At 61.7% G+C, this 69,528-nt stretch overlaps 1 protein-coding gene across 1 annotated transcript; it reads right to left on the reverse strand.

Moving 5' to 3' along the window:
• Positions 1 to 23,707: 23,707 nt before the first annotated feature.
• WSCD1 (WSC domain containing 1) lies at positions 23,708 to 43,193 on the reverse strand. The gene is made up of 8 exons (XM_032839969.1): positions 42,574 to 43,193; positions 37,953 to 38,067; positions 36,720 to 36,904; positions 34,913 to 35,034; positions 27,693 to 27,852; positions 27,079 to 27,243; positions 25,122 to 25,322; positions 23,708 to 24,100 (listed from the first exon to the last, which is right to left on the reverse strand). Exons 1-8 carry the CDS (start codon positions 42,998 to 43,000, stop codon positions 23,748 to 23,750), a joined length of 1,728 nt encoding a protein of 575 aa, XP_032695860.1. The 5' UTR covers positions 43,001 to 43,193; the 3' UTR covers positions 23,708 to 23,747.
• Between the last annotated feature and the right edge of the window lie 26,335 nt (positions 43,194 to 69,528).

A 69,528-nucleotide genomic window follows, 5' to 3' on the forward strand; every position in this document is an offset into this window, starting at 1 on the left:
GTTCTCAGGGGACAGGGTTGAACCCACAGCGTGGCTGTCCTGGTCTGGAGCCACCACAAGGACACAGGGCAGGAAGGCCATCCTTCTGCACCAGGACAGGACAGGGAGGGGGACAGAGGCAGCCACATGAGCAAACTCCTTTGGGAACTCACTGAAGGATTGGGGTCAGGGGCTCCCCAATTTGTGGATGGGGGTTCAAGCCATGTTTCTGTGGATGAGAAGCAGTGGGCTCCCCCAGCCACACGGGACATAGACTTACACCCGCAGAGTTTTATTTGAACGGTTTTCCCCCCACACTCGCTGTTTCGTATCTTTTCCCTCCGAACCATGCCCTGTGCTCCAGGCTCATCAGTAATGGGGTGTCCAAGCCCCTCTTCCCAACGTCCGGCTGGAAAGTCCCCTGAGAGGAGCCGCCTGCATGTGCTGATTGGCCTTCCAGGATTTCAGACCCTTGCGAGGTTAACTCTCTGCGTGCACCTTTCACGCCCGTCGAGGCGGCCGCTTCAGGGCTTGGGTTAGAATGTCAAAAAGCTAAAATCCCACTGTTGGGTTTTTATCTCTGTTTCCTTCCCAAGAATCAGTTGTCTGAAGGCAGGCCCCACGCGCCCGGACGGTCTCCACGGACTGCAGAGGGTGGTGCTGATTTTGATAAAAAGCCCTTTGGGATGTTGCTGATGCAGAAGTCCCCCTGCCTCTGCACCCCCCGACTTTGAGGCTGGAACCTGCCTGCCAGAGCCTTTCCCACAGCCTCACCTCCCAGCCCTGCCTCGTGTCCGCAGCTGGGGAGAGGGCAAAGCCTACCCGGGGGGAAAGGGTTTCGTGTCCCCCGAGACGTTCCCCAGTTCTAGCGGCAGAGGTTATCAGCTGCAGCCACTTTGGAGCCAACCTGGTCTGGCATCTCCGCTTGACAGATGGGGAAACTGAGGCCCAGAGTAGGGCAGCTGCAGACGCTCTGAGTGCTGGAGACACTTTACGTGACATTTTAAGAGACATTTTAAGTCTTTCTACTTTCCACAGCACCTTTCTACTGCCGTTTTTCAGCGGAGACACAGGAGGTAGGAGGGAGGGGGTCTGGAGGTCACTGTGCCCTCGTGGCCCCCGAGCGGTCTCTGCCGTACGCCTGTCTGTCCAGGGGTCTGTCTGTGACTGCTGTGAGCCTGGGGACGTCCTGGCTGGACCGCATACATGAATAATTCAGTAAAAGTGGATAATTTCCATGGCAACCTCGCCGGGCACGTGACCTGCCCCGGCCTCGCAGGGCTGGGCTTGCCCCAGTAAAGAGATGCGTTTGTCAGGCTGCGCAGAGGGAACCGGGATAGGGCTCCCGCCTGCGGGACTGGAAGGAAAGTAGGTCGGCGGCCGCCGGGCGGGGGCTCACGGAGCCTTGTTTAAGGCGGGGGCGGCCAGATGGACGGACAGGGCTGTGGAAGGCCCTATGCTGCAGTGTTGGGAGGACTGCCCTTCCAGGCAGGGGACAGGCATGTCTGTCGGCCCCAGGAGCCCCCGAATCTGGGATGAAGACCGTGCAAAACCTCTCATCACTCCTCAGCTGGCCAAGGCCATCCAGGCCCTAAGCTGCAGAGCTGTTGGCACATTCCTTCAGGGTGAGGCAGGGAGACCGAGGCCCAGAGCTGCCTCACTGGCTTAGGGGGCCGGTGACCAAGCCTGGACGCGGACCCCGGCCCGGCAGCCTCTCTACCGTGGCCCACCCAGACCCGCGTGTGGAAGCTGCAGTCGGAAGGGGGAACGCGGTCCATCTTCCCGTTTAAACCAGTAACTCAGACGTCTGGGCCTGCCTGGGGGGTCTGGAGACCCTATCTGGGCACGTGTGAGGCTGAGGTGAGGGGTTGGCTTGGGGGGAGTAGGAGGCTAAGTCTACAGCGGGTCAGGGACTCAGACCAAGGTCAAGGTCAAGGTGAAGGCCAGAGTGTTCCAGTTGGGCCTGTCCTGGAGGAACGGCAGCCGTCCCTCTGTGGAACTTGCTCACAGTGCTTGGACACCCTCGCTGCGGCAGCGAGAGCCAGGCCGCACCTCCAGGTGGGAGAGGGCAGGGTCCCCCGGGGGCCCACGGGAGTCAGGGGAGAGCAGACACAGGTACGGCTGGGGTCAGGAGTGAGGTCACAGGGTATGGGGCGGGTGGGGAAGGTGGAAGGCCCACCCGGGGGCTTCGGGAGATGGGGGCAGCCGATGAGGGGCGGGGGGGGCAGGCCTGATCGGGAGACCGGCTGCCACCGTCCCGGCCCTGCTGCTCTCCCCGGTGGGGTGATGTGGCCTTGCAAGCCCCTGAGGGCTTCCCAAGTGTGCTTCCTCGGAGGGCAGGGAGACACAGAAGTCGGGGCGGCCCCTCCAGGTTGGTAGGCGGCCGGTCTCAACCCGGGGAAGCACGGGCATCGGGAGGGTCTGTGCTGGAGGAGGCCTTGCCCAGGCTCAGGCACGCAGACCTGGCCGGTGTTCTCGGCGCCCCCGCAGTCTGGGGGCCACGTCCTGGGAGCAGCCTCTGGGAGCAGGAAGGAGAGCTGTGCGCACATCCCAAGGACAGGGGGCTGGAGAGGTGCCTCATAGGGCCGGGGACCAGCTCTTCTCTATGACCGCCCCCAGCGGTGCCTAGGACCCCGGGCTCCTTGTGAGCTGCGAGGGGCAGGGTGCTCCCTTCACACCCGAGGCGGAGCGCTGCCCCTGTGTGGGGACCCCCTCTCTCTCCAACAGCGTCTCCGGCCCCGTGGGGTCTTGCCCATCATCCTCCTTCCGGCTGCTGCTCTGGTGGGCGCGGTGTGCTGTGCCACTGCCCAGGCCCCCATCCAAGCCCTGAAGGTCTCTGTCTGCTCTGGGGGGGGGGGGAGCTCAGCACACGCTCTGGCACAGCCCAGAAGTAGGGCTCTGGGCATGCCCGGCGGGCAGACTTTTGAAACGTGCTTCCTCCCTCCCCTCCGCCCTCCTCCCCGGAGGCCGCGCCCCCGCCCCACCCGAGTCAAGCAGCTCATCTCCTGTGCAGGTGGCCCTGCAGGTGAAGACCCTTCTCCTGGCGTTCTGCGCACTCTGGGTGATGACCCTGCCACACCCAGGTCTGATCCTGGGAAGGCAAAGGGGCTTTGGTGGATAGGACTGATAGGACTGGGGATGGGAACTGATCCTGAATGACCTGGGGGACCCTCCCTCAAGAGAGAGGCAGAAGGAAATGTGCTTGTAGAGGAAACACGTCCACTGAGGCAGGAGGCTGTGCCTGGAGGGGCAGGGAATGGGGCTGTGGAGGTTAGAAAACTCAGGAAACAGGTCAGGCCAGGAAGGCTGGCCCTGTGGGTGCCTGGGTCTGGCCAGCAAGGTTGCTTAGGATGTCCACCCTCCGGACTGCAAGAGAGCAGCGTTTGTGGTCCTGGTACGGGGTCCTGCTCTGTGCCCCACGTCTACCTGCTGCTCCCTCAGGCTCCCAGTCTCATGAACACCAGCGTGCACCTGCTCCACTCCCCAGCCAGGCAGCCACGGCCAACTCAGGGTCTGCTCCGGAGTGGGAGTCAGACCAAGAGGCAGCATGAGCTCCTGTGCTCCTGCACGGGGACAGGGGCATGGTCGTGAAGGACATCATTCTCGGACGCGCCTGGTGAGGGCCTGGGAGCCCTGTGCCCACTTTGTGCTGTCATGGATGTCAGCATTCGTCTGCAGCGTAAATGTCATCTTGGGAGGAGCTCCTTTGTGCCGTACACAACCAGAACAACCACACAGGGTGGCCCTGATGAGCTGCTTGGCCTTGGCAAACTGTCTGACCTCTCGAAGCCTCTATCTCTTCTGTAAGATGGGAGTAGTGAGAACACGCCCTCAGAGTGCTATCCTGACTCATGTGGGCTCTGGAATAAGCCACTAGTAAGCAGGCGTGGTGTCATCGTGGCTGTCCTTGTCCTGCTCAGAAAGGTCCAGGCATGCCCGGCCCGAGGTCACACAGCAGCAAAGGGCAGAGCCTCATGGACTCAGACCTCCAGAGTCTGAGGGACTTCGTGCTTCCTCCCCTCAGCTTCTAGGCAGAGGACAGGGGAGGGGGAGAACGGCCACCCTGGAGCTCCCCGGGGAGGGGCTGGCACCGCCGTGGACTGGACCAAAGCCACAGGAGAGGAAAATGAAATGACAGTCCCCGAGCGTGGTCTCTCTTTTTCCGATTCAGCTGCGTCTGCCAGCAGCCAGTATCATCATCACAGGCCGGGGGGACCCGGGTCTTTAGGAACCTCTGTCACCACGACATAAATCTCAGCCCTGGCAGAGACACTCCTCCAAATCACGCTGCACACTCCCACCCTCATCCTGGGCGCGTGCCTGTTATTTGACGAGTTGATTGGGAGGCTTTGCAGCCCCGTGAAGAGATGTTTCCTCCCTAGTCCCGTTAGGGGTTTTCTCAGCAGGCTGAGCCGCAGGGCAGCCAACCCCGTGACGGGCAGATGGCTCACGTCACATCGTGGCTTCACGAAGCACCTGCAGTCACCGTGCGGCTGGTGTCACTGCCTGGGGCGAACCGGGGCCCTGTCTGTGTACCACCTGCATGGCCTGCCCATCCCCAGGCCTTTGCTAACCATGGCCGGCTCCAGTGCTCCACCCAGTGCCCCTGCCTGCATCCCAAGCCAGCTGCAAGCGGGAGGCCCAGGTTCTGAAGTCCTGGCCTCTTCACCTAGCGGGCTGCTCTCCACCAGGGCAACGGTGTCTCCCAGCCTGGGCCAGAGGGAGCCAGGGTTGTTCTGCATGACTGGGAGCGGGGCTGGGGCGAATGCAGTGCAAGGACACCACTCAAATCCTACAGAGCCCAGGACAGCCTCTCAGCAGGGAGTGTCAGCAATCTGGCGGCTGGGAAACGCATGCTGTGTGGTGGGGTGGACACAGAGTGCGTGAGGGGGAGACCCCGCGGACCAGAACGTATGAGCTGGAGAGACCCCATAGACCAGAGTGCAGAGCCATGGAGGCCCTGCGGACCAGAGCTTATGAGCAGGAGACCCCACAGACCAGAGCATGTGAGCAGGGAAACCCCGCTCACGTGCCTGTGCCTGTGCGCATGAGCAGGGAACCCCGCAGGGCGCATGAGCAGGGAACCCCGGAGACCAGGGCACATGAGCCAGGGAGAAGCCGCAAACCAGAGCACATGAGCAGGGGACCCCGCAGATCAGGTTGGGTGAGCCGGGGACCCTACAGACCAGAGCGTGTGAGCCGGGAGACCCCGCAGACCAGAGCGCGTGAGCTGGGGCCCCCACAGACGGGCAGTTACAGCAGGTGCCTTCCAAGCACGCGCTGTGTCCCAGGTGGGCCCTCGCTTCTGTCCATGGGTCCATTCACCTGCACCCTTAAGTCCACACCAACCCAGGGGGCAAAGGGTTGTTTTTACCAACTGCCCCCTCCATTTTACAGACGCAGAAACTGGGGGCAAAGGGTTAGCACTTTGCCCCAGATCTCAGGGCTCCTGGTCTGCATGCTGGCGTATAATCCGGGTGGGCCCTGGCCTCTGGGAGCCCAGATTTTGTGCTGCCCAGACATGCGGAGGCTGGGACTCTGCCCCTCAGCACCCACGAGACTCTAACAAGCTGCCCGCTGCCCCTTAACTGTCCCTGGGGGATCCGGAATCAGTGTCGCGGGGGGGCCGGACGTCCACGGGCGAGGCGAGGGCACGGCAGCCACTCAGGCCAGGCTCTGAGGCAGGGTCCTTCCAGCCCCGCACAGCTGCTGTGGCCCCGATGTCCATGGCTGTGGCTGCATCCCTCCATCTGTCTTCGTGTCCGTGTGTCCTCTCCTCTGTGCGTGTGTGTCAGGTAAGGACGCTTGTCCCTGGGTTGGGGGATTATCTGGGACCATCTCCTGTTGAGATCCTTCATTTAATTACATCAGGCAAGACCCGTTAAAGGTAACCGCCACAGGTTGCAGGGTCGCGAACACAGCCGTGCCTCTCCGGCGGCCGCCACTCAGCCCCCTGCGGACCATGATGTCTGCCACAGTGAGCGCGGTCCTGAGAGTAAAAGCCACTGCTCAGGGGGGCGGACGAGAGAAGATCTTGGGCACTTGTGCGCGTGAGAGGGGCTGGATGACCCATGGGAGACACTGCGTGCTTGGCTGGCCGTGGCTCATGGGAGCGAGGCCGGGCCCTGCGCTCTGGGCACTGGGGGCTATTGGCTGTCCGTGGCTGTGGGCTAAATGTCCGAGGTCACAGGCCGGGCAGGAGGGGCGCTGCCCTTCCCACCCCTTCGGCCGGACGCAGCCGTGGGACTGGCTCAGCGGGCGGGTAGAGTGCACCTGACGTTCAGTTAGGGCCGGGGTGAGTCCGGCAAGAGCACGTTCACACACAGCGCGGGACACCGCAGCACGCGGCGCAGAGAGCAGAGGAGGACCCGACTGCCCGAGGCAGGGTCCTGAAGGCATGTGCCCCGCAGGCGGGGGCTGGCGGGCTGAGGGACACGGAGGCTCCAGGGAGCCAGTGGGTCAGCGGGATGGGCAGCTGGGGAGGAGGCGGGGGCAGGGGCGGGGTCAGGAGCGGGAGGAGGAGGACCTGGCAGGAGGACGTGGTACCTGGGGCACTGGGAGAAGAACGCATGGCGGGAGCGAGCTGAGCGTATGGCGGGGGCTGGCCACGCAGGTGGGGGCGCGAGGTCTGGTCAGGGGGCAGATTGGTGGGTTTGCGGACAGTCCCCGGCTGTGCTCGCCATCGCCATCAAGCGTGGCCCAGGGAAGGCTCCGTCATGGATAGAGCCTGATTTAGGGGATGTCTGCTCCCTTGGGGAGCGGCAGGGTCCGGCAGACCCTGGGCCCTCCACTCTCTGGCAGGCGCAGGCATGAGCACAGAGCAGAGGGAACTGAGAGGCCAGAAGAACAGTGTGCGCCGCGCCCCCCAGAACTGGAAAGAGGAGCCTGACTCAAAGGGGACAGAGAGGGGTTTCAAACCCAGGGAGGCGGGAACCCAAAGCGCGCGCCTGCGCCCCACACTGCGCGGCCTCCCGATCACGGAAGGCTGTGGGGGGAAGAGTGGGTCGGCGGGGCCGGCCACCTGTGCGGATGCGCCATGCCGCTGGAGGTGGGGTCTCTGTGCCCTGACGCCCCGCACCCTCCAGACCCATAGGAGCATTAATGAGCTCGGCGCTTTGACTCTGGCCTCGGCTCCCAAAGACCCGTCAGCTCGAGGGACACTGAGGAAGCGTGACCCTTTGTCCTCCCGTCACAAGGCAGGATTCCCCGGAGCGTGCTCAGGCTGGCAGGGCAGGCAGCAGTCCCCACCTCCCCCGTGAAGTGCCGTGGACCCAGGGCAGCCAGGGCGAGGCCTACTTGGAGTCCGAGGGCCCCAGGCAGGGCATGCCCCCCCACCCCGCCCCATCCCGGTACTTTCCCCCCAGGGGGTGTCTCCCGGCCCATTATTACATGCTTGCTTGGCTGGGTCTCCATTTGTCACGGCAAACACAGGGCATATGGTAATGGTCCCCTAAACCATGGCCGGTTGGGTCTTAATGTCTGTTTAATGACACCTGCTATGAAGGCTCCCATAACAGAGCTTGTAATGGCAGACCAGGGGCTGTTAGGCCCGGGAAGGACAGCTGCCTCTCCCGGGGGCCGGGGGGGAAGGGCTGGGGGAGCCGCCTAGAGCCCCCCCTTGTTCTGCTGGGCCCCTGAGAGCGGGGGACACAGAAGTGGCTCTGGGGGGATGCGGGCAGTACCAGAGCCATCCGGGTTTCCTCTACCAACCACTGACCCGCGCTGAGTGAACACCAAGCACTCGGTTTCCCGTGCAGGGCTGGGGGTAAGAAATACCAGGGATGGGGAGCTGGGGACGGGTCTCTCCCTGCCGGGTCCCTCCCAGCGGCAAGTGGGTCCCTCCCTTCCCTCCTGCTCCAGCCTCAACCTCCACACTCGAGTGCGGGGCAGAGACGGCTTGCCAGGGTGCATGGAGACGTCACTGGCCGGCCTGGCCATTCTCAGACACTCTCTTTGTCCTCATGCCTCCCCCCTTGTGGTACTGAGGTGCTCTCAGACAGCTGGGGCCTGCTTGCTCCTGGGGCACCTGCCCCCCTCGGGAGGAGGGGTCTCGAGTAGTGGGCATCGTTGGTCACACACAAGTAACCGGAAGCCTTCCACGATGAACAGAATGTCCCCTGTGCTTGTAGGTGCGCGGTGGGACCAGAGGTCGAAGCGGTTAGCACGGCAGGCGCTGGGCACTCTCAGACAGGAGCACACCTGGGAGTTTGCCAGCGGCCCGGGAGGACACTCTGTGAGGAGGGGATGGTGTGCGGAACAAGGGGTCACAGGAGGCCACCCACATCCCCCGGACAACAGGACAGGGAGCTCCCACACACCCTCTGAGGGGGCGCTCAGAACCGCGGCCAAACACCCAGCATCTTCCTCGAATACAATTAATTCTTCCCATTGGCAGGAAAGTTAAAACATTTTTATATTGAAGCCAACAAAATATATCACAGTAAAAAAGCAAACATTGCATGATCTTTTTTTTTTTTTTCCTTAGGATTGAATTTTTAAAAGTGAGGTGGGTTTTGTGTCTCCCCGGGCCTTGCTGAAATGTCCGTGGAGAGCAGCATCGGCGCTCGGGGCCCAGAGGACGGGAGCTAGAGGGGCTGTTGACGGCGAAGGTCACTCCCAGGAGGTTCTCATCTGGGGGTGAGCTGGGAGCAGACCCACGTTGGAAACGAGCGAGGTGGATGGTTCGCGAAGGACTGAAGGCAGGAGGCGGGCTTGGAACCTGCTGGAACGGCCAACATAGAGGCCCCGTGGGAGGGGAGGACGGCCGGGAGGAGTGGAGGGGTCCGCCCGGAAAGATCTCTGAGGCTCTGAGCCCGCAGCACTTCCACCGGCTGGGACTGCAGGCCCCGTGAAGCATCTGGCGTCCGCACACCACTCACCATGCCGCCATTCTGTGTGCTCACGACATCAGTAACCGCACAGTGCGGCCCCACGGAGTGCTTCCCGTACGCCCAGCGCTCTGTGGGCTCGCGTTCTCCGGGACACGTTCACCCGCGAGACAGCTGCTGAAGCAAGAGCTGTCTGGGACTAAGTAGAACACGGCTAACAGGTGTCCAGGAGCCTGTCCGGAGCCAAAGGCCCCTCCAGCCTGTCACTGTCCCCTTGGTCCCAGGTGTTCAGAGGTTCCGTTCAGGTGTTTCTGGAGAGAAGGCAAACGAGCAGCGTCTCTCGCGAAACTTTGTCCTTTTACTCGGAAAGGAATGCGCTCACCAAAATTTCCATCCGTGCTCACAGACAGGGACCGGGGCGCATGGCCCACGTGGCCGTAGGGAGCCTGGGAAGGTGAGCCGTCATCAGGAAGCATGGCCGCCCCAACCCGCGCAGGGTCGTCTCAGGGGACAAGGGGGTGTGGTGGACACGTGTTGGCTGACGTGGCTGTCCCCACCATCCTGGGATGTGATTACCATTTTCATAATTTGACGGAGGAGGGGATTAAGGGACGGGCAAGCCAGGTCATCTTTTCTGAAGACTACGTAGTAGATAGGGGAACTGTATCTCTGTAGGCGACTGAGGGCAGGACCATGTGTTTCTCCTTTGCCCTGTGTATCTGTGACCCCATCGCCAGACACCCATCACCTGGCTTGATGTCTGATCGAATGCCTCGTTGATGGCCCAGTAAAGTCCGGTGCACGTCTCAGAGGAAAGAGTTTCGGAAGCCTCCCCATCCCGGCATGTGGTTCCTTTGGGCCCAGGCAGCGTGGGTGGCTGTGCCTGGAGGACCAGGTTCGGCCGACTGCCAGCCCAGCCACAATCAGCTGAGCTCACCAGGACCAAACAAGGCCTGAAGTGTCTCCAGGAGTGTTTTTAACAAGTTGTAAAGAATATCTCACCAAGTCCCATCGCCGCCTAGAACTGATGTGGCTGATGAAACGCAGTCATGATCCCGTGAATCACTTCTGTCTGTTTACAAGAACGTTTCATTCGCCTCCTTCCAGAAGGACGCACAGAACACGCTCTAAAAGAAGACGTATCTGGTGCTGACATACGGGAAGGCGGTGTTGCATTCCGATTCCTCACTGGCTCGTGCGGTGTGTGCAAAAGAAGGGAAACTCGTGATTACTGGGGATTTTAAAAAGTACTCACAGATAATTTGTCTTAAGAAGAAACATGGGCATCTGTGGAACGATGACCTTGTCTCCCCGTGGGTCTCTCGTCTCCCTTGTCTCTCTCTTGGGTCTGAAACGTGGCCGGTAACCTGCGAGGTGATTGCTGGCTTCTGGCCCAGCTCTCTCACTCTCGAAGAAAGGGCGTATGTCTCGGCCTCCTGCAGAACCATCCCGCCCTTGCCTCCCGTTGCCCCTGCTAAGGCTGACACTGACCTCCGTATGTTGGCACGTGAACTAAGGAATAAGCCTCCGGAAGAAAGTCGGAATATCGCGGATGGGAAAGTCTTTCCTGCTACAGCGACCGTCCGTATGACAGTCGGGCTTCAGGAGGAAGAGGGGGGAGCTTGGACAACCAGGGTTGCATCAGCCCGCGAACCGAGCAGCCGTGCCGTGTAACAAAGCATCCCGACCTTCAGTGGCTTGAGACAAAGGCTATTTCTTCTCATGGCCAGGGCTCAGCGGGTCGACGGTGCTACGGCTGATCTGGGCTACCCTCGTTCTGGGGCAGGTCAGCGGGGCACGGCTCCAGGCTCCCGGGTAGACTCGGGTCTTTTCCTCAGGTTTCTCCGGGGGCCGCGTCTGAAGTGGCGCCTCTGCCTGGTGCATAACCTTCTCGGGGGATCCCAGGAATGCGAGCTCACCCCACTCCAGGGCACAAGGACACCACAAGCCTCTGGCAGCATTGCATCTAGGATTATCTCCTTGGCCCAGACAGGTCACACCGTCTACCTGTGCACCTCCCTCCCAAGAGCAGGGAGCAGGGCTGGGCCTTGGGGCCTTGTGGCCGGGGAGGGGCCGTGGTGCTGGGGGAGGGGCGTGGGGCGGGGGGAAAGCTGAGAAGTAAGATCTATAATGAGGCAGCGAAGCCTTGGAACCGGGGATTCGATCTGTCCCAGAGGAAGCCATGGGGTGGTGGGGTGGTGGGGAGGGGCGGGGGGAGCAGAGAAACACAGGAGAAGCCGAGGGAGGACACGGAGTGGGCAGCAGGTAGAACGAGCGTAGGGAGGGAAAGGGCAAATCTGTCCCAGGTCCCCTGCGTCCGGGTTTCAGCCCCAGAAAGGTGAGAGCCACAGGTATAGGTGGGGCATTCCCGAGGGACACATCCCACACGTTGCCAAGATGCTCCGGGATGGAAAGGTCACAGCAGCACTTGCCTTCCCCTGCAGAGAAGCCGTGACCCCTGGTCTCCCCGCAGTCGGTCGGTCTGTTAGCAAATACCCGCTGTGGTGGAGGTCAGGATGGCAGGCGTGGGTCTCCTTCCCACCGTCCTCGGCTGCCACCGGGCCTCTGCTCCCCGGGCCCCACTTTTCGGACAGGCTCTCGCCCGGTCCCCAGATTGACTTCCCTGTTAGCAAGTGACACCGGCTGCCACTCCTTCAGGAGACCTCCCCTTCCTGGGATTCTGCTTTCTGGCTCTCATTAGCATTTCCCTCCCGTCCCCCTGAACATTTCTCCTCAGTGTCTTTTCCCGGCGCATTGGACGTTCAAGGAGGGGAATGTCGGCGGCAGAGGTGGAGAGAAGCACTTAACAGGAAATGGTCCCAAATCTTCTGCCTTGGAAGCGCCGGGAGCCTCCTGCTCGCGGCATGTCCTGTGATGTGGTGTTGGGTGGATGACGAGCTCGTCCGAGACCTGTGCGACTGTCCGTGTGGGCAGTGACCCCAGTGACCCCCCCTGCCTCCTGTCATAAGCGGCATTGGCAGAGTCCTTTGCACCGCCCTTCTGGGCTCCTAGAGGCAGGCCTGCAGCCAAGGGAGCTGGACCACCCAGGGCCTGGCCTGGGGCGGGCTGCTCTCCTGACCAGCCCACACGAGGGGAAGGGGCTCAGGCTTCACCTACAAATTTCAACGCCTGCTTCTCCCACATCAGGGACCTTCAACCTGCCTTTCTGCTCCCTCCCGCACTCCCCGCTGCACTCTGCTAAAACTGCCCCGTGCTAGTCTGAGCTCCTGCCTACCCTCTTCCTGCCTCTTCATCATGCTTGAATGTCACCTCCTCCATGAAGCCCTCCCTGATTCTCTGGCAGGAGTAATCCACGCCGCCTCTCTTCTGGGGCGTTCACTGCAGTGCAACTTACCTCCTTCCCCACCTGACTGCGCTTCCTGGCCGTGGGGAATTTGCCTCAGGCTTTGCTTTTCCCCCAGTGCCCAGCTAATGATTCCAGTGGAGTAGGTCCTCAATAAGTAGGCGAGAGACCATCAAATTGGGGTGGGAGTGGCAATCGGAGAAGCGACCCGATACGTCCTTAAGAGCTCCCGTCCCCAGCTTGTGGCTTCGGAAGAAAGGAGAGTGAAATCAGTTTTTATTGAATCGGCCTGCTCTTTGCAGAGTGATTTTGTGGTCTCTTTCATTGGGCCAATTACAGTTATGAAGATGAATTACGACAGGAGGCCCCCGCGTGCCTGCATTACCGTGTGCTAGCTGTGTAATTAGTGGCCGGCATCTAGGAGGGGAGTTTGTTGGATGTTTCCATCGGAAAAAAAAGAGAAAGGAACACACATTATGATCCATAAAAAACAATGAGCAATGATAATTTCATTTTTATTGGTCATTTTAAAACATTCGCTGATAATTTCCCCCATGCTTAATAGGCACATGCTTGCGTCCTTCAAAGTAAATCCATAAACTTGTCGCAGAAACACAGTCTTACATGATTGTTCGGCTTCCTGCCGTCGTGAAGCCCAAATGAGCAACTTCCCACGGCGGCAGGTGTGGGGTTCCTGGAGGCCATTGACCCGGCCTTACGGGGCACCGGAGGCAGAAGGACTCGAGTGAGAGTGAGCACTGACTGTCCTGCTGTCCTCCAGCCAAGGGGGTTTAAACGTGAGAGGGTTTATCCTGTTTTGCATTTGAATTAAAACAGGATGAGTCCATCTAACATGTATAGGTACTTTCTGCAGATAATTAGGAGGAGGCTTGAGGTCCTTGGGGTGAGGGACGGAAAGCAGCACAGATGGGAATGAAGCCTGGGCTCTGGAGGGAGGGGCCTCCTCAGCCTTCAGGATGCCCACAAGACTCCCCCCTCCTGTCTGTGCTGTGGAGCTGGACAGACCTCTGAGTAGGTGCGTGTGTGTGACTGTGATCATATGTGTGTGAGCGTGTGAGCACGTGTGCGTGTCTGTTACTGTGAGCATGTGTGTGTGTGAGCATGTGAGCGTGAACATGCACATACCCGTGTGTTTGTGTCTGTGTGTTGGTGCATGGGGACATGCATGTACATGTGCACATGTTTCTCCCAGTGAGCATGTGGGCCGTGTGTGTACATATGTGATCATGTGTGTCTGCCTGTGAGTGTGATCGTGTATGCATGTGAATGAGTGTGTACATGTGTGAGAATGTGTGTACATGTGTGCAGATGAGTGTGAGCACGTGTCTGCATGTGACCATGTGTGTGCATGTGAGTGTGTAGACACATGTGTGCATGTGTGTGAGTGGGTGGGTGTGAGCATGTGTATGTGTGCAGGTGAGTGTGAGCATGCATGTACACGTGTGTGATTGTGTCTGTGTGTTAGTGCGTGGGGAACATACATGCACCCGCGCATATGTGTCTCTGTGTGGGTGTGCACATGTGGGTCATGTGTGTACATGTGATCGTGTATGTCTGTTGTGTGTGATTGTGCGTGCGTGTGAATGAGTGACTGTATGGGTGTGCATGTGTGTGTGCGTGTGAGCACGCATGACTATGTGTTCCCATGTCTCCAGAAGCCCCCGTGGGGAGTGAGTGGGAACGAGAGGTCAGGATGTGCTGCAGGGCTGGGGCGACGTGCAGCATCATGTGAGGCAGGGCAGCGGCCGGCAGGCAAGGGAGCCAGGCCCTGTCTGTGCGTGCTCCTGGCCGTGCCCCATGGGCATGTGGCCTCTCCCCGAGCTGAGCGTGTCTGCCACGGCCCGCCAGTGCCCTGGGCTTCTCTGGGACCGACACACAGGTCACTCTGCCTGCATTTCCGCTGTGCCCGCTGCTCTGCCCGCCCCCACAGTTCCCGCAAGCAGAGTCGCAGCTGTGGCCCGGAGTCTGCTGGGCCGTGGCGGCTCTCCATCTGCCCTCACTCTTGCTTCCTGCAGCCTGCTTGGCTCTCTTTGGCTCTGCAGACATTTCCTGCCCGCACTTTCTCTGCCACCATGTAGCCGTGTTTGAACCTACTTTTCCTGGAGGCTCCCAACACCAGAGTTCCCACCCCGCGGGCCTGGGTCCTCCTCCAAGTTTGTGTCCCCCTGAGACCGTCACAGGCCTGGACCGAGAAGAGTAGGCCATCCTTGTCTGTATCCCTGGAAGTGTGTGCAGTGGTGCATGATTTGTAAGTGAGGTTTTCCCAAGTGGCAGGAAATGCCAGGTCTCGCCACGTGGGCTCTGCGTAATCCTTGTGTCAGTCAACAAGCGGGTAATTATTCCGTGTTTGTGTGATTTCCCCTCTCATGACTCATTTGCTCCTCCATGTGCTCGAATAGTCATTCAACAAACATTTAGCGAGCACCTAATGAAGCCAGTAAGTATGAGCTGTTGGTGCAGGAGCCGGGTTCAAATCGCAGCCGATCACCCCACCCAATCGCTCAGAAGCCCGTTTGCTCGTCTGTTCAGGGGGCCTCCTGAGGCAGATCAGAGGAACGCGGTACAATTCCGTGTTAAAGGCCCCATAGCTCTCCGCCGCTGTCGCTGGCATGGGTGTCCTCACCATTAAACCCCACCGAGGCTCACAGTCCAGCAAAGGCAGGGACGAGGGTTCCCTGTGGTCTGTTCTGTCCCAGGGGATCAGGAGAGGCTGAGGGAGGAGGCGGGTCCTTCCAAGCTGGGCCTTGAAGGATAGTTAAAAGGCTACTAGTCAGTGGGGGTGGGCGGAGGGGAGGCATCCCAGGAAGATGGAGGAGAACAAATGGCCGGGTGGATTGAGGATGGCGGCCGTGAAGAGGAAGGTTTTGTGGCCAGATTACAGAGAGCCTTAGAGAGCCTTGAATGCCAAACCAAGTGGGGCATCTGGGTTGTATTCTGCTGGCCGTGGGGAGGGATTCCAGCATCTTAAACAAGGGAGCGGTGGGATCTGATCGGTGCCAAGGGGACAAGTTGCCATTATAAAAATAAATACGTTCCCCGGGACTAAGGAAGTTGGCAGGAATGCGCGGCCAGATTTTCAATGCTCCGCCTGTGTGCGCTCGCTTCCTGCCGCAGGAAAAGGGGCCAGGAAGGGGGGTGTCACGGGAGCTTGGAGGCCTCTCGTCCAGAGCAGGCAGCCAACTGGGCTTGCCAGGGACAGCGAGGAAGGGGACGTGACGCAGGTGGCCTCTGGCCCCATGCCGGGCTTCCTCCTGTCCTCGCTGCCTCAGCAGCTCCTGGAGACCCAGAGGAAACGCAGGTGGGGAACGGAGGAAGGCAGGAGCGATGGGGCCCATGTGAACTTGCTCTGTGACACTGAGATCACTTAACTCTCCCAAGACACTGTCGGGTGCACAGCAGGTGCCCATCAAACGGCAGGTGTGTTGGGGGCTTCGGAGCCCAAAGAGGCTCACACGCCTGCTCCCGCCTCCCACCACCCCTGCTCCCACAGCCCTTCTCGCCCGCGGTCCCTGCTGCAGGCGCGCTGGATGGGGCGTGGGACCTGCGGCTCCCGCCTGGGAGGGGCTCACGCGGTTTCACCACCCTCTCCCAATCAGGGAACGCTCGCATCCTACGTCTTTTCTTCTAGGCCCTTCGAAGTTTTCGCTGTAAGTGGTAAAACACATCGGTGAATTTCCCCATGAATATTTATTGAAATGGCACTTTTAATACAAAGCCATTTTAGTGAAACTCCCGGGAAATGCATTCCGTGCAGCCATTGATCTTAAAATATTTACTATGAATATGCTCGTCTTGGAACTATTACACGCTGCCTCTTGTTATTTGTTCTGAATGAAATCGCAGGGATCTGGCACGCGTGGTTTTACAAGCTGAGCAGGGCTGGCGAGATGATCTGGATGGCATTCGGCTTCTTTCTCCCCGGCCCCCGATGTGTGGGTTTCTGCCGCTCCTCCGCAGCTTTTGGGTCGGGGGGTGCTGTAGGCGAACCTGTGGCAGGTGAGCTCTGAGAACAGATGCCTGGAGAATCAGGGGCACAAGGGCTCATTGTGCCGGATGCCCCGACTTACCCACAAAGGTGCCCTTTCACGGGGGGCCACTTCCCAACCCACCCGCTGCATCGGCAAAACTTGGAGAAGGTGGAGAAGCCACGAGGTCCAGGAAGACGCAGGGATGCTGGAATTTCATACGTTCTGGGGACAGGTGTGGATGCTAAGGCTTTTTGGAGAGGAGGCCACCAACATCCTTCACGACTAGGATGCCACCTATCCCCTGAGCCAGCTTTTACGCTTGGGGCCCGCAGACCTCAAAGCACTCGTACGTAAGTGTTCGTACCGAGCAGCCCTTGTTGCACGAGGCCAGCAGGGGCCCCAGCCACAAACAGCGTCTCCGGCCAGTGGGGAATCATAGACATAGTACCTCCCACTTCTGTGGCTCCATGGCCTCAGAGGACCACTGACTGCTCACGGGGTGTCAGCATGTACCTCCAAGCATAGACCTTCATGCGCATGTACGAGTACTACAAGCATGGGATAGACAGACTGAAGCAGGAGGACTCAAACAGACGAGGTAAAAGGTTCGATGTTTCCCTGGTGCCAGCATGGCGCACGTGCCGCATGTTGGAGGTCCTTGCTGGAGAATGTTATGCGCTGTCCCCACAGCCCACAGCATGTCATCGAGTGGGGACCTGAAAGACGGAAAATTGGGTGCCTCGTAGGATCTTGTTGCAAAAACACACGACGGCCGTCAGAAATCTCATGTCGGTCTGCAGATGGTGGATAGAGACTTATGGCTACAGAGAGGCAGATAGAGATGCACGCTTGTGTCTTTCCTAGCATGGCGTGGATGGGGGATCCTCGGCCGTGAGCCCTGGGGCCACGGTGGGGGCTGGAGGGGGAAGGGTCTCTGTGTTAGGTACTGAGTGGCAGAACAGGGGACAAAGTTTGGGAGATGCCGTTAGATCATCTTCTCAACCATCCACCAACAGAGCTTTGGACAAAAACCCACGCTTTGTCTCCAATTTTGCAAACGGGACATGGGTCAACCGAGAATGTATGTCTTCTGTTCAGATAACTCCCCAGAGAGCTGGGGCACTGCCATTTGTCCCCCTCATTCTGCCTGCTGTGCGGATCCCACAGCTTAATTTCATCCCCCAGCGTCTCAGCACATAGGGGAGGGGGTTCACAGGTGTCATCAGCTCCTTCCCCTCCCAGCTCACAAACAGGCAGTGGTTGCTTTCCTGGAAAACTTGAAAAGCAGATGGTTTAGGATTTTCGTGCATCCCTACTTCCTTCCCCTGATAGTTGCTCTACCTCCGGCCTGTGAGTCCTGTGCTGGGAGCAGAGGGTAGGAAGGTCCGTACAAAATATAGCACTGTCCCTGTCCCCATGGGTTTTAAAAATCCAGTGAAGTAAAAGTGTAAATAGAGCTTTCGAGTGAATTGAAAATGGTGATTATCCAACTTAAAACACGAGGAATGGAAGGAACACGCAAAACCTGATTTAAGTGTTTTTTTTGTGTGTTTTTCCATGGCGCTGTCCATGTTGGGGAAGACCTGACAGAGACTGGGCTCTCGAGTGAAGGTCTGGCTGTTACGATGACCCCGGTGAAGTCAATGTTTGGAGCAGGTGCAAAGGTGGTGCTTTTCCCCTAGATTGCGTGGACGGCATTCGCAGAACTGTCAGACGGCCAAGATGGGTGAGGTCTTCGCTCTTCTTTCGAATTTCTCGGGTTTGGTTTTTTTTTTTTTTTTTTTTTTCCTAATAAAGAACTTGAGCTTCAGAAAGGAGAAGATGCTACCCAAGGTCACATAGCATCTCCTGGCGATGCTCATAGGTCATCCGATCCAGTCTTCATGTTCAGGCGTCTGGTTCTCACGGCTGATTAGGGAAGCACTCACTCAGCTTCTCCTTCCCTGAATCGAACCCAGACGGTGACGTGGTCAGGAAGGCGGGGAAGGGACGGCAACGACAAACACTGAGAAACGGCAAACTGATGAGAAGGTCAGATGTGGTGAGCACTCAGCACACAGCTGGGCTCTTGCCGCAGAAAGGCAGGAGTGTCCCACCGGGAGTCAGTGGAATAGGGGAGGAGGAGGTGGCCCAGGCGTGATTCACAGGGTCGTTGGCTGAGGTCCCAAACCTGGGCCCGCTAGGAAGGTTGACCGGGCACCATCCTCCTCTCCTGGAATGAACGCAGAGCCACCGACACTCCGATGAGGGCCAGAACCGCCAAAGAGACCACAAACCCGACAATGAGAGAAACTCACACCCAAGGTAATAGGGTTAATAGCACTGAATGCATTTAATGTCCATCAGCAGACGTGAAAGGGCACCATCCATGAAACCGGGGCAGACTGTGATAAAAATTAATTAGAAGTTCCAGGAATTTAAAAAAAAAAAAAAACATGTAATTATGGAAATGGGCAGATGGGTTAACGGGAACTGTACGCGGGGGAGAGCAAATGATCGTTTTTGAGGACAAAGTGCAGCACCCACGTGGTGGGATCAAGAGAGCACGTGTGGGAAACCGCTGGCTACATCTCCCGGATGCAGCCGGGCTCTGGAGTCCAGGCACCAGCCAGTGAGGAATTCGAGAAGGACGTTGGGGGGGAGGGGCAGCATTCAACCCAAAAATCGTCAATGGCATCTTAAAACTAAAGAAGTCCAGATACTGAAAGGCCCACCGTGTGCTGTGCAAGATTAATTAAAAAGGAATGCAGAGTGGCCAGTGTGGACTGGGGACGCGGCCCTGACTCGTGGGGACACGGGTGTAACCAGCCCCGCGATGATATCCTCAAACACCCCCCATAGTCATTGCAGACTGGCGGGGGAGGGGAGCAGAAAGTACGGATTTCCAGATTTTTCCCACTTTGGTGTTGTGGCTGTCAGACTCCGACTTGGTCCGCAGGGATCCCCACCTCCTGGGGCTCGTGCTTTCGTGGGACCCCCGCCCCCGAGTGGGGGTCTGTCCCGTGGGATGCGGCAACAGTGACCGGATGGTCTTCCTGGGATTAGGTAGGAGATGTGGGACCCTCCCACCGGCAGCCACTCTGCCTCGACCTTCCTGGGAGAGGCCCACGTGTCAGGACCACGTGTGGGTCCCAGGGACCGAGGGCCTCTGTCCTACAACCACAGAAACTCAGTTCTGCCAACAGTGTGGGGGAGCCTGGGCGTGGACATGCCCGTCAGGCCTACGGTTTGAACGCAGACCACTAACACCACCTTGATGGCGGGCGGCCCAGGGAGGTCCACCCAGACGTCCGACCCACGGGAGCCGGGGGAGGGTGCCTGGGGGTCGGCTCGAGCTGCTGGGTTCATGGTAATTTGTCACGTGGCAAAGGCAAACAGCCCAGCTGACAGTGGTGGGGTGTGATCTCAACCGTGGCCAGTTGCACTGTCGGCCGGGCGCAGGGGACACTGCCAGGTGGGCGTGGGTCACTGGGTCGGCTGGGTGCGGGGCTCAGACAGTGGGGAAGAGATCAGTGAGTGACCTGACGTCAACGTCCAGGTGACCACTGTCTCGTGGTCAGGAGGGCTGGTGTGCGATGGGAGGGAGCACCCGCTTGTCCTGTGGGTGAGCGTCCCAAGCTTATCCGTCAGCCCCCTGCGGGCGCAGGACCCTCTCCCATCTGGGACGCCTGGGAGAGAGCACGGACACCCCGGCGCGGTGCAGTCTCTCTTCCCGCTCCTCGCGGGCAGGTCTTCAAGTCCTGGCCCTCGGCGCCGACCTCGGGCACCCACCAAAATGTGTTCCGGCAGAGAACTGGCCGTGAGATTAACGGGGTCACTTCCAGACAAGCCGGCTGGGCACATCTGCCCCATCAGCAGCGACGCCCGAGAGCTATACCGTCGAAGCAGAAGGGCGGCCGGGTGGTTTCGTGGAAGGAGCCGCGCTCCCGCCCGTGATCTAAGCACTTGTCCCTCCAGCGTGACCTCTGGGGGGTCTGGGTCCCTCATCTGTGAAGCAGAGGGCGGGCGCTTGGACCCGCTCAGCCCAGAAGCTAGATCTCTCCCCTGACAGAGGCGCCCGCAGGCCGAGGTCTCTGTTGTAGGAAAAAGGCTCCGTCCGCAGCCCCCCAGCTCAAACTGGGCCAAAGCCCGGCCCCTCCTGCAGCCGCCACGGAGACAGAACGCGGGGCTAAGCCCGCGGCCGACGAGGAAGAGAAGCCCAACTGCAGCTGAGGTGAACAAGAAGGGGGTTTATTGGCTCATGTAACAAACCCGCCCAGAGGCAGGGCAATCACAGCCAGTCTTGAGTATATGTAACGACGCCAAGTTCCTGGCTCCTGTGCCCCCCAACTGTCTCCGCGGTAGAACCGGCGACACCTGAGGGTGGGTCCCTCCGCAGGCCCAGGGCTGCCGCCTCCCCTCCCACCAGCAGCGCACGTGCTTCCCAATGTCCTGAGATGCCCTCCGGCCACGCCGCCATAGCTCATGCGACCTTCCCCGAACCCTCTGTAGCCAGAGAGATGGAAGGAGCCGCTGGCTTCGCCCAGAGCCATCTTCGCCCCGGAGATGACAATGACCTTAAATAGCCCCACCCCAGAGACCAGGGCTGCTGGGGAGGGAAACAGGGGCGGGAACAGGGGGCACGGCCCCGCCCAGCGCGTGCGCTGGCTTCCACTCTGTTTCGACCTCATTCAGGCCAACTCATCCTGGTGGGAACAGTGAGCAGGGGGAGCCCAGACCCGTTGGCTTCCCGCTAGACCCCCATGAACCACCCTGCACAGCCCCGGCGAGCTTCCGACCACAGGAGACACACCTCTGCCCCAAGCATTCCTGCAGCCATGAAGACCTCCCCAGCACTCCCATCTCCCCCCTGAGGGCCCCCCAGCAACCAAGGAGCTCCTGCCATGTTTTAAGGGGAAAATGAATTCTGGTGTGCAAACATTATCACACATTCATGCACTCGGGATCTAATTTTAGCTGCAAGAGACTTCGTTACAAGATGCTCACATAATTAAGCAGCTTTCTTCCCGGGGTCTGGAAGCCTGTCTATTCTTCTGTTTCATTTACACATCACTGGGATTATCAGAAATGTGTTTTCGTTTTTTAAAATTATATATTTTGGTGTTTCCAAATTGATCCACAACGGGAGATGAAAACCATGGAAATTACATGTCTTAATGCAGGTCTGTGTGATTTCGTGGCCTTGCCGTTAAAGCTGGAATCTGCAGAAGTGGGGTTTTCTCACAGCTCTCCCCCAGATTCACAATGGCTTTTGCGCCCTGGCTGCTTGATGGAGAAGCTGAGAGCTCCAGGAGGCCTCACTTGCACAAACGGACAGCCAGAGCCCTTCCTGTGCCTCCAGGCTCTCCCACAGGAAGAACCAGCCACAGGGCCTTTGCATGTCTTTGCTCATCAGACACCCAGGAGCACCAGCCCCCTGTAGGGCGCCTGACCATGTGGACCGACTCAGCGCGACCTCGGTGTACACTGACCCCATCTTTCTACTCAGCTGCAGGTCTGGCTGAGGTGCCCTATAAACCACAAGGCCATCAGAGCGACTTGCTCTTCCCCGGGAAGGAAGGGAGGTTCTCTGCGCACCTGCAGCAGGAAACGGACCAGCTACTGGGGGTCTGGCTGATGCTGTCTTGATTCTGGGTTGGGCAGGAGGGTGGGAGGCCCAAGGGTCAGTGGGCCTGGCCCTTCAGCCACACCTCTGCCCTTCCCAGCCTCCCCGGCATCTGGGTCTTCTCCCCGAAGTCCGGGAAGAGTGAGGGCCAGAGCTGGGAGCCTGGCTCAGGAGGCAGCCTGCATCTGGCTCTCCATCCTGTCGAGACTCTAGGCTTGCTTGGGGGGGGGGTGGTGTGTGCAGGGACCGTTGGGCCACCTTCCACGGCAGGTGGGGCCCCCTGGCAGGCCTCACCTCTTCCTACGACTCCAAACAGTTTCGTCAGGGGCCTTCCCAGAGGGAACCGCGGAGCCGGGGCAGTGCTGATAAGCGTTGCCAGCATTAAGCCGAGAGTGGCTGTGGGACGGCCCAGGACAGGCTCAGCACCGCGGTGGGTTCGGCAGGGACGGGTGTGGAGGCCTCCCTCCGAGGAAGGACAGCCCGCCGTGCCCTCCACCCACCCTGCTCTCACATGGTGGCTCTCGGCTTCCCAGGGCTGGGGGGAGTACAGGGTCGGGACGTTCCAACCCTGGTTTCCCCAAATCTCTCACCCCGTTTTCTTCCCCTGGGGCAGCTTGGCTCAGGCTGCAGGAGGGCAGACCAAGGGGCCCTGCCACCATCACCCCAAGCCTGGAGAAGCTGTTGAAGGGCCCATCCACCATCGTCCACCTGGCAGGGGTCCAACCCCCCCCCCACTGGAGACCTGGTAGCGCGGCCTCATTCTGAACTGGAGGTACTCCTGAAGGGAGCTCTGTCCCTCCAGGCTGAGCACCAGATGGCTGAGGATGGTCCCTCTCTGTGTCCCCACCTCTGTCCTCACCCACCCACTCCGCCCCGGCTGCAGAAACTCAGACACACGTGCCCCACAGCCCATGCCCCTGTTCTCCAAGCCCCTGAGCTTTGCACACACTGTTCTCTTTGCCTCGAGGTCCTTCCCTCGGCTCTGCTGGAGTAATTCCTACAGATCCCTCCAGACCAGCCTGTACTGTGACCCTGAGCCTGCATGGCAAGCACAGTCCTCTGCTACTGGGTTTCTTCCCCTCTGTGACCACCCCTCCTCTGCCCCCTGAGGCTGTGAGCTGGGGTGGGCAGCTTTCCTACCGCTCCCCCCAGCCACCAGCCAGCTAGCACACAGCAGCCCACTGCGCTCGTGAGGACCCTCCCTCCGGGGTGAACGAGTGGGAAAGACGGCAGGCTCCCACAGAGACAGAGGGTGTGGCGATGCGGCCCAGGGACCCAGCGGCGGGGGATGGGGGTGTGTGTGAACTCAGAGGGTTTGGCCGTGGCCCCTCCCCCGACGCTTGTGTGGATGGGGGACATGGCCAAGTGGGTGGGGTCACCGGTCCAAGTGACACCAAGACCCATCCCTCCTGGGTCTCCCCATGTGCATCCCAAGCTCCCTCTGGAGGCCAGCCCTTCCCTGCCCCATGCCCCGTCGTCCCACACCCTGCCTCTAGGACATGGGAGGAAAAAGTCAGGCAAGGGGGTTCCTCCAAGGCTTGCTGATGTTGGACGGGGTAGTGGGGGTGCACAGAGCTGTGGCAGGTCCTGAGGTCAGCGTACAGTGTGGGGATGGGGGGGATGCTCCACTCTGAGCTGCAAGCTGGTCTGCGGAGAAGGGAGATGCAGGACTGTGGTCGCGGGGGCCTGGTGGCCATATTACAGGTGTTCACAGGGTGTCAGATGTGCCGTTTAGGGTCACAGGGTCCAGCAGCCTCCGTGAGCTCACGCCCATGCCACGGTACTCGCTGCTCACAGTGCTGATGCCCGCCCAGCCCCGCGCCAGTGGGCAAGGACCCCGGCCAGCAAGCCCGCAGCGGGAAGCAGGAGAGCCGCACCGGGTGCCCAGCATGCACGTGGTCTGGCGTGCCAAGTCCGAAGGGGTCCCCACAAGCGTGCAGTGGCACGTGCGGCGGGTCTGTGAGCACGGGGGCCCCTTGGCGGCTCCGGCAGTCGGGCCCACGGAGCAGCGTCCAGGTGGTGCGGGTGGAGCAGCCGGGCGGTCATCTGGGCACGTACTCGCCGGGCAGCCCGGCCCCGCCGTGGTCGCGCAGCGCCTTGTCCACCGTCCGGATGTAGCCATCGATCAGCGCCCGCATCTCGGGGGTGAAGGGCTCGGGGTCGTGCGGGCGCCGGCCGCGCCGCCGGAAGCTGCCCTCCTTGTTGTTCTCCACGCACAGCAGCCGCTCCTCGCTCACGGACACGTTGAGGAAGGCCACCATCTCCCGCAGCGTGGGCAGCAGGCTGTGCCGCAGCTCCTCGTAGTGCACCACCAGCAGCCGCTTGCCGAACCGCAGCCAGTCCAGCACGTGCGAGGACCACCAGGCCGCGTAGCTGCGCACGAAGTCCGGCCACTCTGCGGGGAGAGACGTGCAGGTCGGCCCCGCCTCCCGGGCGCTGCGGGCGGGGAGCCGGGGAGGAGGCCGACCAGGGCAGGCGGCCCCTCGGACCAGGCCCTCCTGACGGCCCACGGGCAGTAAGAGCGGCACCTCGGGGCCAGCCTGGGTCATCGGGCCACGTCTGCGTCGGTGGCTGTGCAGCCCCACATGAGGACAGATGCGGCGTGTGTGTAGGGAGCTGGTTCCCTCTCTCATGGACAGTGAGCACCCTGACCGCGGGGCTCACGCCAGGGCAGGGAGAGCCACGGGGCCCACGTGGCACAGCGGTGTTCATCACGGGGCGGGACGGGTGACCCTCATCCACGCTCACCTTGCCCAGGTGACAGGACGAGCAGGGACACCACGAGGACGGGCGCAGGCCCGAGCGCCCGCCCAGGTCCTCCTGTGAAGCTAAGTAAGCGAGGTCCCTGCCTGATGCCCACCACGTCCCGTGGGGGTGGCCAGTCCACCTCGTGACGCCGCCGGGCAGCTGGCAACGTTCAGGGAGGATCTATCCGTGAGAGCTCTGTCCCGGCAAACTGAGACATGTGCTGGGGCTTTTGTCTTGGTGGGGACGGTGCCAATATCAACGAACACAGCTTGTGACCATCCCGCCACCTTGGATGGCGTGGGGACCCTTCATTTTCCCTGGTCTTCACGAACACCCTCAGACAGGGACCACCCTGGTGTCCCCGGTGGGTAAACTGAGGCCCCTGGGAGCCAAGGAGGGACCAGAGCTCAGCCTCCTGCTCCTGGGGCGCCAGCAAGGGGCAGGATGGGCTGGAGGCGATGGGGATGTCTGCCGGGGCAGGGTCTGCGGGGACGGGCCTGCCTGCCTGAAAGCCCCACACCTGCTGCCCTCTGACCGCTCAGTGTCCCAATGCTCGCCACCTGGACCCGTGTCCCGGCCTACCTCGGGGAGCAACGGCCGAGTCCAGGCAGGGCTGGGACGGGTGTCTGTACAGAAGAGCTGCCCTCCCCCACCTCCCTTCTGCCCACCTTTGCTCTTCCAGTTTCGGTCGGCCGCGTAGCCCAGGTGCCCGGCACACTTGCGGTTGAACTCGGCCACCAGAGACCGGTACGGGTTCCGGATCAGCAGGATGGCCGAGTCGAACATCTCGATCTCCCTGCGGCCACTCTCGTGGGTCTTCACGCAGATGGTGCGCCGGCTGCGCCAGTGGTCCTTCTCGCCCTTGAACCCTGCAGGGAGACGGGGGCCTGAGCACGGTGGTGGACCCCGCCGTGGCAGCCAGCAGCACTGAGTGCACCTCCAGGAGAACCCACAAGTCTGGGGGCGGGGCCTGACGCCCCTCTACAACCTGCAGGCACGTGCGTGTGGGCATCTGCACGGCGATTTCCCGCGAGCGTCGCCGACATCCCATGAGTGAGTCATGGCCGCAGGCGTGGCTCAGAGTGGGCAGGACACCTGGTGCAGGTGTCCCCGTGAGGCCGGGCTTCCAGCCCCCGCCCGGCGGTGGACCCCAGGGTCCTGTGGCGGGGTCCCAGCCCTTCCCATCTGTAACAGAGTCACGCGTGGGTCAGTAAGACACTGTGGGCTCGTTCAGTGGAGGCCTTTGTGCTGGCGATGGAGGAGCTCCACATGCGGCCCCACAGAGCACAGGGCCTCCCAGGAACTAGGAGTCAGGGGCCGGTCAGGGGGTGCAGCCAGATGTCACAGAAAGACCCCCGGAGGGGTGCCCCAGAACCTAGACTCCGGCCACGTCCCGCCATGTCTGGGGTACACCAGCAGGGGACCCGTGCTCCATAAATGAGCATGCATGTCTTCTAGGCTCTTGCAGACAGCCACAGCAACAAGCAGGGGCAGGGGGTGGCATGCAAAGGTGCAGCAGGCAGGGCCTGGTTCTTTGATGCTGGGAACAAGACTCCTCTGAGGTGGGTTTGCCTCCTGGAATCCAGCACAGTTCAAGCGGATCTCTGCCCCAGGCCTAACAACCGCCAGCTTTTGCCGGGGCTCCTACTGCCCAGCACCAGGACGAGGGAAAGAGGAGCCAGACCACGGGCTGTAAACATGGGATCAGGATCGGGATCGGGTCCCCAGCACCCCAAGACCTGCGGTGCCTTCTGTGTCCATTGGGCTGTCCCCACAGCGGCCGCTCTGTGTGTCCCATGGGCCACAGTAGCCCAGGACAGATGGGGTGTCCATGCGTGTCACTGGGGGGTTGATGCAGAGGCCAGCGGCCACCCGGCACCAGTCCCATAAGCCTCACAGGGGAAACCTCTGGGGCCATCACACGTGGCCACGCCAGCAACGGAGCCCCCGGGCCACTTGCAGAACAAGACCGCCAGCTGTGCAGACCCTCTAGATGAGCAGGTGACCAGCAGCCCGTGCTGCAGGACTCCATGGGCGCCAGGCCACAGCAGGCAGGACCCCGGGACAGATCATCTGGCCACCCCACTGGGGGGGCCGGTAGCACTCAGGAATTAAGGATGAATGACCAGCTTTCCTGGCTTCTCCCACCCAACCAGAGCCCCCCGCCAAGCTGAGGATGCTGTGGACCTGGGCTTCCCTTCCTAAACCGCAGTCCAGTCAGGAGCCTGGACGCAACGGGGGTGACACCTGACGGCAGACCGATAGCCCCTCGCTTGGCCGGGTTCTTGTTCCTACTCAGCACAGGGAGGCCCCTTGCTTCTGCAGGGAGAGACTAGGGGCCACACAACTCGGGGGGCTTTGCACCATCTTGAAAACACAGCATTTTGAGGAGCTCCCTCTGGCCTCACAGAACATCCGACAAATGAGCCGGTGACGTCTCCGAATTACCGTGGGTTCTGACAATGAGGAGAAATTCGGAAAGTGTTCGTAGCATGGGCACGCAAGCTGTGGGGATGAATGTCCCAAGTCCCCGGCTGGCTGCACGGCTGGGAGCGTGTTTGCAATGCTGATTCCCCGGCCCCCGGGGCCGGCCCCAGGACTCCAGGCCCCGTGGCCCTCACTCACCCTTGTTGTACAGGGTCCCGTCGAAGTAGTAGCTCCCTGTGTAGAAGCCAGTGGCGTGCTCGATGAGGTGCCGTGCCCACGTGTTCCCGGCTCCCGGGAAGCTCGACAGAGCCACAAACACCTTGGCCTTGGTGGGCAGGAACCGCCGGTCTGTGCAGCGAGTATCTGAAAGGCCAGAAGCTGACCACCGACCGCCCCACCCGGACCCACCGCCCGCAGACTCCTGTTTCACCGATGGGGAAACTGAGGCAAGCCCGGGGGGAGGGGGTGGCTGCCCAAGCCTATGCCCAAATAGAACTCCAGGGATGACGAGGCCTCCCACAGCCCGGGCAGCGAGCCCTGGCTCCCCACACAGCACAGAACATTCCAGGTTCTGCCGGACGGTGGTGGGGCCCCGCCTTGCGGCTCTTCTAACGTTCCTCAAAGCACCTCCGTCCCCAGACTCAGGGAAAGGCCAGGTGTGTCCCGTGCCCAGCCTCCAGGGACGGTGGTGGCCTCCCCTCCCCACCCCAGGACGCACGCAGCCGCACTGGTCTCTCCCAACGCCCAGAGAGCCCATGCGACAGACATGGGGGAGGGCCCCGCACGCCTTGTGCCCCAAGCACTGAACTCACCCTGCACGGGCGTCTGGTAAACCGCGCAGTACTCGGCCAGCCTCTGTGCCTTGGGCTCCTGGCCACACAGTGCGCTGTCCACGGCGTCCCGGAGGCTGAACTGAGGTGTGGGGTAAGCACAGTAGCACTCCCAGCCCCGCAGGATGGCCAGGGGGAACTCCTGCCAGGGAGCGAGGGGGGAGAAGCATGTGGGGTGCCTACCGGGGCCAGGCCTCCTGGCTCGCATCAGCACGGATGGTGCCCATCCTTCCCGCGCCAGCCCAGGGGAGGCAGGATGCACGGGACGTGACTTCTGCCCCCAGCAGCTCAGAGTGGGCCGGGGACCCGACAACAGTCAGAGTGAGGAAGGCCCAGGGCTAACCTTGGGGGCCCGGCGGGAGGGCAGAGAGGACCGGGCACCCGGGGCGTGGTGTCTGTGGGAGCCAGTGCGTGCGAGGGTCAGGATGGGGCAGGTGAGCGCACATACTGCGTTGTGGGCCCACAGGCCGTGAGTCCCAAAGGGACCTCTGGCGTTCCCGCTGGGGCTCCCTGGGGAGGAGACCAGCCCAACCCAGCTGCAGGGGCAGGGGATGCAGGCCAGGACATTCCCGAAGTCCCTGCAGCTCTGCCAGGATTAGGGGTGGGGCAGCGCCTCGTGGTGAGGCCGGCCCCTGGCCTCCTCTGTGGGGTTCGTTCCCTGCTCCCTTTGTCCCCACAGAGGAGACCGCTGGGTGCTGGGCGACCTCGGGCAAGGTGCCTGCCGAGCCTCTCTGTGCTTCACCACTGAACACGGGCAATCAGGGGACTCACACGTCCCTGATGAGGGCGGCCCAGCACGGGGCACAGCACGTGAGTCATCCCTGCCTGCCCCTGCCTCTTGCAAATGGAAATGCAAGGAGGGAGGTGGCAGGGAGGGAGGCGGGAGGCCGAGGCAGCGCCACATAGACCTTTTTATTTTTTGCTTACAGTGAAAATCTCGTAAATAAATAAAGAAAAGAAAAATCAATAGCATTTTCCGAGTGTGGCTTGGCAAAGTGAGGATCTCTGCGTCCAGAAAGTCGCCCGTCCCAGCCATGGTGGGGAGGCGATGCAGAGCCTGTGGGGGGCTCCTGTGCTCAGGCGTGTGACCCCCAGTGCCCTGCACCCCTACCAGAGCCTCTCCCCACCTCCCTCCTCCTCCTGGACGCCCACGGGCTGCTGCACCCCTGCCGGGAGCTCCCAGGGTCCTAGCCCTGTCCCTCTGCGAGCTGAGCTGCCGTGTGGGGACAGAAGCCTAGACCCTGAGCTGTTCTGACACTGCACACCCCCACCACGCACCCCTGTGCGCCCCCACCACGCACCCCTGAGCACCCCCACACGCCCCTGCGCGCCCCCACCATGCGCCCCTGTGCACCCCCCCCACACGCCCCTGCACACCCCCACCACGTGCCCGTGTGCCCCCACAACCCGTGTACCCCACCACGCACCCCACCATGCCCCCACCATGCACCCTCACGCACCCCACCACGCACCCCTGCGCACCCCCCCATGCATCCCACTACCCATGCCCATCGTTGCTACAGCACCAAGCACCCCCCCCCCCATGCAGCAAAAGCCCTTAAACACCCCGGGGGCCCCATCCAGAATGCTAGTCTCTATAAAACAGACAAGTCCTTCGGCTGTTGGCTTGGAAGAGGGGGAGGACCTGGCTTCCCTCTGGCCTCCTCCCCAGCTTGTCTTCTCCCCTGGGACCAGAGCCCCAATCCCCATGCTTTTTCTGTACAAGGCTTGAGACAGGGATTTTCGGAGGACGGGGGAGGCAGTAGCTCAGGGTGTCCGGGCTTCCTGGGCATAGGGACCAGGGAGGAAGCAGCAGGAGTGTAGCGCGTCAGATCCCGACACTGACCCTGACATGTCCAAGCCTCAGTTTCCCTGTCTGCGAGCACCTTCTCATCTCTCAGGACTCCATTGCCTCCCCCCATGCTTGGGGGACCTGAGGGTTTGACACTCTGCCCGTAGGCTCTTCTCCAAGGTCCCCATGCCCGGAAGGTCGGAAGCCCCACCCCCACTGCACCTGTCAGACCTGCCCATGGCCACAGCAGCCCAGCCCCCCACTGGCCACACCCTCAGGCACCGCAGCGAGGCCTGCATTGGCATGTCGGGCTGGAGCCGGGACCGGGCCATGAAGCAGCACCGGCGGAGCCCCCAGCCATCTCTCTGCACCACTCGGCCTCTGTCCCAAGCCCACGTCCTTCCCCCACCTCAGGATGCGGCTGTATTCGGAGACAGGGTCTCTAAGGAAGGAATCCAGTTACAATGGGGCCATGGCAGGTGCGAGCCAATCCGACTGGTGTGGCCATAAAAAGAGATTCGGACACAGACACACAGACGACCATATGAACACACAGGTACAGGACGCCCATCTGTGAACCCACGAGACCTGAGAAGAAACCAGCCCAATGACACCCCATCTTGGGCTTCTGGTTTCCAGAGCCCTGAGAAGTGTGAGCCCCCTGTCTGTGGCACTTTGTTCGGGCAGTTGTGGTGACCTTCTACGCTGGGGTCCTTACGGTCCTTGGCCATGCACCACTGGCACATGCAGAGTTCAGGACATTTGCACCTGCTGTTCTCTCTGCCTGGAACGTCCTGCCCCCAGACCTCCCCCTTATTCAAACCCCTTTCCCTGAGAGGCCTTCACTAGCCACCCTGGGTCACACCACCACACCCTTCGCACCCCCACGAGACCCCATCCCTTTGCTGAGCCCTCTGGTTCAGCCCGTGGGAATCACTGGGTCCCGTTTCCTCCTGCAGTCAGCCGCAGCTCCAACTCATGCTCCGCGGTCGTCCAGCTACCCTAGAACGTCCTGGGAACAGGATCCCTTGGCGCAGACTTTCCCTCCCCTCAGAAATCCGTGTGCCCACGCTGGATCCCCGTGGAGGAACCAGCAGCTGTGGTCCACGTGCAGACACCATGGGGCGTCCGTTCACCCGACGCGTCTGGGCTCTGTCTGCTGTGTCCTCACGAGCGCCAGCAGGACCGGGTCCCAGAAGGAAGTGTCCCTCTACCAGTGGCCACCCCTGTGGGGGTCGCACCCCACCAGCGACCCAAGCCCCTCCTCTTCCTTGAGTGGATGAAACTGTCAGGTTCCGGGTGCGTGCGGAGCACGGGGGAGTGAGGACAGTAATGTGGTTTTATTTACAACAGAACAGAACTGGATTCTGAAAACTCAGGACAATTTCCAACCCCTCGGGGATTTCTAGGACATGATTTCCATAAAAATTAAATATTGATGAAACTTTCTCTGCCAGCTTCCCTGCTCCCCCCAGCCCCACCATCTTCTCAACGGTTGGAGAAGGGGAGGTGGGAGGGGGGACACAGATGTGAGACCGTTTCTATCGGAGGGGCACAGGGGGACGGGGTAGGGAGACAGGTCTCCAACCGGAACTGCGTCCAGAACCTGGGCCTGGTGGCTGCTGCAGGCACAGTGATTCAGTTTGGTGCTGGGTCCTGACATCAGCAGTGGCTGGGCCCTCCCATCCCAGGAGTCCCCCTGCAAAGGCACGTTCATGGCCACAGGTCAGGGAATGGACATCCCAGCAGGTCCATCTGTCTCTGTCCTCCTTGAGCGCCTTTCTTGTGGTCAGTCCCCAGAATTATAGAGAATCACAAAAACGTCAGAGATCAGAACTTCGGGCTTCAGGAAGGCAAACTGAGGCGAGGAGGCAGGTGCCGAGCAGCCCAGACTTCAGACCGTGAGACCGATCGGGGGCAGAAGCAGCCCAGGGCTGCCCAAAACCACACTCAATTCCATGGACACACTCACAAAAATGGGGGTTTTTGGTGAAATCTGCAAACCAGCACGGAGCTTGCCTTCACCGATCTCCTGCCTCCCTTCACTCCGAGGCCGCTCTGGACATGCACACCCAGAAGGAAAGAAGGTGCCCGGGGGTGGTGGCTGCTGGGATGGGCATGGACGGTGGGTGTCACGGTCAACCAGAGCCCGTCCGCAGAGCGCATCACCAAGTGCGTGTCTTCTGCTGACACAACGCCCCTGCCGTCGGGCTGCAAAGTAGGGGCTGTGTGGTCGGGGAGGCAGCCCCGGAGCCGGGACCAGCTCACGCTCCCCCTGCCACGGAAACCCACGGCTTTGAACAGCATCTGTGAGAATCAGTGAGAATGCCACAGCTCAGGGCCACGAGACTGGCCAGGACCACAAGGCAAGGACGTGTCTGCAAAGAGACACACACCCAGGTCACGGACTCTGAAGCCACCTTCCACCATCTTCGGAATGAGGCGTGACTCGCTTCTGGAAACACACCTGAAGTCTCACAAGTGATGCAGGAGACACACGAGTCCCTCACACCAGTGATTCCACGTGTGATGACGCAAGGAGAGCATTACGGGCCGCTGAAAGGCTGACCTTCGGGAATGTTCGCGGCAACGTGGCTCATAGCCACGAAGAAAGAGCCCAAAGTGGGCGGGATGGGGGCTCATGCCACGAGGGACATGTGGAACAAAGGAAAATGGAAGGAGAGATTTCTTTTTTTTCTTTAAGCAGCCGCCGTGCCCAGCACGGAGCCCGAGATGGAACTCGATCTCGCGACCCCGAGACCATGAGCTGAGCTGAGCTGAGAGTCGGACGCTCTACTGGCTGAGCACCCACGTGCCCTGAACAATTCAGTTTTAAAGATGCGAATCCCACCAACATGCCCGTCGAACGGAGGACCTGAAGATGTGAGATGCCGTTGGTGGTGTCCTCCGATGCGGTACCGTCACTGGTAAGTTCTCATTTAATTTCACGTTTTCCAAATTTTCTAAAATAGTTATGTGTTACCTTTAGAGACACCCACCCCCAGAAGAACAAACTTTCTCTGAAGACACACATGGTACAACGTTGACAGGTTTACGGCCAAAATCGTGAGAGAACCCCAAGGCTATGCCAGGTCGTCACTGGCCGGCAGGACCGGGGAGCATTTTAGCAAAGGGAAAAACCTCCCTCCTTAAGCCCACGTCCAGGGACTTAATTCACAAAACCCAGATGCTCACTGCCCTGCCGCTGGCCGGCTACAGAGGCAGCGCCCCTCCCCCACCCCGGGACAGCCTGCACCTGGCAGGATCCAGGTGGGTCCGGCAGAACAGCCGTGGTGCAGGGAACGAGCCAGGTCAGTGCCACGGGAAAGCCCGAGAAGACCCGCCCGAGCCATCAGCCGTCTACAGGAAGAGCTCACACTGTCTCCCTTTGTTCTCGCCCTCCGACAGACCAGGAGCAGGGAGAGGGGACCTCCGGCCACACGCGGGATCCCTGTGGAAGCATCAGGGGCCAGCAGCCCGTCTGCCCACAGTGCTGGAGCTCCTCGCCGGCCCCACGTCTGCCATCCCAGGTCCAGGCATGGACACAGGGCAGGTCTGTCCCTATGGCCGCAGAGTATCAGACCAAATGGCTTCTCTGTGCTCAGACACACGTGACATTGGCCGAGCCCCGCACCGGTGGTCAGACGGTCATGGCACTGACGGTGCCCCTCGTGTCCTTCTGTCTGGCCACATCATGGTGTTCCTGAACCATCACGACCAACCCACAAACCACGGTGGAGACGTCCCCTCTGGGGCCACAAATGCCCCCGACGGTTCTCGGCCCAGACCGGCCCTCGAGAAGCCCAGCCCCACCCCAGCCTTGGCTCCGCGTGGGGCTCCATGAAGTCGCCGCGGCCTTGCTCACGGAAGCGGGACACAGAAAACCACGGAAGTGCTCCCCAGCGGGGGAGGGGTTGCGTAAGCAACAGGACATCTGCGCGATGGAGCCCAAGATGGGGAAAGTGCTGCCCGTGCCAGGACAGAGCGGTCCCTGAGCCCAACTGAGACTGACCGGACGAGAACAGGAGCTACCCGTCCCCTCCCCCAACACTGCTCAGCAGGAACCGCGGCATCATCCTGATGGCACGGGCCCCTGCTCCCACAGCCACGACCCCTGCTGGCTCAGGCAGCATGTGGGGGGCAGCGTGTCCCCCTCAGAGCACCGGGAGAGTAAAGTGGGTCACCCGGCATGTGGGGCACCTCCAGGTTTGCAGATGGAGGCGGCCAGGTCGGGTGCAGTCGAGCTCCTTGGACTGGCGATGGCAGTAGGTGCTCCCGGGGCTGCGGACCTCCGGCAGGTGTGCGGAAGCCCTGGTAGGGCCGTGTTTAGCAGGTGCACATGGCCCTCCACCCACAGCTCTGCTCCCACATGGGGAGCATGGGAACACGGGCCCTAGCCGGATGCCCCAAGGACACCCCAGACACCCCGAAATGCTAGAGTCACAGAGACCCACTCCAAAGGCTGCAGCTTGGGCTGGAAAGTGCAGGAAAGGCTCTGTCTCAGTCCTGATGGGCACGTCTCAAGAGACACCAGGGAGGGCAGGCTCCCCGCGTCCCCAGAAGCCCACTTCCTACAGCTCCAAGCCACCAGCCGGGTCAGAACCAGAGGGCCTGCCTGGGTCCAAATCCCAGCTCCCCCACATAGGGGATGGGTGACCTTGGGCAGCATGCATGACCTTCTCCACCTCTGTTTCCTCACCTACAATCACAGCATGTCTCAGCACCCACTAGGCATGGCCATCAGGAGGGCAGAGTGACTTACTACATGGCGAGGGGTGTGGCCACTGCAGGATGAAAAAGGACATATGCACCACCATCACAAGGACACTCCCGTCTTAGCCCCATCCCGTTATGTGGCCTCTTGTCACAGTCCCCAGCACAGGGGAGCAGCCCTGACCTCAGCCTACTGCCATGCCCTGGGGCCCACATGTGGGCCACTGGACCGCACCCCAGACCTCAGCACTCTGGGGGTCCTGTCGCTTACCAGCCCCACCTGGCCTTGACCACCATGTCCCACCTAGAGCTCCCGTAAGAGGAAGGGACGGAGGCCTCGGCGCCCCGCTCACCCTCTGCAGAATCGTCTCCGAGCCCCTGCTGAGCCAAAGGCACACATGTGACCCTGGCCCTGACGCTGGGTTCAGCACCCAGCCTTGTCCATGGGCACAACCAATGAGCCGTCCACTCTCCCCAAGCCCGAGCCAGCACGTTCCACTAACAAGCCAGTCAGTTTGACACCTGCCATCGGGGAAGGCACGATCCTTCCAGCCTCGTGGCCCAGCGGACAGCACCCCGGCCAGCCTGGGGTGCCCACGCAAGCACAGACCACACGGCCATCCCAAACCTGCGCCTGGCCCGGGCCCCTGCTCCGTGCAGCCCACCACAGACACGCACACGTCACAGCTGGCCTCACCTTCTGGGAACAAAACCCCGAGCACGCGTCCACCGTCGCGTTGGCCTGTGCCAGGGAGTCCGGGAAGGTGTGGGTGCCGTTCTCTGGCAGTCGGAAACACCCACGGTACGTGACAGTCCTCCCTGTGGGAACAGAATGGGTGTCTGCTGAGACACAGTGCCCCTGGCTGTTGGTGCCTGTCAGGGGGAAACGGTGGCTTCGGGGTCTGGAAAGTGGAAAGTAGAGTCAGTGGGGCGGGTTTCAAACCAGACAGCAGACCGCTCTGGACGGCGTGTGGTGGGCCAGGCTCCTGAGACCCCGGGCACCCGAACCTCGCCACCACGGTCACCAACAAGGGACCACGTGGTTGCAGCTGCTGACCTCAGGCCACTTCTCCTGCCAGCTCCGCAGGATGGTGTCTGCCCTCCCCGCCAACCATCCTTCCTTCCGCTAGCTCCCTGGGGATGGTATCCATCACCCCCTTCCTTCTCCCACCAGCTCCTGGGGAATAGTGTCTGTCCCCCTCTGTCCCTCCTTCCTTCTCCTACCAGCTCCTGGGGGATGGTGTCCACCCCCCCGCTCCATCCATCCTTCCTTGTCCTGCCAGCTCCCCGGAGATGGTGTCTGTTCCCACCTTCCTTCTCCTACCAGTTCCTGGGGGATGGTGTCCATCCCCCCACTGTCCATCCTTCCTTCTCTCACTAGCTCCACAGGATCGTCTGTCCCCCCCAACCCCCATCCCTCCTTCCTTCTCCTGCCAGCTCCCTGGGGATGGTGTCCATCCCCCTTCCTTCTCTCACTAGCTCTGGGGGATGGTGTCCATCCCCCCTTCCATCCCTCCTTCCTTCTCCTGCCAGCTCCTGGGGGATGGTGTCTGTCCCTCCTTCTTTCTCTCACTAGCTCTGGGGGACAGTGTCCATCCCCCCTTCCATCCCTCCTTCCTTCTCTCGCCAGCGTCCGTCCTCGCCCCATCCCTCCTTTCTTCCACAGATCTGCATTAGGCCACCCAAGAAGCTGATATTCTGGAAAATTCTATGTCCCTGCCGTGCAGGCGTGAGGTGAAAAGTAGATCCAGAAACGTGAAATGCCGCCACGGCCCCTTGCTGTGCTGCGGGGTCAGACCCAAACTCCTGCCAGCCTCAGGAAGGCTCCCCGAGCCCACAAGCTGTCTTCCAGCCCAGGTGGAGTAGTACAGCTCCGAGTGGGGTCCTGGCTGCTGGGCCTTCTGGAACGTTCCGGCTCTGACAGCTTGCACTCTGGCCACACTCATCAGGGCTGCTTAGGCGGCAGCCTCGCTGTTGTGCCCACTCTGCCCGCCCACCTCAATAGTGTGGAGACCCCATCACCAACCAGCACCCCGGGTGGTGTCTCCATGCACGACCATAGAACAGGACCAGGCCTGGAGTCTGGGAGCCTGTCAGGTGGGCCAGTGCTCTGCGGTCCTGGCGCCAGTGGGCCCAGCGAGTGCCCAGAAGGGATGGACCCGTGAGGAGCGGTGTGACTTGCCATGGGCTGGTGGTTCCAGTGGCACCGGCTGCCTCCGTCTGTGCCACCATCACGGGGAGGGGCTGCCGTCCAGGGCACAGGGCCCCCTCATGCCTGGGGACAGCCCAGGGCCTCTGCAGCCACACAGAACGTGCGAGACCCCCAGATGAGCGTGTCTGTTCTGCAGGCCATGAACCCACACAGTCCTCGGCCGCCCCCGCGCCCACCACGCGAGCCCCTCCAGTGAGGCTGGAAGGGAAGGGAGGCTGCCAGCTCTTGCCCATGTTGAGGACGCAGGGCTGCAGGTGGGAGACGGAGCACAGGGAGAGGCGGGCACACTCACGCTTCCTGGAGCCGGGCGGCAGCTCCTCCACGCGGTAGATGGACAGCCGGCCCACGCCCCCGCACACGGAGCCTTTCTCCCCTTTGCACTCGTGGTTACACGCCTCGGGCCCGACATTGGTCACCGGGAGCCGGTTCCCGCAGTAGCACTCGGCCCCGGCCTCCAAGCCTGCGTACACGTAGGACCTGCAGGGAGAGTGGCCCAGCTGAGTTGCTGCCCCAGCCCCATGGCAGCGGTGACTGAGGTCAGGGTCAGGTCGGGAGGCCAGGGCCGCGGCGGCCTGCCCACAGCTGCCCATAGGGGCCGGTCTTCAGCCAGACTTAGAGGCCCCCCGGCTGGCGGGGAGCCAGCCGTCCTTCGTGATAATCTAGTTTGATCAGCCCCACTCGTGCCTGACTGAGAGCTCTGTCCCAAGGCCCCACCGTGGGAACAGAGGGCCCGAGGCTGTGGCGGGCTGTGAACAGGCTCTCAGGACCAGAGGACAGGAGCCCAAACTCGGGACACCTGTCAGCTCCTGGGATGCAGCACTCCTGCCGTGGATGATTTCAGCACCAGGCTCACGTTGGTCCCCACTGGGCCAGCACGAGTCTGGAACACCAGCCGCCAGGCCTCCGCCCAGGGCAGCTCCCCACCTGCACGTACCAGGCAGGGCCCCAGCATGGGGGAGGAAAGACGGCAGATGGGCCCCAGCGCGGGCTACACGGACACCAGCTCTGGAGACAGGCCAGCACGTTCAAGTCCCCAGCTCCGAGGACTGAAAACCTCTGTGCCCCTCATCACCATTTGTGCCCACCAGCTGGCCATGGGGCCCGACAGTCGCTGTTTACCTGCAAGTCTGTTCCCCGAACTGCTGGGGAGGTAGAAGGGGACTGAGTTGCTGTCACTTTCTACTCGGTCTATGCTGCAAGGCTGAACCGGGACCCATCCTATCTGTTCCAGACTCAGTTTCTCTGTAATGGATCATGACCAAGCTGGAGGGCTTCCCGGAAGAGATGGCAATGAAGCCAAGCCTTCTACTAGAGTCTGAACACACAAGTAAACCGAGGCCCGGGAGAGGAAAACCACCCGCTAACATGGCGGCCTGCTCCCCAGGCACAGTCGTGAGCCCTCATCATGTCCTCTGTGCCCCTGGGGGTTGCTGATCCATCCAGCTCCGGTCAGAGCAGGACACCCCCCGCAGCCACACGCCCCCTCATCCGGAGGTAGACTCTGCAGCCCGGGGCTCTCACTCACCGCTCAGCGCACGCGTCCTGGCAGTGGGAGACAGTCATCTTTCTCAAGTCAAAGAACACGGCGCCCTTCAGGGTTCTGTCCCGGCCGCCGTCGCTGAAGCAGCCGATGTACGTGCCTGAGGATGGGAACACAGCGGAGGCTCAGGCTGGGGACGGGACGGTCCTGTCGCACACCCACCCTTGGGGGGGACCCTTGGAGGGCCCAGGGCACCCGGTGAGGCCTCACCTGCCCCCGGCGCTCCCGGACGCCTGCGCCAGACGGCCCGCTGTCCCCACACACCTGCCAGGAGCAGTCAGTGGCCTGAACAGCAGCCCCGTCCTCCTCCAGCCCCACCTCGCCTCCCGGGACCCTCGTCTCCATCCCCGCCCATCCCCCCACCCCCACGAAGGTGCAGACGGAGCAGGTCCTGTCACCTATGGTCCAGAGGGAGGAAATCGGTTATGGAAAGTCTGACCTTCACTAGAATAAGGAGCATCTTGCAAACAGGAACAGGATCTCAAGAAAAATCTGCGATCCCGGGTGGGGGGAGGGGAGCCGCCGTCACTGGAGGCGTGGACGCAGCGAGTCGGGCGGTAAGGGAGCCGTCCACATGGGACTCGACAGTGCCGGGGACTGCTGAGCCCTCACCCGTGCAGGAGGGGACGCTGGGGGATGGGACCCGCCAAGCGGTCACGTGTTGACCCTGCGTGACAGGTAAGCGCCCTCCCTGTCACTGACACAGAGGGGACTCCCAGACACATGCAGGGAAGCCGGAGAACACAAGCACAGAGCCAGTGCACCAGGCCGTGTGCACGCACTGCCACGTGGCGCAGGAGCTCTCCTGGTCCTACGCCGGTGGCTGGGCTGAGACGCGGACGGGACGCCCCGGCACAGACACTGCCCGTCACCCCGAGGACGTCTGGAAGGGCATCCATGCAGCACACGCTGCCGCTGGGGGGTAACAAGCCCAGGGCAGCCCCACAGCTGGCGGAATGGCACCCTGACCCCCTAATCCCGGTGCCCTGAGGGCAGACGACACTCGCTGTGTTCCTGCCAGGATCCCGGCCCAGAGCAGGAGCCTAGGGCCGCCTGCTGGGGGGTTTGGAGAAGCATGTCTCCCATCTTCATTCCCGGGGACAAAGCCGGGAGCAATCGTCCCATCTGTGAACATTACACCTAACTCTGCCTCTGACCTTGGCTACATCACGACAACGTTCTGTGCCTCAGTTTCCCTAACTATCCAGTGGATTTAAGGTCCACCACCTGCCCCATCCCACCCAAGCCCCTTCCTCTTGCCCCTGGCATGGACCTGTGCCTGTTCCCCGATCATGCCCACGGTCTGCTTCCTGCCCGTCCTCATCGGGCATCCCCGACCACGCCAGCCCACCATGGACCACCAGCCTGCCACGGCCTCTCCTTTCTCCAGATTCGGACATTCTGTATCTGAAACGCTCGCCAATGCCCAAGTCCACGGGGTCCCGCTGTGCCCCGCACACGGTCAGCACCCTGTGCCACAGTAGGTCGGGGCCCCCAGAACCAGGCTGAGGCTCCGCAAGGATGGGGCAGGTGAGTGGGAGCTCGGACACAAGGAGGGGCGGGCCTGCCAGCCCCCCGCACGCAGCTCCCGGGCCCGGAATAAGCAGCGGGAGGTGAGCAGGTGCCCGGAGACAGGATTCCGCCACTGAGCCAAGGTTGCCGAGGCAGAACCTGGGGGCGGCGGGGAGCAAAGTTCACCATCCTCACTGTCTGCCCACAGGGCCTTGAGCCTCCGTGTCCCCTTGGCCCCAGGACACCTGGCAGCTAGCCATGTAGCCACGTAGCCACGGGCACTGGCTCTTGCTCAGGACACCAGCACCCCTGGGGTCACAGACAGGTGAGGACCCCTGAGACCCCTCCCCCTGCAGCAGGATAAAGGGTTACCCTCGACCAGGTACTTGGTGGAGGAAAACTAACCTTTGAGAAATTTCCGGTGTGTTGCATAGCAAAGAAGAAATTCTATTACAACTTTCAATTAAGCTCCAAAACACAAGCTCAGGGGTCATTTTCATGGGAAATGAGCCAAAAACATGTTGAGGGGCCCACGGCATGCGTGGAATGCAAGTCGGGCAGGAGGGGGCGTGACTCTGGGCCCTTGCCACCCCCTCCCTGCCGGGCCTGGGCCTCCCCACCTGTAAGTGGGGACGGACGGCCCAGCGGGCTCGGGGAGGGTGGAGAGAGGGAGGTAAAATACGGCGGTGTCTGGCGCGAGGCCCGGCCTGCGGTGCTGCTGAGGGGCGGCTGCATTGACCCCGACAACGATCAGGATGCAGACTCTCCAGTCCTTCGTCCCTGAGACCTGAGTCAGCGGGTGGGACCCGTGCCGGACGCCCACCAGGGTGCCCCTGGTGCCCTCACTGTGCTCAGGCGGCCGGACGCTGGACTGGAAAACAGCGGCGGGAGACCTGAGCCACGAGCGGGAGAGGAAGAAGCATTTGGAGCCTCGGGCCCGGGCTCTCCGCCGGCCGTACCACGGGGTGCGCAGAAGGCCCGGGACCCTGGCAGAGCCGCGAGCCTTTCATGCTGGAAAATCACTAACTGGCTCTTCCAGCTCTGACGGAAGCGAGGGTGTGCGGCGGAGAGAGGACGTCCGGGGGACACACTGGGACACATTCTGAGGCGGATTTATTGCTTTCGGCGAAAACGGAGGCGACGCATTATTGTCTGTGACTCCGCATCTGTTCATTTGCGCGTCAACACGGACGCACCGTGCGGCTGCTAACGACGGCTTTGGAGATATTGGAATGTCTTTGGAAATCACTATCAATAAAAAACAAACTGGCGAGGGGAAGTTACTATTTCTCCCCTAGTAAACTTACTGACATTTTATTCCATTATGGATGTTGTCCAAGGTATAATGAAATGCTCGGTGATTGATGGCCTCCTGCCGCTTCCGCGCCGCGCAGGAGCCCCTTCCAGGAGCATGGCGGGCTGCCCGGCCGCAAAGAGCCGCCCTCTTTGTCTGCAGCCCCAGCAGCTGGCCCACGTGGGCCGCTGGGCCCCGTGACGAGCGCGGCCAGCACGGAGGCGGGGAGGGTGCCCCAGGGGCTCACGGCGGTCAGCATCCCGATCGCCCCAGAACTGCTGCCCCATGACCCTGCGGTCCTGATCTCTTCAGCGGCTGCAACATCCCATCCACCGCTTCGCCAGGGGGAGATGACGTGGAGACAATGGGGGCTCCCGGCATTGAGACTGGGTCACTCCATACCTCTCCTCCCATTGGCCGGGTCATGAAGACCTTCACCTGGGCCTCGGTGCTGCTGTGTGGCAATCGTCCACCCCCAGACTGAGCTCTTCAAGTGCATGGAGAAGGGTAGACTGGTGCATGGACCCCCGAGGAGGGTGCACAGGGAGAAATAAAGAATTGACCTTTGGCCAATCTGCCCAAGGCCACAGAGCCTGCGACCGGCAATACCAAGGTCTGTTTTCAAAACCTGTGCTCCTTCCCTGGCTGCTGCTCAAGCATTCTGTGTTGACTTTGTCAGTCATTCACACTTTAGTCTAAACGTGTCACGCTGGTATAGTCTGCATAGAGACCCAGCTTCCTGGGGAGATGGGGCAAGTTTATAGAAGGCAGCCTGTGCAGTGAGCTGCAGAATCCATTCCTCTTATCCCCCTCATTCTTAGGTGGGAGCTTGCTGAGGAACCCCACAGCAAGGGCTCTGACCTACGTGACCTCAGGAGAAACCTCCTTCTGTGGAGACAGAAGGACACTGTCCTCTGGGCTTCACTGACCGTCAGTCATCTCCCCAGACGTGAGGGCCTCAGGGGCTCCTCCCTCTTCCCTGGATCGTCTCACTATCTTGGCAGTGAAGCCAGGCTCCCAGGCCTGGCCCTCCTCCTGACCTGCCACCTCCAGGCTATACTCCGAGATGTCTCCCGGTCCCTCCCCTGCCACTTGCTCTTCCCCAGCTCCCTCCTTGCTCCCTGCCAGTGTCCTGGGGTCACACCCCAAACAGAGCACAGCTCCTGGGGAACCGAATCCAGGAGAGTAACCCTGGCAACTGACAGAGCATCCCCACATTCCCATGTTTCCCCGCAGGATCAGGACGTCGCCATCAGTGTATTTCCATCAACGTGTCATTTATAGGCACAGCACAAATGCCGTATGATTAGCTGTTTAACAATAAAAGAGCAGCCACCAGGGACTGGCGCCGGGAAGCACACCAGGCCCCTGAGCCCAGGGGTCTCTGCCTGCGCGAGCCCCAGAACTACCCGCAGACGGTGCTGTGCAGACACGGCCCCCAGCCCGTGATCGGGGGAGGCTGAGGACCTGTACGTGGGACCGGCTACTGCCCTGGGCCCTCCCTGCTGTCCCATGCCATCCCCACGCGAGCCCTGGGCTAGGTATGTCTGTCTCTACGCCCCAGGGACCTGGGGGCATTAGGTCAGGAGTCCAAGGTTGCTGCTAAATCAGGACGCAAGCAGATGTCCACCTGAACCCAGAGGCCGGGTTCTGGGACCTGCCCAGCCAGTGAGTGGGCAGAACTCAGTGGTCTGGAGGCCGCAGGTGGGGCCTGAGAAGGGGAAAGCCACCCCAGGCCCCGGGCAGGGCTCCCGGGAGCGGCCCCCCAACACGCCAAGGGGTCCAGAGCTAGGCACCTACCTCGGCTGCTGGCCACGGGCCTAGGGGCCTCAGGGCCCGGAGCGGGCGGCCCCTGGGGGTCCCCCATGAAGTGCTGGAACCAGCGGCGTCTCAGCTGCCGCAGCTCCGAGTTCCGGCTCCGGAGCCCTTGGGGGCCGGGCCGGGGCCGGGCCGGGGGCCTCTGCAGCACATCCACGCCGAGCAGCAGCTCCGGGCTGACGCGGGGGGCATGCAGCGCCCTGCTGTCCAGTAGGCCCACGCCCAGTGCCACGGCGGCCACGGGCAAGGCCTGCAGGGGGCCGGGCGCTCGGGGCCCTGGTGGGAGGGCCACGCGGGCGCGCCGCAGCAGCAGCAGGCCGCCCGTCATCAGGTAGGCGGCCGTGAGGAGCAGCAGCAGGACCTGCGTGCGCCGCAGCAGCGTCTGCAGTCGGAGGAAGGGTCTGGCCATGCCCCCGGGCGGTGGGGCTCCCGGCTGGGGCCTGGGCGCGGCTCCTAGCGCCCGGGCGGGAGGGAGGCCAGGGCCCCCAGAGGCCTCATCTCTGCATCCCGGGGCTGGCCTCTGCTTCTCGGGGCTCCCGGTCCACCCGGCCTGTCTCCGGCAGGTGCCCCAAGAACACCATCACGCGTCTCCGGGCGCGGGGCCCTGCGGCTGTGGCTCCTGCCCCAGGGTCACCAACTCTGCCATCGCTGGGCTCCGCCAATGCCCACGCCTGTCTGGGGATCTGGAAGAGCAGAGAGAGCATGCTTAGATGCAAGGGGAGGGGCATGGTGCCGCTGCGCCGGGGTCAGGAGCCCCCCGCTCCGGCCTCTGTTTCCCAAAGGGGATGCCTGTGCTGCAGGAGCCCCAGAGAGCAGGACTCAAGTCCCAGCTCCGTGACCAGCTGGCTGTGTGTCCCTGGGTAGCCCCTCAGGCCTCAGCTTCCCCATCTGTAAAATGGCGATGATGCCCCCTCCCCCTGAGCAGCCCTGGACATCCAGGGACAGAGGTGGCTCCGCAGAGAATCCTCTCAGGCCGTGCCCGGAGCTGAACACTGACCTAGCATCTCGTTCAACCCTCGGGGCAGCCCAGAGGAAGATGGTGGAACAGCCCCATTTCACAGATGAGGCAAAAAGAGGCAAAAGAACTTTCCCACGTCGTTCTGCCCGCAAACAGAGGAACCAAGACTTGAAACGGTCTGTTTCAGGGCCTGAACTGTAAACTAGGAACTGGCCCAGCCAGCAATGGACGCCAGCGTGCAAAAGTGTACCCAGCCCAGTGCATGCGTATGCAGCAGGCGCTCCATGCATGCACAAAGTCTGCCAACGCCCTCCCCAGGGCGCCTTGGTCCTGGAAGTTGCGTTCTGGGAACTGCTTCGCAGAGCCTGGTGGGCTCTAGCCCGGGAGAGGATGAGGGGCTGCGCACCTGCTCATGGAGACTGGGGCCCCTAGCGGGAAAGCAGGAGGCGCTCAGCGCGGCCTCCCAGGGCTGCCCCCGGCTCTCACGTTGGGCTTTGGCTCCAGGTGGTGGTGCCTCTGAAGTGGGCTGCTAGGGGCTGGCAGGGGCTCTGCAGCTGCCAGGAGCCAAGCCGTGGTGTGAGGGTGGCCCTCGGCACAAGGACAGTCTTGTCCTGGGAAGAAAAGCTCCCAGGAGCATGACTAACGTGGCCCGGGACCCCCGCCAGGCCCACAGCCCCTCAATGGCTGCTCTGTGAGGGGCACAGCCGGCCTGGTGTGAGCAGAAAGACAATGTTTGGGCCCCCGTGGCCTGGCATTCCCGGGGCAGAGATCCAGAGCGGCCCCCCAGCCAGCACGGCCCTTTCCAGCTCAACTCACAGAGCCCCCCGGTCCCGAGGACCCGGAGAGGGCTGGGTCTGGGATTGCGGGGGCAGGCCCTCTGTCCGCAGCCGGAGCTGGATTTAAACTCTGAGCCGGGAAGCCATTGGCCCCGGTCTTGAGCTCTTACTTTCTCGTTAAGCTGGCGCGCGCCGGGCCCGCACCAGCCAGCCTCGTCAGATTTGTAACGCTACAGAGAAAATCCCAAGAAATCCTGCCTGATCCCCCAGCCTCTAGCTCTGGACCTCCAATCCGCCCTCCACAAGGCCGCCAGGGCGATCCTCTGAACACACGAATCTGATCACCGTGCTCCCCGGCTCAAAACCCCTCTCAAAAGCTCCCCGTGGCTTTGGGGTCACACTCCGAGCTCCTCAGTGGGACACACGAGGCCCCTCCCGGGCTTCTCCACCGCCCAGCCCTTCCCTTTGGCTTCCCGTCACACGCGTGTGCAAGCACGCATGCCCCACGCCCCAGGGCGCCACCAGCGCATGCCATCCTGGCGCCTCTTCTGTCTCTCCCGCCCTCTTAGCTCAATGAACTCCTGTGTTTCCTCCACGTCTGAGCCCAGGAGTCACCTCCTCCAAGAAGCCTTCCCTGATATCAGAAAGCCACCCCTCCTGTGGGGTCTTGGAGCCCCAAGCCCTCAGGAGACACCAACTCAGAGCTGGGGGGCCCAGCCCAAAATGTGGGGAAACACGTATGGTGGGCCGGGCGCCGTCAGGGCCCATGGGTCAGGATCCCAGTGATCACGGACCCCACAGTGTCCTCTGGAGTCACCCCCTCCCAGAGGGGCCTCCTGGTCTGGGGAGGGGGCCTGGGCATTGAGGCAGGGCCGGTCGTTTTCAGCGTCCTCTAAAGCAGCCTGCCACCCTTGCGGCCAGCCTCACACCTCCCGGTCACCCCTACCTCTCCTTGCGGCGGGCACCGAGCACACCTCACCTACTGGCGGGCACTGGTGGTGGACGCTTGCCAAGGCCTGGGGGTAGCCAGGGGAGGGGCAGCTGCATGGAAGCTCCCGGCCCAGCCAGGGTCAGCCCCATGGCGCAAGCTGCCAATGCCTGGGGGTCATCCAGCCACAGCCTGTCTGCACGGGCCAGAGACCATCGGCGGTGCCCGTGGCACCCCAAACCCCCATGGGGCAAGGCATGGCTCAGAATGGAGCCTCAGGCTCCTCACCTGCGAAATGGGACCAACAGCAAGGCCGTGGATCCGACCACAGGGAAAACTGCTCCCTACAAAGCTTGGTGCTCGCCATCATGAACACCGAGGAGGGGTCCCTGACAGCTGACCCACAGATGAATTCAGTCTCCCAGAACCCCTCGCCTCCCCGTAGCCCCGGCTCCCTGGGTTGGGCCTGGCACCCCGTCCTTGCTCGAAGCCGCCCCTGGGCTGTTAGCAACCACTTCCCTGTTGTGCCCCCTCCCCGAAGCACTCCCGGCGCGAAGGAGGAGCCAGGCTGGGCCGCGGCCACCTCCTGGCCCTGCCCCGTCCTGGCCTGTGGTCAGACCACTGGGCTGCCACATGCCCCCAGCTCAGCGACCCCGATGCAGCCCTGTGGGCAAGCTCCAGCCTCCTGGGGTGCCCCGTCCACTGGGAGTCCGGGCCATTCTCCCCCAAGCTGCTCTCCCCCACGTGGCACCTCCTGTCTTGTCATCAATCAACGTGCTCCAAGGAGAGAACAACGAGGGGACACGCTGCTGCCTGAGGCCGGGGCCTTGTCGGCCGGGAGGGGGGCGGGGCTCAGCACCCCAGAGAAGGGCAGGGGCTGGAGGAACGAGGGATCCCACGTCCCCTCCCAGGAAGGAGAGAGTAATGGGGCCCAGGGTCTTCTGGGGGTCCCAGGAGGAAGAAGGACCCTCTCGAGGGCAGGGGCTCAGGAAACCTGGGTCCTCTCCTGGTACTGTGTTGCCACCCGGGTCCCAGGGGGCAGCAGGTGCCGAGCCTGCAGGTGAGGGATGTTGGGCAGATGCCGCCTGCTGCTTGGCGAGGCGGGGGGGAGGGGGGCTCCCAGGGACTGAGCAGGTGGGGGGCGGCGGCAGCAGGGAGAGGAGAGCCGGCAGCCCCTGGGGCCTGGAGAAAGAGCTCTGAGGGTTCCAAGCCCAACCCCGGGCCACTGAGGTTCGGTCAGGTGACTCTGCCTCCCTCACCTCCCCCCCCAGAAAGGATAGGCAGTGACAGGTGAGGGGAGAAAGACTCCAGGTGCCCCCAGAAGCATCTCAGCCCTGTGACCACGGCCTGAGGACAGGGACCCTTGGGGTTCAGAGCCGCACGCTCTTAGTGGGGCAAGAAGCTTGCAGACAGAGGCACGGGGCCGAGCACGCTGCTTGCCTCGCAGGAAATGGGCAGTGGGGTCCCCGCAGCCCTGAGCTCCAGCTTCCACGACGGGGGGGACAGGGGAGTCCTCAGCCTCAGGACCTCCAGGAGGCCGCACTAGGGAGCCTCCAGTGGGGCTCGGGGCTCTGAATTAGCTCCCTCTGCTTTCTACCTCCCCTGCAGCCTTGCCTCTGCCCTGCTCAGGGCCTGTCATTGGATACCCTGCCCCCTCCAAAAGGCTGGACCTAAGAAAGTGACCTTCCTAACACGCAACCAGTAACTGCCGTTTGCAGGGGCTCCCGAGGACCTGGCGGCCAGGTCCAAGCTCCCCAGCCTGACGCTCTGTCTCCTGGCCCCTTGCAGAAGGCCACGTCCCAGGCACCGTGTCCGCAGGCCCACGGGAGCCGCACCACGCCCCCTCACGCACGCTCTTCCATTGGCCAGGAGCCCTGGGGTGACTTGCGTGACTCTGAAATGCTCTGTGGCCATCAAGGCCCAGCTTCCATGCCACCTCTTCCATGAAGCCTTCCTGATCCCCCAGAGTCGATGCTGGAATGGGATGCTCCGTGAACGGCGCCGGTGATTTGTCCTGCCCCAGGTGCTACTCAGCCCAATCCTCCTCCCAGCCTGGGAGCCCGCTGAGGCCGCACACACGCAGGGCCCCTGTCCAGCTCTGGGGTGAGCACAGGGCGGACCTGCCGGAGGTCCGTGCCCATGGCCGTCCACGTCCTGGGGCCCTGTGCCTCTGCACCTTGGAGGCTCAGAGCCAAGAGAGAAAGGACGCCCCTGAATTCAAATCCCTGGGCCCTCGGGCCAGACGAGGTCCAGGAATGGGAATGGGGTGGGGATCCCTCTGACTTTAAAAAGGCAGATGCTTTGATCTTCTGAATGCACAACTTACGTGAGAAAGTCCAAAATAAGAAGTGTCGTTAAGAAGGTATAAAGCGTACGAGGAAGGTCAAAACTCCATTCACCGTGGAGCCCAGAGAGGACGGTCCCTCCCGCCCACCGCCGAGGTTCGTACAAATGGGGCCTCCTGCGCCTCAACAGACACCAAAAGATGCTCTCACGCGGCACCACGTGTGTGAAAGGAGCAGAGCGGGCAGTGAACGCGGAGGCTCCCCTAAACCCTAGAGGCAAGGTCACCGCGGGCCGTCATAGGGACCCGGCTGCTGACAGAGTTGGGGCCACGGAGCCGGGCCACAGACGAGACACGAGACCCACGCTTTCCGAGGTGCCGCGTCACACGCCTCCCTCCGCTCGAGCCCCGGGCTGCAGAGACAGCTCCTCCGGAACCCCGGCTTGTTCATTGGTTCGTGTGCTTCTCCCACTCGGGGGCCACCCCTGGAGGGTCATCCAAGGCCCTCAGCGATTCGGATAAGCCCGGGCGAGTGAGCGGAGCACGCAGACTCGGCCTCGGCCCCCTCTGGCTCCCGCAGCCGCTGGGACGGGGGACTCACCCTATGGGAGGGGGTGCCTCGGGCGCTCCGGCCCTCCAAGCCCTCCTGGCTCCCTCGGGCCAAGACGGTCGCCCTCTGGGAGCGACTCACATCGCCAAGGGGCTCCAGCGGCAAGAGGAGAGAAGCCCCTCGGAAGGAAGGGGCCTCGGCAGCCACAGGTGCGCCCTGTTCACGGCTCCCTAAATTAGCCCAGCCTGTTCTCCATCCCCTTCTCACATCCACGCTGGCAGGCGGCTCCTCCCCAACCACGTTCTCCAAAGCGTCCCACATCCGGTAGTTGTGTGGGCGGCGGGTCAACACAGTGATTAGGACAGGCACGGCAAGGAGAGATCGGGAGAAACAGTGTGAAAACAAGACTTTGAGGCCCGAGGAGGAGTTAGGGTTAGATTCATGCACTCGTGTCCCCCATGGGCCAGCCTGCCCCGCCGGCGGGGGTGAGGATCACGGGCCTCTCTCGGATAAAGGCCCTGACGGTCGAAACACCGTGCTGTCCCCACTGCCTGGGCCCTGACCGTGGGCTCCCGGGGCTGGTCCCACCCCCAGTCTGAGCCGGGCGGGAGCGGAAGCCGGGTGTGTCTGCGGGAGACCCGGCCCTTGCAAGATCGTCCGTTCGGCAAGATTCAGTCCCAGCCTCCAGGCATGGGGAGCTCTTGCAGGCCAACCCCCAGGGAGCCGGCCCCGTACTCACTCCCCAGCACCGGGCCTTACCGGACCTGGCCAGGGACTCAGGCCGACCCACCAGTGCCCAGAATATCCACTTCTGCCTGAGTAGACAGATTGGAGGGAAAGGATGGGGTCTGGCCTCCTGCGTAATCCAGGCTGCCCTTCACTTCCCGCCGGATATGCCGCAGGCCACCGGCCACACCCCACAGGGCTCCTTCCCCCACTGCAAAGAGGGGTCCCCTCACCCCACAGCAAGCGATCCTTCAGAGGAGTCTGGAAGTGTTCCTGTCCAGACTTGGGAGAGTGCAGCCGTGGATGAGGGCCACGGGGCTCCCCCTGGGGAGGGCGGGGCTGCCAGGAGCAGCCCCCAGCCCAGCCACCCGCCAAGCAGCCGTGATCGCGAGTGTGCGTGGGACACGGACACATGTGCTCTCGGACCAACCCAGCTGCTGCGCCTCACAGACCCCTTGGGCTCTGGCGGCCCACTGGTACACCTTCTCCAAGGGGCTTCTGAGACCCGAGCCAAGGGAATGTGGTGGGGGGGGTGGGGGGCAACCTCCCCTTGCCCCGTCTCCAGCACTTGCAAGGGGCAGGAAGGGGCTGCTGCAGACAGAAGGGCCCGCCAGCTTTTCCCTCCTCTCTCTCCCCACCAGCCCTCCCTTCCCTAACCGGCTCGCTAGCCCAGGCAATTTGGAGGAAAAACAAAAGGCCCCATCTGTGGGTCCCAGCCAAGGTGTCCCAACCTGGGACAGCGCCGTAGCTCCCTAAACTGAAGCAGGACTTTCCAGGACAGGAGGGGCTGATGGCATCAGATGCTGCGGGTCAGAGAAGTACAGTGGAGTTCCCAGTCTGTCCGGCTCGGAGCAGCCCGGGAAAGGCGCCTGGGCAGCCACAGGATCCCAGATGCCAGGTCAGGGCTGTGGGAGCCAAACCTTGGTGTCCAGCCTCCGCCCACTCCAACAAGGACAGGTGCCCCTCTGCACCCCTGCCTCCCTGGGGAGAACCAGCAGCCACTGCCCGCTGGTGGGGATGCTCAGAAAACAGACCCCCGCAGGGCCACCCTAAGGCTCCGGACATACCAGAAAAACGCAATGAGCAGCCTCAGGTCCTGTCTCCATCCCCACCTAGAGAGATGCAGAGCTCACTCTGGGTAATTTTGCCGACAAAATACATAAATACATACGTTCCGCCTTCGCCTCTGCCTCTGTTCAAGTTCACGGAGAGACAGAGCAAGCCTCGGCTGACCGGAAGCCTCTCTTGGCAGCTGAGCGAGGGGGAGCTGCTCGGGCACACGTCTCCTCCTGAGCGAGGCAGCGCGCGCCCCAAACACGGCGCTCGTCCCCCGCCTCGCCGGATCCGCCGCTCCCTCCGCGGAAACGGACGGTCGCCGAGAATTCCGGAGGGTGGGGACAGCGCGTCCAAGGCTGCCCTGCACGCCCGCGGCCACCCCGCCCGGGCCCCCTCCAGCGCCGCCCCCACGCGCGCACCCACACCTCCCCGGCCGGCCGCCCCGAGAGGAGCAGGTGCACCCCCCGCTCGCCCCGGGCCCCCTCCAGCGCCGCCCCACGCGCGCACTCACACCTCCCGGTCAGCCGCCCCGGCCCAGAGGCGCCCCCCGCCAGCCGCCCCAAGCCCCGGCAGGTGCAGCCCCGCCGCACTCCGGCCGCGTCTACACAAACTTGTTCGCGGGAGTCTGGGAAGGAGCCCGCCCGCCCCTCGCGCGGGGGTCCCGGCGGGGGTCCCGGCGGGGCGCCCCGGAGACAGCACTCACCCCGCGATCGCAGCCGGCTGGGGCGCCCGCTCCGGCGGCCACAAGCCCGCTCCCGGGCGCCAAGCCCGCAGCCCCGCAGCGCCCGGACCCCGGCGCCTCCGCGAGCGGCCCGACGCGCCCCGGGGGAAGAGGGCGCCGCCACCAGGCTCCCGGGGCTGCGGGCGTCCAGGCGGAGCGGGCGGCGCGGGCGGGCGCCGGGCGGGCGGCGCGGGCGGCGGGGGGCGGCGGGCTCTGCACATGCTCACTCGCGCGGCCCGGGGACAGCGGCCGGCCGCCCCGGGTCCTAGAGGCGCCCGCGCCCGCCGCCGCCCGCCGCGTGGGAGGGGGCGCGCTGGGGGCTGGGGCCGCTCCGGGGCTGGCCCGTGAGGCCGGCGCGCCCGGGCGGAGCGAGGGACACGCGTGCGCTGCCCACGCGCGCACACGGCACCCTCACGCGCACACGCACGGCCCCGCTGGTGTGGTGCACGCAGCCGGCGGGCGCATTGGCGCTCACACCCTCGCACGCGTGTCCACACTGCCACATCACCGAGAGGCACGGGGCCCGGGCACCGGGTGATGGAGACACACACCGAGTCACTGCTTCCCAGCCCCACTGACACCCACTCGCGCTCACACCCCCCCCACACACACAGTTCTGTCCCACTCACAGACCGCTCGGGACACGGTGACAGGCACACACAGTGTCACACACTTGGTGGTACTCCGGTGCCAACACAGTCAGACACACACTGACTCACCGTCCCATCCGCGGCTGGACACGGACACCCACGTCCTCATGCACACAGACACACGGGCAAAGCCACACACAGAGGCACCACTGCACGGACACATCCTGGACCCTTGTCCCCCACCGGCAGGCTCAGGGCAGCTACTACACTGCCCCACACCGACCCTCAGGGACTGACCCACGCCTAGATAGTAGCCCACGGAAGCAGTGCCACACTCCTGCAGAGAGTCACACGGGGCAGGGACCACAGGCACACGTGCACGCGCGTGCACACACACACACACACACACGTGGCAGCAGGCACCAATACAGACACTCGGGTATACAACCACACGGCTATCCACAATCCCCCCCTTTGCATAAGGGCTGGATTCAACCCCAAGGATTTCCCCCTCCGAGTGTCTCCCCTGCCCCTGATCCTCAGAAATCCTCAAGCCACAGCAGCACCCCTGCGGGTGCATGGGGGGGCTATCCTCACCCAGGGCTGGCTGCTGAGATGCTCCCCGAGGCTGAGCAGCAGCAGAGGCTGCGGGAGCAGGTGGCTGTGGTGCGGCTCTGACCCCCGCTTCCTGAAAGGGAGTTTCATGCGTCTCACGACCGCTAGGGGCAGAGCTGCTTGGCGAGACTCAGAGGAACCGGTTTTCAACAGGTGCAGGGTGGGCAAGTAAGGGATTCGACTGGGACCTGTCGGAGCCCTGCTGTGTGAAGGTCAGCCTGGTGGCACCGGAGGGGAAGGGGCTGGCTTGAGTGCACACATCCAAGCCCCATACTTAGAACAGAGTCGGTCCCCTCTGGAGCTGTGGGCGTGCTGGGTGAGAGGGTACTAGGGGTGAGAGACACGCCCATTGCTGCCCCGGTGTCCCTGGCTTGGCAGAAGAGCCCCCGCGCGCGCGCGTTCCTTACAGACTGTGAAAGTTTGCACGGGGCTCGCGTGGGTGATGCTAGCCCAGCTGCCTCCTGCCCTTTATCTCACTGGAGACTCACAGTAAGTCAGGGGCTGCCTTCCTGTGCCACCTTCCAGAGGAAGCTCCTGACGCCCCAAGTGGACAAATGCCTGACGGGCACAGCGCGTGGAGCCCAGGAGCCCCTCCAGGAGGGTACTTGGGACAGCACTCAAGCTGGGAAGGCCGTGTGCTCCTGCAACGGTGGAGAGTCATCTCAGGAAAGTGAAAGGTCGGCCGGGCATCTGTGCCTTTTGTGTGCCCGATGCCACACGACACCTGCTGTGAAAAGCCCTCCAGGGGCACAGGAGATAGGTAGGAGCAGCTGCGGTCTCCGGGAGAGACATGCAGGAGGAGGGAGGACGGCAGAATCCAGGAAGTGCTGGAGAAGGGCTTGGAGACAGGCGCGGGCCGCCGGTAAGGTATCCAGAGGGTCAGGGTTGGGACGAAGCCCTCCTCTGTGGCGGTGGTGACCCGTAAGAGGACCCAGGGAGGCCTCCTGGACTAGGCCTGACAGAGGAGCCACTCCCAGCCCCCATTGAGCTCTGCCTCACAGCTGTCCCGTCAGCACAGCTGGGACTGCTGGACCGCTGTCCCCACGTCATCTTCATCCATATCCCAGAAGGTTCCCTAATACCTTGGCGGTCTCACAGTGGGACTGACATGTCCAGTTACCACTGACCGTCGAGTCGCCGCCTCCCACTCCCCTGCAGGTCTGGAGTTAGAGACCAGACCCTCTGCTCCCACTCCAGTCCTGCCTCTGTGTCTGTCTTTTGACTCCATCTGCTTCTCTCTTTCTGGATCCGCGATTGGATTCCAAGTAGGTACATTATCTCCTCGCTGCACATCGGTCACTGGTTTACTCACCCACCACCCATCCTTCCTCCTTCCTTCCTTCCATGCATCTTTTCACTTAATCACTGAGCAAAGCACCCATTGCATTAGATTTTGTGTTGAACTCGGAAGACTCTTTGATCAGAAAAGGCAGTCCCTCCAGGGAGTGTCCAGTGTGGAGCCCTGGGCGAGGAAACACACCCGAAGTGAGAATGTACCACGAACAAGGAGCCCTACTGCACCCACTGAGGGGCTTGTAGCTTCAAGCCCGTCACCACTTGGCCAAAACTCTTCCTCTGCTGGTAGCGGAGCACAAGCAGGGTGCTGGCTGCTGGGAAGGCATATATGGGTGTGACACTGAAAGTTTAGAGGAATTCAGGGAAGTCTTCATGGAGGAGGTGACATTTCAGCGGACTCTTAAAGGGGAAGTTGGCATGACCTGGGTTCTCGGGAGCAGGGGCCACTCCAAGCAGGGGAGTTGTCCTGCATGAGGGTAGGGAGGTGAGAAACACGCGGTATGTTGGAGGATTCCCGGTAACTTGATGTGGCTGGGGTAAGGTTGGCGGTGGCTGCAGAGGAGACCGGCCGGCCTCATTCAGATTGCTGAGTCCCGCAGGCACGCAGGGCTGCAGACCCAGCCTGCACCCTCACCATGGCCCTGCTCCTCCACAGGCGGCCACCTGGCCCTCCACTTCGGGAAATACCCAGTAAAGTATGAGCTGTCAGGCCCCGTTTCTGCCCTTCATTGATGGGGATAGCCTGGTGGTCATGGGCTGCAGGGTGAGCAGCCCAGGCAGGGGCTCGGGTCCCAGCTCCACACCTCCCCTCCCACCTGGGGAAAGTCACCATTTCTCTGAGTCTCACCGTCTTTGCTACAAAACAGAGACAACGTGGGCTGTCACGAGGCTCGATAAAACGTGTGTGGCAGGTGCAGTGCGCGGCCTGCCATGGAAAAATCACACAACACGTCCCAGCAAATATTGTGTACAGCGCTTTCTCCCTAACTCCTATGATCCAGAAACGCCACCCTTGGGTGCTTTCTGGACCGCCACCCCCCACCCCCGACCAGCGGGGCCGCCCTGACGTGGCTTGCCAACCAGCTCCCGGGCTGCAGAAAATGCATCACCCCATCGTGCCCCAGGGCACGCGTGTTTTTGTCTCTCGTCTCCTTCCAGACCGTCACAGGCCCCCACAGCTGGGGTGTCAGCCACCGCACAACCAGGGAACTGTCCGTCTCGTTCACAGCTCTATCCTTGGGCTCCAGCTTTATTCCTGGCACATAGACACACTCACTAAATATTTATTAAATAAATAATTGATTGATTTTTAAAAATGCAATAAGTCTAGCGTGACATATTTTTAATGAATCCGAGCGGGTCTCCAGTGGTTGGCTACGGAGCTTCCCAGGAATTCAGAGACTGCTCCTGCCCCCTCAGACAACAGGCTCCTGTGTCCAGCCCTCCCGCAGTCATCTGGGGGACTCAGCTGGCCGCCAGCGAGACCCCGCGTTGGGGAGAGTATGAAGGGTTCACGGAGCTGGTCCCCTGCCACCGGCCTCGGCGGGATGATGGGGCACCAGCGCCCAGCCACCTGCCTCCAGGCAACCTCCTGCTCTGACCATGGAGCCCTCGGCTGCTGGCCCACAGGTTTCCCTGCTCCCCACCCAGAGTGGCTGGGGAAGGCTGCTTCGTGCTCCCATGGGGGACCTTCTGGAGACATGTCTGTTAGAAGGGGTCACGATGGGGTTATGCCTTCTTGCCAGCTCAGGGAGCTGGCCGGCGAGGTGGGTGCCGGGACATCAGGGTGGCCTTGCTGGGCGGAGGGTGTCCAGAAAGCACCCACAGGTGGCATTTCCGAATCATAGAAGTGTAGGAGGCTCGATATCCCGCATGGGGCCCACCAGGTTCTGAGGAATGTCACTCCCACGTAAGTGGCGCTCTCGAGGGCACGCCCTTGGCCCACCGGGGCCCCCCAGACTGTGGTTGAATAGAAGTCCAGATGGGGAGACACAGGGGCCAGAGCAGGAGGGCCAGGGCTGTACCTGTGACCTGTCCCCTGCTCACTGCCCAGACAGCACCATGGGGCCGTTGCCCTCCGCCAGCCCCTGGAGAGGAGGACGCCCAGGTGCTGGGCACCTCACTAGGCCGTCGTCCCCACAAACCTGCAATGCGTATCGGCCACATTCCTGTCCTCTCCAACCCTTCCCGAGGGGCTTGCAGGGACAGTGGCCCCTCCTCCGTCCAGAGAAGCTTCTGGCTTCCTTCCCTGGTGGCTGCCTCACAGCCACACGCACATGCCATCCCCCATCTCAGGTAGGAGGGACTTTCATGGGAAGGACACTGTTGAGTCACAGAGGATGTGGCTGATGTCACCGGCAGTGCCCAGGGGACCCAGAAAGGACAGGGGAGGAGGGCCGCCTCTCCGAGGGATCTGTGGCTGCACGGAGGGACCTGGGGACAGGGAGAGGGGAGAGCTGTTCCACGCAGGGCAGGGCAGGGCAGGCTCACCGGGTGAAGAGCTCCCCGTGTTCTAGTTCCTTCCGTTCCCTTCCCGTGTGGTGCCCCAGGGGACCCGAGGCAGGACCTTCTGCTAAGGAGGAGCAGAAACGCAGGGCCGAGGCTCTGGCCCGGCGGCTCTGCTCACCCCCACCCCCAGCCTCAGTCTTCCCATCTGGAGAGTGGGGATGAGGAGGAGGAAGGGAGATGGGCCCGTGCCCCGACCCTGTGTGTGACTTCCTCCCAGCATGTTAGGAAACTTTGCAGTTATGTCCTCATCTGGGTGGCCATTGGGTCCATGTCTGCTTCTAACACTAGACCCTGACTCCCGGACAGGGCTGAGGGTCACGGGTGCCATTCCCTGGAAACTGGGAGGTGCCCACCATCCTCCGTGCATGGGGTGCCAGAAGGAGTGTGTCCACTACGGGGAGGGAGGATACCTGCACAGCTCACACACGGCGGCCGACCCCCTGCACTGGCTCAGAGGAGCGGGAGTGGGGATGGAGGGTGCTGGTGCAGGGATGGGAGAGAGGCGGTCTGGGGTCATGGACTGTGCTGGCAGCTGGTTCTGGATGCACGTGCCCCTGGATGGCTCAGGGAGGCTGAGAAGTCCCTGGGCTGGCAGGTGAGCAGGGACAGGATGCCCACGGCCGTATGACCTCTGTCTGGGGCTGCTGGAAGCTCTCCTCCAGGGGCTGGAAATGGGATGTGGGCAGGGAAGGGGGCAGGAGTCCTGCCCCACTAGACCACAGTCTCCAGACCGGCCTCTGGTCACGGCTGCTGCCGTGGGAGCGCGGGGCCCTCTCGCCACGGTTTTGTGTGTATGAGTCTGACCCACAGAATCTCAGGCCAAGATTAAGATGGTTTTCCCCGGCCTCCGACTCCCCTCGGACTCCCTAGGAGAGCCCCACACACGTCCCCACCCAGATCCCAGTCTGACCCCTGCCTGCCGTGGAGGGAGCAATGGCCCGGCTCGGGTGTGTGTCAGGGTCCCCACCCATCTCCATCCAGCTCCCCCTGAGCTCTAGGGAGCAGGGAGAAGGAGAGTGACAACGAGTGCCCGGAGCCACTAGAGCCGTGCCACCTCGATTTTCAGGCGGACAGGGAGTCCCGGGCCCCTCACCAGCCTGCCTCCCCAACTCCCTCCCCAAGGGGCAGGACCCCGGAGGGGTACAGCCGCAGTCGCCCCCACACCCTCGCTCTCCCCCATCACTGGGCTGTCTCCTTGGAAGAATCTACCTCTCTCTGGAGTCGTAGAGCTAACCTCTCCGAGTTCCGCTCCTAATAGCTCCCAACAGTCCTGGGGACGGCCTCCAGGGAATAATGAATTACTCGTCTGTGTTCAGTTTCTTTGTTTCCTTCTGGTTTTTTGTTTGTTTGTTTTGTTTTTTGCCAACAGATTGGGGGTTCTCCGATCACCACGTCTTCCCAACAGCCCAGACGGTGTCCTGTTTGTTGCACAACGGACTTCCAGGGGAATATTTTCTGAGGGAAAAGGTGGAGAAAAATAATCTCATCTTAAAATGTGGACATTTACATTCTCTAAAACGTAGCTGTGACCAAGTCCCCCTTCCTCGGGATCCCGCGGGGTCCTACAAGGCGGGGACTCAGGAGCCACAGCCGGCTTGATCCAGCCAGACCTGCTACCTACCTTGTTCCAGCCCCATCCAGAATGTGACCAAGCATCAACCCCCCAGGTTAAATTCTCCGACTCCCCCAAGCTGGGTCAAGTGCCTACACGGACACACGCAGGCATGCCCCCACTAGCGTGAACACACATTTGCACAGTTTTGTCTGTGTGTGTGCTGTGATCCTATAACTGGGGTTGCGTTCTTATCAGTGTCAGGCTCCTCCAATGGTCCTGGCCCCCAACAAGGGCCTAACGAGCCCACATAGGAGTGGGGAGGTCCTGGCTCTGCCCAGACCCTCTTTGGGGTCCCAGAGGTGTCCCTGCAGCCAGGGGGTGGTGGCCGTGGCCCGGCCTGGGTGGGCCAGGCCCAGAGTGTCAGGAGGAAGGCCGAGAGTCCAGTCTGGAGCCCCCACTGCAGCTGGTGTGGCTTATTTACGATGCTTTTAGCTCCAAGCAGACCCATTTCCGAACTCCTCTCCAAGATATAAATTATCCTAAAGGGCTGATTTGTGTCGCTGTGGTTGGACAATGCCTGACCAGAAAGCACTCCCACCTCTCCGCAGTTTCCATCCAGGGAGAACTGCGGGTTTTTTTCTCCCTTATTGAGCACTTCAGAAAGGGGGCTGAAAACCTTCAATGGGTTTCGTTTTTAGGGAAAGCAATTTTGGCTTATTAGGCACTGCTGGCTTCAGAAATATGCTCACTAATGACTTCTATTTAAATATTTTCCACCAGCTGAGACTTTTTCAAAAATACTGTGTTAATGGATTCAACATCCCCTAAATGGGTGCTTCCCCAGCTTGGCCTCTGAACTTTCTTGGCTGGATCGAGGACACAGTCAGGAGGTCGCAAGCAGCCGGCGACACGACAAGCCCACAGAGTTCGCTGTGGAAATGACAGCCTCCCCCCCGTCGCGCTCTCAGCCATCCGCATAAACTCAGAGGGAATCGCCCGTCCCTCGGAACCCAAGCCAAGCCCTGCAGGCTTGCACAAAAGGCCCAGCCTGCCCTCAGTGGGGCCACAATGCCCCCCACACTCCCCACTGAACCCCGGGCTGGAAAGGGTGGTGCGGCAACCCAGGCTCCAGACTGCCTGCCTTCTGAGTCTCTGGGCTGTGGGCAAACTACGTGGCCCCTGGTGGGCTCCATTTTCCATCTGAGAAATGGGATGACACCGTGCCTGTTTCCTAGCAACCCCCCGCACCCCGGGGCTAACCTGCAGACCCTCCAGGAGCACTTGGGAGAATGTCTGGTATTCTTTGCCGATGTTTGTTGCCGCCGGTCCACCTCCGAGATGGGAATTTAACATGATCCTCTGCTAAGCTTGCCCTCCCCGGAGGCATGGTGTCCCCTGACCCTGGCTCCCAGGCCGCCCCTCTTGTCCAACACACACTCGAGCCAGCTTAGCAGAATCGCGGTTGACCCCTCTCTCTGCGAGCGTCAGAAGCCCGCTCGGGCTAGCTTAGGCTGAAAAGAGGGTCTGGTTGTGAGAACATGGGGGCATCCTGCAGAACCCCAAGATTAAGACAGTAGCACAGCCTCAGTGGGGCCTGGAATCAAACCCGGAAGATCCCACTTAACTCCTGCTTTTATCCGAGAAAAGGCCTCCTTCCCTTTTGTCCTTCTTGGGCCCTCGGTTTCTTTTTCTATCTCTCTGCAGAACAGCATCTTCTTCAACTCAGCCACAGGGTAAAAAAGTATTTCCTCCCCTTTAGCTTTACCTGATGGTTCTAGCCATGGCAAGCCTCCCAATTCAGTTCCAAGGCTCTGCAGATGGGGGTCTGACCAGGCCCTCCAGGGTCAGGTGCTGGTCAGTGGAGCCCAGACTACAAGATGACCTTATGTTCCCAGCACCTTGATCCCACTATACCTGTCTTCCACATGGTCTGTGTTTCCCTCAAAGGCAACAAAGACCTCTCGAGGACCACACATTTCCCATCTTCACCTTCTCTGGTACCCAATCCAGTGACTGGGACATAAATTTTGTTGCAAAAAGTAAGGCGTGAATGATGGAGGAGTGGCTTGCATTTCCAGCCCAGATCACCATGCAACCTCCGGCAGGCGGTTCCTCGGTGGGGCGCTAGGAGGCCCACCTGGCACCCGGTCCCGTACACCCTGGCAGGGTCACCTGGCCCTCAGCTGCCTCCAGAACGCGCTGCCTCCCACTCCTGCTGGCACCCAAGCAAAGCAGGGCTCCGTCTTCCCGAACATGCAGCGAGTGGCTCCAGGGTCTGAGCTGGTTTCTGCGAGAGGGAAGCTGCTCGCTCAACAGAACCCACACGCCCGGGAATTATTAAAGGAGCAGAATTAAATTCTCAGGGGTCAGGGGTCCGGGAGCACTGGAAACACGGCATTCCCAGCAGAACCTTAGCTTAACTGCCACCGTCAAATTTGCCAGAGGTGCAGAGACACTCCTGAATTATTGACTTGGGTCCCACCACCAAAGGGAGGAGCAGCCCCTGTGCCGTGGCCGTGACCTTGCGAGCTGAGGCATTGGTTAATTAGCTGTTGGTTACGGGGCTGCCCTAGGTTGCGGACAGTTTCACGGACAGTCCTATGTCTCTCAGCAGACATTCACCTTCCCGGGAACGAGGACAGGCGGGAGCATCAAGGCGCACTTCCTCCTCTGGGGTCTACGCACAGTGGTTTTCCTGGCATCGCCTGAGCTCAGAAGCCACCGACGTGTCCTTCAGGGGCCGGGCGGCTGCACGGACGAGGATGTGCTCTCAGGCGTGAGATGACACAAAGGGGCCCCACGTGCGTACAGCAGCCAGTCTGAGGAGGCCCCTCGAAGGAACCGTGGCCTCTGCGTGGCACCGTGGCCGCGTGGGTTCTTCCGCGGTGACACCCGCCCCGCCTGTGTGAGACTGAGTTTGGCTGTGTCACAGAGGCTGCTCGCATGGGCACGGCGGCCTCATAGCACCACCCAGCCCGACTCTGAGCGGCACACGTCCATGTCAAGTGCGTGGTGGGTTCGGTCCACTTAGGACAAGCCGGGCCATTCTGTCAGAGAATGCTCTGGAAGCCCAGGGCCCGACTGCCACTGGGCCCGAGCTGGCTCGAGGGTTCCCCTCAGGAACCAGCGTCGAGCCCACTCTGCTGGCTCCTTCCCCACATCAGAGGCCATGCTCCGTAAACCCTCTTGCCTCCCGGGAAAGCTGGCCCGGGCCTCCGGGTGTCTGTGGCTTCTTCCCCACTGCTTGCATCACAGAAGAAACCGGGAGGGCCTCAGACGCCTGTGTGCCCGCCTCCAGACCACGGGCACTGCGAGGGCAGGGACTGGCATTTCATCTCGCTGTCTCCGAGGCCAGCATGGGGGCTGGTACCCGTCAGGGACTGAAGCGTGTTTCCCCAATAAGCCAGCGATGGGAGAACAGGAACACACGAGGGACCGAGGGTGCGGGAGAGACAGACAGACGACGGGGCCCGGCCTGGGCAGGTGAGCACGGCCAGACAGGAGCTCCGGCCACCCTGGCCACCAAGACAGCCAATGGCTCCCTGAGCCATGGCGCGTCCCACCTCCTCTGTCGTCCCCCAGGATCACGGCTCCCCTCCCCACGGGGTCGGTGGCAGCAGGACTGGGGCAGCGAGCGCCCCATCGGGCATTTGGCAAAGCAGCGTGGGGGCCAGGGAAGGGTTAGAGAACTAGGCTCTGGGTCCCTTTGGGAGGCAGGAGGTCCCATGGGTGAGAGGCCACCAGGGAGAAGGGGGGGCAGAGGGAGGCGCTGCCTTCGGGCCCCAGGACCCTGTCCCTGCAGGCGCAAAATGGATTCCATGCCTGCCCCCGGGGCTCGGAGTCCAAGGGCCCGGGCTGGCACTGGCTGGACCATCTGTGTGCGATGCACAAGGGCCTGAGGGCCGCCCCGGTGACACGGGACCATCCCCTCCTTCCCGCGGACACCGAGGGTCAGTGGAATTGGTGTGCAAAGCGCCTGACGCAGCGCATGCCCTTGAGGGTTTTGGGGGGCCCCATCGCTTGCCACCCCCTCCACGCTGTTTTGGTCATTCAGGATCCCTGCAGCAAACACCTACTGGCTCCCACCCACATGAGACACAGCCCCGGAGACTTTGGGTAACCATGGCAACGGCTTCCCGAGCAGGATGACTGCGACTTTATCCAAAAGTTCTCTCTCCCTCTGCTTCTGGGTGCCCCAGAGTCCACCGAATGCGGACGCGTGGTTTGTGACCCACTGGAGCTGAGTGTTCCCCAGTAGGAACGCTTCCTCCGATCACTAACTCAGCCAGCGAGGTCGGCTCCCCCCGCAGCTCTCCCCCGTGGGGCAAGGCGGTCCGGGCCGGTCCGTGTCCTGGGTCCCCTTCAGCTGCTGCATCCATGTCGGCTGGGGCCACAGGGATCAGGGACGCGGGTCCGAGGCTGAGCCTCACGGGAGACTTCTGATTCCCCTGTGGAGGGCGTCAGGGGTATGAGGCCATCCGCCCCGCACAGCATCTGCACGAAGACGTGCTCCAGGACGAATGAGTCAATGAACTAATGCCTCGCTGTGTCTCTCTCGAAGCTCAAATAAAAGGATGACTTTGGAAGTTAATGACAAGCACACGGGGCTGCTGACAGGTTTAATAAGGAAAGCAGCTCAGTCCACACTCCCCGAGCCCTGCCTCAGAGACCTCCCGTCGTCGCAGGGAGACCCCACCCCAGCTTCCAGAGGGGGGCCTGCTCCCTGGCTCTGACCTGCACCTTTCTGTCCTGGACCTGCAGGGCTCAGACTGGAAAGCCTCCTCCTCCAGGGACCAGTGAGGCGGGAAGCACACGTCAACCACGGGGTCAGAGCTCACTCCACCGGTCGCCATCAGAGGAATAAAATCCTGGGGTTTCGTCCATGAGTTAACCTGCCGCAGCAAATGGCCCTTCACCCCTCGGGCTTGGAGACTGCACAGAGGCCATCTGCTTCTCCAAGGGCTCGGGGGGTCATGTCCTTGGCTGGCCAGGGAGAAAACAGAGGTTCAGGGGTTGTTGGGGGAGGCTGGTTCCTGCTGGCTCTGGCAGCACAGAGGGGATCCTGTGTGCAGCGGGCAGGCCCCCCGGCAGGCCTGCGGCATCCAACATGATGCTGGGACAGAGGCCCTCGATCCAGTTAGCACCTGCTGGCCGCCACAGGCCAGCCGCATGGGAAATGACACGGCTCAGAGCTGACGGCTGCCTCGTGGTGGGAGCAGGGGGCAGGGGCTGCTGGAGCGCCCCACAAGGCCCAGGGTCAGGGAGCAAGAGTGTGGCCTGGCCAGAGCCCAGCTCCTCTCCAGCCTCCATCTGGGGCCCCATCGGGCTCCGGCTCGCCCGCCCAGGGCACCGCCACAGGGCAGTGGGGGAGAGCAGGCTGGGGTGGCTGGACAAGGTGGACGGGACCTGCCCTGTGCCCAGCGCATCGCGGTGCCGGGTGGGCTCTTTGGGCCGTCTCCCTGGTGCAGACTCCACCTGGTGGACTGTTGGGCTGAAGCCCAGAGAAGGCCGCAGGCGGGTCCTGTCGCTGGGCCTGGCGGGCAGCTCCCTCCCCGGGGCGTGGCCTGGAGCCTGAGCCTGGGAGGGGGGCTGCTGCGTCTGTGAGGGGCCGGGTGCCTGGGTGCCAAGGTCTGGCCAGACGAGAGCCTGGACCTGGATCCCGTGGCCACCGCCTTGAGAGGGACCCCTTCTCCTGGCCCACATCCACGAGGACAGCGTGGACGCCCAGGCCCAGCCCCGAGCAGGCGTCCAGTAAGGCCGCACTCCGTGTGTGAGCGACGTGGCCGAGAGTGCGCTCTGGGGCTGGCGGGGAAGGCCGCCCTCACGGTGTTATCTGCTGACGCTGTGTCTACAATCAGCCAGTCGGTACTGTAAACGCTCCTGAAAGGTCAGGCCTCCCGCGCCCGCGGCGGGGAAATCGGCGCCCAGCGACTCCGGCCACGTGAGCGGACACAGCTGTTTGACCCTGGAGAGCTGGCAGGGGTGCACCATGCTGGATCCCTGGGGACTCGGTCAGTCCTCCCTTCCCCACATCGTGGCCCCTGGATGTGGCTGCTCAAAGGACACGCGACTCTCTTGTTAAGTCACAGTCGCTCACCGCCTAGCAGCGCAAGCCCGGCACCTGACACCTGGCCGCCTGTTCCATCTCGTGTCCCCTACCTGGTGTCTGGAAACTGGCCGCTGGCCGCCCACTCTGCTCCGGCGCCCAGACCCACGAAGCCACCCTTATCTTGCCCCAGGATCATCGCCATCGGGCTGGACGTGTCCTTGTCCTCACAGTCACTAGCCGCAGTGCCCAGAGTGACCCTTTTAAAACGTGAGGGGGGCCCATCACTGTTCTGCTCAAACCCTCCCGTGGCCGCCCCGTGCGGGTCCGAGTGAAGGACAAAGACAGGGCCGCATCGCTGCCCCGCCCTCCCTGTGTGGTTCTCCCCACCGGCCGCACTGTCCCCCGGCTCACGGGCTCCCCGCTGGGAGCCTCCGTCTCCTCATCAGCAAAATGGGCATAAAGATGTCTACCTCGCAAGGTACCAGTAAGAATTGAATTAAATGGGCTTCCACGTGCTGGCTCTCTGCCAACAGCAGCCCCCAGGCTCACCGACCGCCCAGCTCTCCGCACCCCAGCTCCCCCGTCCGCGTACCTGGGCCGCCGCCAATGCTCGGGGCTTCTCGCAAGGATCACACGTCCACAGGCGGATGGGGACTCTGTTCCACCTCCCAGTGTCGCCCAAGGGTTCCCGCCCCGTCGTGCCCGCAACAGCTGACCGCGTTCGCTGGCCTGACTGCCAGCCCCTCCTGCCCCTCCCTCCGCACGCGCTCAGTCTGTTACCCCAGAACGACTTGGTCTGTGAGCCCCAGGGCGCAGGGGGGCGGCCCCGCAGTGGGGGGCTGCCGCTCCCCACCCCTCCCTGCCCATGCAGGTGCTCTGTCAGCATTGGCTGAAATGGATCCCGTCCAAGCATCAGGGCGAGCAGCCCCAGCCCTCAACTCCTCCCGGACCAGATGCCTCCCTGCTTCTCCGGGTGGGAGGTGATGGAAACGAGGGCCATATGCCCAGAGAAAAGAAGCCATTTCAAGACCTTAGAAATAAATGCAGCTTTGGGTTATGTCCTGTCTGGGGAGGAAGGGGCCTCTGGACAGACTCACAGCCCTCCGGCGGAGTGTCGCCATCATGCTTGATAAAGATGTGCGAGGTCTCGTCAGATCCCTTACGAGGTGCCCTCCTGCCCGCCAAGGCTCCCCCAACCACCGCGCCCAGCCGGCACGAAGCCCCAGCTCCTCACGGTCTCCCGTGGGGCCTTCGCCCGGCCATTCCCCTCGCTGCCCAGGGACCCCAGGTCACCGGTGTGTCCCACCACCCCCTCTCCGCCCACCTCCCAGGCCCTGCATCCCCAGCCTGGTACTGTCTCCCTGTTCCCCAGGCAGCCTCTGGCCCTCCGATGGTCGTGCCGGGATCGTTCTGGAATACGCACCTGAAACACCCTGCCCTCCTTTGCCCTTGGAAAACTCCTACTCTCCCTTCAAAACCCAGCCTCTGTGTTGCCTCGTCTCTAAAGCCGTTCCCTGGCCTTTCTGACAGAGACCTGCTCCGGAACTCCCGCGTCTCGGTCATGGACACTTGCTAGATGCCCGGGCTTGTTCCTACGTGCCTCTCTCTCCTCCCTGAGCCCGGGAAGAACCTGGATGATGGTCAAGGGCTTCTCTGCGTCTCCGGAGCCGGCGGGCGTGAGAGGCGGGAGGAAAAGAAGGGGGCCGGAGCCCTCTAAGAGGAGTCTTGTTGCTGCTCCGACTCCTTGGCTTGGGGATCCCGCCCGTGAGGGGACCCCTCCTCATGCGTGTCAGGAAACCAGATGCATGCAGAGGAACCTGGCAGGAGACGGGGCACCAGTCCGTGGACGCCGGGCCCGCCAGGGCTCACCCTGAACGGGGCGGAGGTGCCCAGCCTTGCCCACAGCCCGAGTCAGGCAACCCGCCAGGCCGTGAGCCCTGCGGGGCAAGGATTGGCAGGCCTGCGGTCACGCGGCAGCGGCGCTGGGCCTGCCCGGGACAGACACAGGCCTCGGGAGCCCGTCCCTGCCCAGTTCTCAACGCTAACCACCCTGCACTCTGCTCTCCAAATTGGTCTGATTCTCGGGGCCCAGAGGTCCGTCCACCTCCCTGCAGTGGCTCTCGCTCAGGGAAGGTGACGTGCAGTCCTCGATGCCCACAGGAGGCACAGGCAGCGGCTCCGTGTCCCGTCTGGGGCCTGATGCTCCCCGGCTCTGGCCTGGGCTCCGGGCACTGGATATCCAGAGGGCGTCATCAAGGACAAATGGAGCACAATTCCTGGAGGGATTACCTCCAGGTGACTGGTTTTCAGGAGAGTCTGACAGTCTTCCTTATCCTTCCAACATCTCCCTAACACAGATGACATGCTCCAGAAAATATCACAACAAATACGCTCATGCCGCGTGAGGAAGGCTACAGCAAAGAGCAGTGCGAGGGGACACGGAGTCACCAGAGCCAGAGTGCTGGGGGGTCGGGACGAGGGTTAGTGTCTGGAAGCTTTGTGACAGCAGAACACACACGTGTACGCACGCTCATGTAGATCCCACGTTGACGTCTCCTGACTCCCTGCCCTTGGCCCCAGGCACCCGGCCCTCAGGAGCCCCCTTGCTGGAAGTTGCTGGAATCCTGCACGTGGCCCCCGTCCCCAGGGACTGCAGGGGAGAGAACACGAGACTTCCCAGAGGGTCACGCTCTGAACCAGCAAACCTCACACTTGGGAGCTGGCCCCGAGGACATAAGGGTCGTGCAAAACGACATAGTGGCATGGGGAGGGGCCATCAGAGGGAGGAGGGGTTCAAGGGCAGTGAAAACACTCTGTATGGCACGTGTCCTCCCAAACCAGGCGATGTACGACGCCCAAGTGAGCCCCAACAGTCCTATTACCTCCTGTGAATGATTGCGACGCGTCAGTGCAGGCTCACGACCTCCAGTGAGGGGGAGGGAGGGAGGCTCTGTGTGTGCAGGAAACCCTGAACCTCCTCCCGGTTTTGCTGTGAACCCAAGACTGCCCTGAAAAAGGATGTATGTGTATATGGTTAACAAAAAAGTAAGCTCGTCAAACATCATGAACAATAGCAAATGAGACATCGAGAACTTCCAGGGGCCTCAGGAGTTGGGGGCACGAAACCGGAATTCGGGCTACACCGACGTCACAAGCACCCCAGGTTTCAGTCCAGGCCACATCGAAGGTCGAACGGGTCACCAGACCAGACCCAGCTTCTAACCGCTCGAGCAGGTTCAAACGGCCACGTGGGCAGAAGATGGGAGGAGGGTCCACAGTCATCCCGGTAAATGAGAAAATGTGTACGGAATTCCACATCCACACTGACTAAATAAAGGATCCAAGGACATTCCTGGGCCTGATAAATTGATGGCAAATATTACACTTAATAACGACACAGTACACGCTTTTCCCCGGAGTTTGGGAACAACTTGCCGTCAGCAATGCTATTCTGTGAGGAGGTCCTCACGAGGGCAACAAGGAAGGAAAATGTTCCTAAATGTTGGGATTAGAAAGAAAAATACCAGCCCATCGTTTCCCACCAATGACGTGATTGCATACTTAGGAAAACAGAGAGAATCCACAGAAAAATTATTAGAAACCCGTGAATGTACCAGATCGTTAGGCACAAGGTCAATATAGAGAAATCAATCACGCTTGCATATGCCACAAGTAGGAGATGAGAAAAGTGTTTACATCTACCATTTGTAATGGCGTAAAAACCAAATACATATATATAAAAACCCAACAGAAAACCTGAGAGACCTGTGCTCTAAAACCACAACTACAAACTATAAAACACGATCGACATAAATTCACCAAGACCTAAATAAACGAGGGGACGTACCGCATGTATAGGCCAGAAGACCTAAAACTATGAAGACACCGATTTTCCCCCAAATCGATTTGCAGATTCAACATAACACCAACAAACGCCCAGGAGGTACTGCCAGTGTATGGAAAAAGTCTACTCTAAAATTCATACAGAATTAACAGGGCCGAGAACATGCGAGATGATCTTTATGCTCTTAGGCCTCAAGATTTTTAAAACAAAAGTGCAGGCATTAAGACAGGGCGGTGTAGGTGCGAGGGTAAGCAAGTAGAGAGAGCGCGGGCAAGCCGGGGTGGGAAAGAGATTTTTGACACTAATCGACGCGGGACTGACCCAGGGCATGCTGAGAGCTCCTGCAAACCCATGAGAGATGGAGACTAGGAAACCAGGCAAACTATTCGAGCAGGAGCTTCACAACGAGGATATCTAGGGGTCCCTGGGTGGCTCAGTGGGTTGAATGTCTGTCTCTTCACTTCCAATCAGGTCTTGATGTCAGGGCTGGGAGATCGAGCCCCGTGACGGGCTCCACACTGGGCATGGACGCTGCCTTTAAAAACAGAGGATGTTAAATGACCAATAAACTGAAAATCACTCAAGGTCCTTGGTCACCGGGGAAGCCCATTGACACCACGGTCCACTCCAGGTCCGAGAGAAGGAGGCGTGAGATCCTGACAAAGACGTGGAGGGGCGGGGTGAGCTTGTGCCGCTTGCCGGAGTGCAGGTTTGGGCAACCAGCCGAGGAAAGCGTTTGGAGGTCCTTCCGAGTTGAAAAGGTGTGAACGTACTTAGCACAACTTGCCCCTGTGGGCACCTGGCCGGCGAACGTGTCCCCCTACCACGCTAGCAGATATGATACCCGTGGAGGCAAACGTCAGACACAGCACCGAAGCCCATTAAAACAGATACGTACTGTTCTGTGCGTCCCGCCGGGTAAGGAAACTGCAGCGTATGCACAGCGCGAGGCAGTAACTCATAAGGAAAGAGACACGCCGTGGCCGTTCGCGGAAACGCTGGCGACATCCAGAAGTCGGGCAGAGTGCTGGACGAGAAACACGTGCTCTGGGGCTCACAAGAGCACACAGGAGGGTTTCTGGGGGCCGGCGGCGGAGCTGCTGTGGACATGCTCTCCATGAGGAATAGAGCACAAACGCTCCGCAATGTGCCTTTCTAAAGACACGCGGGACATATGAATTAAAGAAAATACTGAACTGATCTGGACGGGAGGCAGATGAGCAAGGCGTGGTCACGGGAAGGTCCCAGCTGGTCCCGGGGCTGGTGCCGGTGCTGGGAGCTCGGGCCACGCAGGGAGGGAAAGTTGGGGGAAGAGGCTGGAGTGTCCCCCAGCTTCTCCTCCACATTCCAGGAGATGCAATGATCGGTCAGGCTCTTACGCCGCTGGGACTCACGGCAGACCCTCGGTCACGCGTTCCTCTGCGGGAATAAACATGGGCGCTCCAGTGAATTAAGGATGAGCTCGTTGTCTCGGGCGTTGGGAGGGTGGCTTCTTGTTTCCGGCTTCCTTGACTGTGTGTCTCACCACCGTGTCATCCCAACGCAGCCACTGCTGGAGAGGAACAGCCTGTCGGGTTAGGGTCTGACCGCGAGATCCTCCAGCACGGAACTGTTTCTAGAACCGGGATCCAGGGAGAGCAGCGAACGTGGGTGCACGCACAACCTGCGCACCTTTGCTCCATCTCCTCCACTTGCCACTTGTCCACCCGTCGTTGCAGACGCCGGTCTGTCTCAGCGCGGTCCTGGGACACGCACGTGGGCAGACGTGGCTTTACCGTGCTCTGCGGACCCTGAGCTTTCTGCACAGCGAAGGTCTGTGGCAAGCCCGCGGGAGCCCGTCTGTCCGCACCGCCTATCCAGCGCGTTTGCCCGCTTCCGGAAGGGCCTGGAAAACGTGGGAATGCTGCTTTTTTGAAGTGTGTGTGTGTCCAGATATGTGAGAAGCACAGAGACATCCCCGAGGGGACGGGACCAGGAGCCCCTCTAGAAAACCGACCGTGGGACCTGACCCCTCACCGCCGGAATTCATCTGAGAGAAATGAGGCACGTGTCCATGTGTCCGCAGAGGGCATTGCACTCGCCGGACACTGAAACCACCCCAGTGCCTGTCAGCCAGGGAAGGAGCCGGTGTGGTCCAGCCACACGGGGGGATGTTAGTTGGCAACAACCTTTACAGACCTCTTGGTCTGTGCTATGTCGTGGAATTTTCCCTAAAACAATAACACACTAAAACCAAGGGAGCCGGACACGAAAGGCCGGCATCGTGTGCACACGTCGCTCCCTCTTCCTCTGGCCGGGAGGCTCACCGGGCAGACTGCAAACCCTTCCACCCATGAACGCGGCGAGCGCTGTGCTCCAGGACCCCAGCCCCGGCCACCCTGCAGGCCTGCGGCTGGGGGAGGGGGGTCGGACACTCAGTCCCATGATAGTGACTCACACCAAGCACACACGGAGTGGCTGGGTAGTCAGAGGGAACAGCGA

The sequence above is a fragment of the Lontra canadensis genome, unplaced genomic scaffold (genome assembly GCF_010015895.1).
Source record: "Lontra canadensis isolate GAN:19392208 unplaced genomic scaffold, GSC_riverotter_1.0 scaffold110, whole genome shotgun sequence".
Classification (NCBI taxonomy): Eukaryota; Metazoa; Chordata; class Mammalia; order Carnivora; family Mustelidae; genus Lontra; species Lontra canadensis.

Excerpts from the sequence above, each read along its gene's own strand:
- WSCD1 (XM_032839969.1), bottom strand. The coding sequence starts at position 43,000 with ATGGCCAGACCCTTCCTCCGACTGCAGACGCTGCTGCGGCGCACGCAG. Across the intron at positions 27,853-34,912 it reads CGGGGTTTTGTTCCCAGAAG|GAGTTCCCCCTGGCCATCCT; the intron begins GTGAGGCCAGCT and ends GCTCCCTGGCAG. Across the intron at positions 27,244-27,692 it reads TTACCAGACGCCCGTGCAGG|ATACTCGCTGCACAGACCGG; the intron begins GTGAGTTCAGTG and ends CTGGCCTTTCAG.